Below are 72,089 nucleotides of genomic sequence, written 5' to 3' on the forward strand. Positions count from 1 at the left end.
TGGCAATTAATAAAGAGAAAGACTTAATAATTTGCCAGGCATCATGACATTTATGGGCTTTGTGTCCCTCCTTACTATGGATCCAGGCTAGGTACGAATCCTTATAAAGCCATTACACCATATATGGCTGGATCTAAGTGATCCTTGCCTCAATGGATCTTTGCTTAGTGCTTGATCCTAGCTAGGTGCAAAATGGGCTAGGTGTCCACTATGAAGGCTTATAGTGATGCCCTGATGTGTTGTGTATGATGCCCTGATGTAAAGTTTATTTTGATGAGCTGTGAGTTGCTTATAGTGATCTAACAATTAATTGAAAAGAATTAATATGAATGTCTTGAACTACTTGTGTATGTGGGGGAAACTACTATGAAAGGCAGCTGGGATTCTTCAGTCCTTTTTGTTATATGATAGTGATGGTACTGCCTGTGTGCTATTATATGAATAATTAATGTGTTATGCATGATATGGATTCAATTAGGGAAGAGATGTGAGTTATCTATATATGGTCCAGTGATTAATGAAGAAAGGTATAAACAAGTTGCCATACATAATAATATATTAAGGTTCTAAATTATGCCTGCATGTGAGGAATTTCTACTTGAGATGAATGGATTTTTTCCCAATTCAATCTTGTACGCATGTTAAGTGCCCATTGGCTTTATATCTCGCCACCCCTTTTTCTTTTTGCTTTGTTCCTTGGTTGTGGCCCTGCTTCACATCAAGCAAAGGATATATCAGTATTATGATAAGAAGATCAGTTCAGGATTAGGGAGCGAATTCTCAAGGTGACTAGGAATCTCAAGTGAAGCTGCTTTTGTCAAAATACCTAGTTTGCATATATGCACTTAGATAAGAATAATTCTAGGGTAGGCAACCCTAGTAAACATGACTTGTACCTCTTTTGATAGGTGTTTGGGTATCAGTCTTCGTTTGTTGGGTTAAGCTAACTAGTTTATTTGGAGGAATGTCAATTAATTAAGAAATATTAAAGTATTTCATTATGCAAATCCATCATGTTTACGTTCTACTATTGACCATGAACGAAACCCTTCATTTTAAATGCATGTGTAAATTATGTTTATCCTCTCCCTTCATGCCCCGTAGACGACTGATAACATGTACTAAAGGACAATGACATCACTCTTAAGTAGTCTTTTGGGACTGATATGATTTTTTTGAGAAGCCTGATGCCCGGCAACATACCTAGAGATGACTTATCTTTTCCTTGTGAATATTTCATCTGTCCGTCAGGTATATGTGGATGCAGTTATGATTAGTGATCAACTTTTCTTTACTTTCCACTATAAAATCATATATGCATTCTCTCTGTTTTCCACTGGTTCCATATTTTATATATCGAAATGCAGGTTTTCAATTATCCCAAAAAAATCTCTCGTATTTTTTTTCAACTTTAATCAAATAATATTTTGATCTCCCTAAAGCAAACTAAGTTCTAACTCCAACAAACCAGGTTCTTACAATTCATGTCTGTCATGCGTCACGATTGTGATCCATATCTCACAACTGTGATCCAAGCTGTTGCGAGCTAACAAAAGAGGTCTGATAAAATTTTGGCACCAGTTAGGAAGAGGCTGGACGAGTGGAATGAGGGAAAGCGGCTCAATTGACAAAAAAGAAGAGTAGCCCCCGTAAAGTAACTATGAATTCCCGAGCAATTCTCAACCAACATATGCGATTCATTCCCGTATTATAGTACAAATAATACTTCTTAATCAAGCAGTTAGGAAGTCCTAGACTTTAAGCCAGCCGTCCATGCCTGTTGAATGTTCCTTGCTTCTTGTGTCGTGCGCGAGCTGTGCCTGCTTTTAGAGAAGAGGACATGCTTGAAGTGGAACTGGGACTAGATCCCCAAGTCCAAAGAACTAGTATTCCAGTGAAAAGTACACTTTTTCGTTCTGGAAAGACCAGATGCAGAATAGCGGATATTGATTAAAAAACTCCTCAATCGCCATCGAACTCGCGGTCGTAATCCATGTAACACGACTATGATCCATACTGCTTGCTCCAAAACATGCTCCAAAGTTGTTGGTCACGGTTATGAACTATATCTAACATTTGTAATACTTCTTAAGACATCTACAATATCCAGTGATCCATCTCAAGTTCCCGAAATGCCTCTCTAAGTTGCAAAGAGTGTCCTCCAACTCTAAAATTGGTACCTAAAACCACAATAACGCCCAAAGCATAGCCAATTCCATAAAAGACAGAAAAATAGATAAAATTAACTAAAACTAAGTCCTAAATGCCAATACGTACAAATAAAACTAAATGAAATGCAATACAAAAGTAGTATGAGATGCAACACATCGGTGGGGATCATTAGGGCCGACTTAAGGCCTGAGCAGCCTAAGTAAGGACTTTAGGCCCCCCCAAAAAAAAAGTCTCAAAATTTTGTTTAGTACTAAAATACCTCAAAAAAAATTATTATAAAATTATATTTGAAAATAAATTTTAATTAAAATATTATAAGTAATTGTTAATTTTTTTATTGGTACCGTAAGTAACAATTAATGAGCAACGACTCTTCATCAATGTCATAGTTTTATTTAGAAAAAAGAAATATAATAATTCATAGCTAAAAAAACTCAAAAAAATTTCTTTTATTTTTATTCTCTTTATTATCTTCCTATTCAATTCTAATTCTGTCTTCTTTTCTCATTGTCTCTCATATTTTTCTGTCTTCTCACGTGTTTCTTTAGTTTACTTGATTATTGTTTCACTTTTACACATTAGCCAATAGTTCCTCAATATCTATTTGTTTATTCTCATCTCTTATGTGCATGTGTCTCTATTTGGAGGGTAGAGGGAACAGTTGACATTTCTTCTTTTTGAGTGTGTCAATATCACGTAAAAGCTAAAAATAGAACTCAGTGTATTCATATTTACTCAAATTTTCTTTTGTTGATAATTATTACATACTTACATGTTCCTTTATCAAATTATAATTGGTTTTTCTATTGAAAAGTGTTAATTTAATAATCTAAAATCTTATACATACAGTAATAGTCTCATTATTGTATTGGCAAATGATAAGTTTTATATATACTATTAAGCTTCTATCCCAAATCACGATGAATTGCGAGATTTATCTCAAAATAAGTTTATTTTTTATTGTTTTATTAATGAATAATGATTAATCTCAAAATAATCTATGCAGATTTAACAAAAAGGTTGAAATTTGGAAATTAAGTTTAAGCACTTCCCAAAGAAGAGAAAGAGACTTGAGACTTCAAGATACTAGGATCAAGTTCATTTTCTTGACAACTAGAATAAGGTTTTATTGTTTTAGTTCATTCTTATTTTATATACTCATCTTTGTAGTGTTTTATATATTATAATTTTTGATTCCATACAAAAATATATATAATAAGTATGTCAACTAGAAAATATGAATCAGACTATTCAAAACTTCAGAAAAAGAGTCGAGGCTTTAATTGCATCACAAAAAGGAGCTATGGATAAATTTATAAAAATAGATGAGAAAAATGAATTAGAAAATACAGATGGGAGCTCCTTTGAATGAACAAGATAACAATTTAGATATAGGTGAAAACAACAATAGAGAAGTAGTTAGTGGTGAGGATAATTATAATTTTGATTCTCAAACTCATGACAACGAGGAGGAGATTGGGAGACTAGATGATTCTACTTTTGAAAATATATATGATTGTTCGCTCTTTGACAAATGCGAAATCTATCAGCAAGTGTACTGAGTCACAAGTAATATAAAACGGTAAGAACCGAGTATCGAATCATAGAAAGTTTGTTTCATTCGGAAAAACGTTCATTCAATAAGTAGACATTTGTATAAAATCATGAAATTGAAATAAACACAGGATATAGTTGCAATTCTAAAGATAACTATAAAACTAACTATGTAAATGCGAGAGATAAATAGATGATTAAAACGTTGGGTCCTTCTACTGAGTAACTTGATGCAATTAAAGGTTTTTCTCTATTTAAGGTTGTTTCTGTGTTCTATGTTGAGGGTAAATACACCAAACACCGATTTCTCGCATGAATGGACTAATTTTATTTAAACCTCGTTCTAGGATGTCTCATCGAACTTAGCCTAAACAAATTGCATTATGATTACAGCATATTAAAAACTAAATCCCTGCACTCTGTGTCCAGACATACAGTTATCTAGCCCTGCTCTATCCAATTCTAAGGATTCAAAACATTTTCCAATGCTAAAAATCCTAACTTTAAACACACATGGGTGATCAGTTCACAAGCATGCAATAATTAAATGCAGATAGAAGCAATGAACACATCAAAACAACATTAAATAGATAGTAAAGAGTTTTTACATCAAGGCTCAGCAGAAATTCACAACAAAAGCTTTAGCCTTTCATGGCAAGTTATCACCTTTCAATTACAATAAGAGGTTTTGGAAGCAAAATTCAGATTACACAGTGGTGGGGATGTCTCCTCCACCTCTAGGAATCTAGAAATCACTCTAAAACCTAGAATCCTCTTAAAAGCTGAGGTTTTTGGTGCTCCCTTGCCCTGCTGCATCTCTCACGTATATTTCTATTCTTCCAAAAGCTAAAGACTCCTCCTTTTTACGCCAACTTCAACTTTTAAGGGTTTTCTGTCCTCGAATGCTCGTTTAGCGTCATTTTCGCTCTAAGTGTGAGTTAGTGATTTTTGGTTGAGCAAGTCAGGCGCACTGGGTACCAGAAGAGACAAATGACTCGCTGGGTGAACTGATGGCGCGCTGAGCGCATGCATGCATGACAGATTCTCTTCCAAATTCTCCACACTCGCTAAGCGAGCTGATATCTCACTTAGCGGATGTTGTTCGCTAAGCGCATATGTCTCGCTTAGCAAGACACCAATTGCTGCAACCTTCTTATCCTTCATCTTTTCACTTGAAACTAAAGTTGAAATTGTGACACCCTCTACCCCAACATATATATAAATAAATAAAATATATTGGTAAAAAAAATCACATGGGTAAAAGGTTCACATTCACTTCAATTACCAAATAAAATTCATTAAAAACATATTTGACTCAAAATAAGGTCGTCAAAATTTACAAAAATATTTTGTTAAATCTGTGAGGTGAAATAAAATAAACTAACATCATAAAATTAACATAAAAACTTATATCCCAATGTCACATCTTATCAGAGTGTTGTGTCCCGACGTCCTTCAACACAATATTCCTTAAAGCAGTTCACCTAGTCATCTGCTCCCCCGAACACGAAGTTCAAGATCATCACAGGATCCAAACACAAACAACAAACTGGGAGTGAGTTATCACATTCCTAACTAATAGAGAACAAGACAACTAGATGTACATATCATATAAACCAAATAAAACTTACTTACACGTAATTCACGTAATTCCACCACTTTGTCATTCAAAGTTCACTTTTCATCCATCAATCACACTTTTCAATCATCAATCACATTACACAAGAATCACACACTCTAATCAAGACATAATAACACATCAATTTCATAATAAACAATTAGCAAGCGCATGAGACAATTATGCTAAGACTCAAGCCTACATGCAATGTGGTACCATATCAGTGAAAAACCACCTTGGGGCGCTTAGGAGTACATAACAAGACATAACACAATGGGTTTGCCAGGTCACTCTCACTAAGTAAGATCATAGGGAGACCAGTCAGGGTCACGATGTTTTGCGAGAATACTCCAACCATATGGGATCAGCATAGGCTTAAAGAAGCACTCAAACCCGGTGACCCCCAAGGCCTACACTCCGAAGAGTCCGTCAGGGCCTCTCCCTCCTGATTCAGGTCCAACCCCTAAAATCATTTTAGCACACAGACACTGCTCGTGAATTATACAACACCCATGACCTCACACTCGTGTGTTAAACACGTACAACATATTGCGCTACAATTTAACACTGGTTCCTAAATAGGAAACCTACACTTTCTCTTTAACACTGCGCATTTACACTTTTCTCAAGATAATACTGGTCGGGTTATTGTACAATTCACAGCTTACAACACAAATAATGTCACATCAAGAGTTAATCACACACTTATTTACAACCAAAACTCATTCACAATTTCACATCTCATAATGTCACAATCCATCATCACATGTTTTCACGTATCTCACAATTCAACACATGTTCTACTTTACACTTTTACTCAATTTCAATAACAATATTATAATCTCAAGGCAACATATTATTCCATAATTCATCACATATTTCATTTATAAACACTGCTAATGAATTATACAATACCACGACCTCACACTCATGTTTCAAACATGTGTTAACACAATTGTGCTACAATTTAACACTGGTTCCTAACTAGGAACGTACACTTTCTCTTTAACACTGCGCATAAACACTGGTCGGATTATTGTATAATTCATAGCTCACAATATAATTAATGTAACATCAAGTGTTAACACATCCACTTATTCACAATCGAATATCATGTCTACACTTTAACATCTCATAACATCACATCAATCATCTCATAACATTCCCAATGATATTCATAAGGTACAACATACACATGTTCATGAAATTTAACCATAATATTCTCAAACTCCAACACTTAATAATTTTTGGAATCATACTATAACACTCTACAATATTATTTACATGAATTATTAATATAAATAGCTACCTCTATATCTATAAATTAGCATACATCATATTGAATCACAAATTTCAAAGTAAGCTTTCAATGCACAAGAAAAAGAGAAAATACAAAATCAATATATCTCTCTAAATTTCTCATTACTTTATTTCATCAATTCATATTAATTAGAAAAAGTATTCGATTTATAGGGTTCACGCTCAACACAATAGCATATCAATTTCACAAAAATTGGTCTGTCAAACATATATAATTCACTGTAATAATTATAAGGATAAAATGAAAATTGCAAAAATACCCCAAAATTCAATCCAATTGATATCTCTAAAGATCCCTACACATGTTCTCACTAATTCTCAATTGTAAATAACTCATCCCTTACCTCTAAGCGGACTCACGTATCTTCTGACAACGATAGTGGCATCTCTAGCGGTTCCCTGAGATTCCTCCAGTTTTTCCTCCGACTGCTCCCATAGAATTCTCGAACGTCAGTGAGACGGAGAAGAAATTGAAGCCTCCACTTGTACTGTCTTCATGCGATTCCTTTTTCTCCCTCCATGAATATTATCTCGCAAATACCAACGGTGAAAGTGTGATCAGTTGAATTTCGAACAACATATCCAAATTTCATGAAAATCTAACGGTTAACGAAACCGGGATCATAGTTTTACCGAGACAGTTTTGGGTTTCTGCGGGAAAATAAAAGGCTACAATGCGAAGGGTTTTCCTCTAAGCTCAGACATGATTTTGCAATTCCCAACTGTGAGAATTCTCGAAATTGGGTTCCGAACGTGATACTCAAATTTCGCGACGATCCAACGGTGAATGAGTCCGGGATCATCATTTTTCTGAGATAGGTTTTGTGGGCTGCGGGAAAAAGAAAGGGTTTTGGAGAGGAGAAGAGAGAAAACGAAAATGAGGGAAAGAAAAGGCATCGTCAGTCTAAAACTGACCTAACATCGCTATTTATACCTAGGATACACACAACTTATTATTACTCTATTTATTTATTTTTAATATTTTATAAAAAGAAACTCTATTTTATTCCCTATCAAATGAATAAATCAAATATCTTTTTTTTTCTTCAAACCATTATTTTTCATTATTTATTTCTTTAGAAAAACATGATCATTTTTTTAAGCTTTATATATTTATAAATAACAATTCTTTTTAAATTAGTTTATGAAAAATGGGTTGTTACAGAAATCACATTAATTCACAATGAAGGGAATATCTACTGCATAAAAATTAAACTAAACATAAAAATATGTACAAACCCTACAAAAAGAACTATAAATTGGGGGGAAAGACATAAATTTCATAATATTTTTCAATACAAAAGTTAGTCCTAAATGACGACTAACAATGATCCAAGCCAATGGAAGAATATTGATACGACTTTGAGAGATTTATTAGTAGAAAAGGGTCCTATTAAAGTTACTGATATGGATTTCCCAAAGGATAAATATTCTAGGCACTTTTCTTCATCAAATTACATTCAAAAATTGCCTAATGGAGAGAAACATGAAAGAAAATGACTAATTTATTCTAGAGATTTGGATTGAGTCTTTTGTTTTTGTTGTAAATTATAAAATGTTGTTTCTTGTACAAGTACACTAGCTAACGAAGGTAGTAAAGATTGGACAAATCTTAGTGCTAAGTTGAAGAGTCATGAAATAACGAATGAGCATATTACTAACATGAATGCATGAATTGATTTGGAAATGAGATTGGTAAAAAATAAAATAATAGACAAACATGTTCAAGAACAAATAAATAGAGATAGAGAACATTGAAGAAATGTGTTGTTAAGAATTATTGTAGTTGTTAAAACCCTTGGTAAAAATAACTTAGCCTTCCGTGGAAAAAATGAAATGATCTACCAAGAAGCTAATGGAAATTTTTTAAGTCTAATTGAAATGATTGTAGAATTTGATCCAATCATGCAAGAACATATTCATAAAATTAAAGACGATGAAATTCGCAATCATTACCTTGGGCATAATATAAAAAATGAGTTGATAAATCTGTTAGCAGGCGAAATCAAAACAACAATTATAAAAAAATTAAGGATGCGAAATATTATGCAATCATACTTGACTGTACTCCAGATATAAGTCATCAAGAGCCAATGTCTTTTGTATTAAGGTGTGTGGATATTTCATCAACTCCAATACAAGTTAATGAGTATTTTTTAGAATTTTTAAAAATAGATGATACAAGTGGAAAAGGTCTTTTTGATGCTATTATAGATGAATTAAAAATTGTTGGACTTGATATTAATGACCTTAGGGGACAAGGATATGATAATGGATCTAATATGAAAGGAAAACATCAGGGTGTGCAGAAAAGATTCCTTGATATTAATCCTAGATCATTTTATATCCCTTGTGGTTGTCATAGTTTAAACTTAGTACTTTGTGATATGGCTAACTCTTGTCCTAAAGCTACATCTTTCTTTGGTGTGTTACAATGTGTATACACTTTATTTTCTTCTTCTACAAAAAGGTGGAAAATTTTACAAAATCATATACATAACTTAACTCATAAATCATTGTCACAAACACGTTGGGAAAGCCGTATTGAAAGTGTGAAAGCTATAAGATTTCAAACTATACAAATAAGAGATGCTTTATTTGAATTAGCTGAAGCTAGTGATGATCCTAAAATAAAAAGTGAAGCTGATTGTTTAACAAATTATGAGCTTGAAAATTTTGAATTTTTGTTAGACATGACTATTTGGTATGACATTTTACTTGCGGTTAACTTAGTTAGTAAGAATTTACAATTAAAATATATGTGCATTGATGAAGCTATTGAACAATTAAAAGGTCTTCTTTCATTTTTTTTTTAAAAGTATAGGAAAAATGGATTTGAAAATGCATTGATTTCTATCAAGGAAATTGCTTTTGAAATGGATATAGAGCCTAAGTTTCGTGAAAAATGTATTAGTTGTAGAAAGAAACAATTTGATAAAAATGTTGAGGATGAAATTGTAAAATATCTTCAAGAATCATTTAGAATTGACTACTTTTTGTACATCGTAGATAAAGTAATTACCACAAAGTAGATTTGAACAATTTAAAATATATGAAGATATTTTTGGTTTTTTATTTAGTGTTAAAAAATTAAAGTTACTAAATTGTACACTTTTGAAAGAGAAATGCCTAAACCTTGAAATATCTTTGAAACATGATAATTTGTTGGATGTTGATGGATTAGATTTATTTTCAGAATTAAATATCTTAAAGGAAATTATAGGATTGGAAAATGATAAACCAATTGACATTCTTAATTATATAAAAAGAATAAATTCCTATATAGCTTATAGAATAATGTTAACAATACCACTTTCACTTGCTTCAGCTGAAATGAATTTTTCAAAGCTAAAAATAATAAAAACTTACTTAAGATCAACAATGTCCCAATAAAGATTGAACAGATTGGTGTCATTGTCTATTGAAAAAGAAATGTTAAATAAAATTAATTACGATAATTTAATCGATAATTTTGCATCACAAAAAGTCCGAAAAATTAATTTTAAATAAAAAATGATAATTTTAATAAAATATTTTATGAATAAATAAAATGTCTTATTCTTAAATTTATTTTAGGCCTCTCAAGTTTTTGAGTCGTCTCTAGGATATCAAACCTGACCCACCCTTGAACATGACTTTCTCAGGTAGGAAAAATTTGAATTCATTCAATGCGAGTTTTCCCGTTAAACTAGGGACATGGTCGAGTGGGTACCCGCGGGGAGTTGTTAATTGCCATGCCTACCTAAAATTCAATATACCCACAAAACAGTATTATCTTTAAATCTTAAATTAGACCTTATGGACCAGAAAATATAGCCTTTGATGGATAAATTTATGAGACAACTTTCTATTATAACTTATGAAAGCGGTAGCATTAATGCTCAAGGAACATAAGGTAGTTAGCAATGAAACCAATAAGAAAAGATGTTAATTGATGCCAAGCATTATGCTACCTCCATGAAACAAATGACAAGAACATTCCTCAACCCCTAAACACAACTTGATGTGGTTTCAAGTCAGTTTTGTTCTTTTGTTGCTGTCAAGCTTGGATGATCTGCATAAGGAGTATGGCGATGGAGAACTACAACAATAAACTCTACTTTCTTCAGTTATAATTAAAACTCTTATTGTTTGTAGAATTAAGGTTTTACCAAACTAAAAAGTTTATGATTCAAGAAATGATGGATTCAGGAATTTTAAGTTGTGGGATTAATAATACAAATTTTGTTGTATTAAAAATATTAAATTTTTTAAAAGTATAGATATACATCATACTTATTCTTAACATTATTTTATATTCTGAAAATAATTGATGATTTTTTCATTTATAATATTAGCAAAAATCTCATCCACTGTAAGTAACTTAACAATTATTCAATTATTTGTCTCCCATACGTTTATTCAAGAGGACGACAAATGGAGGAGAAAATGAACAGAGCATAGCACAAACAACAATACATACATTCTACACAATTAGTTTTTAAATTTCAGTGCAATACGCTTTTAAATACACTATTATTCTTTGAATATGAGTCGCATAGATAACAAGTGTATCTGGGATAAAAATAATACAAAAAATGAGTTTTGAAATGGTTTTACATTTTAAAAAGCTAGAAACAAAATCTTTTACATTTTACAATAAAAAGAGACAAAAAATTGTTATAATTAAACAATTAAGTATCACAAAAAAATACGTAAAAATAAATAAAAATTGCCCCCACTATCTATAGGGTAAATAAAAAATCCACATAATTATCTGCACAGTTTCAATTTATATTAGAAATGAGATTACAACTATATATTATTGTGAAGGAAAAATACTACTATATATTTTTATCATATCATTGAAACAAATCAAAAATTGCCCCCACTATCTATAGGGTAAATCCGTCCCTGGATTAAAGCCTGTGTATCTTGTGTAATATATCAATCAAGAGACAGCTAAAAGTTATTAATTTACCTAGTTAATTTAATAGGCAAGCCTTTTATCATTTGGGCTCTTTAGCCCGTTTCCCATTGGAAAATTATGGAGGATAAAAATCTAATAGTAATTTTTGAATTAAAATAGATAGTAAAAGATATTGTTCTTACTAAAAAAATATAATTTTTTTCTAATATTATTTTCATATTTTCTTTCGATCACACCCTTAGTGTTATGTTATCATATTCTTGAAGATATTGATTAAAACATGTAAAATTTATGAAGGATGAACATCTCTCTTATTTAATGTGTTGTTGTATTGAATATTTGTTTTATATTGACATACTTTGATATTTGTTTGACACTTTTTACTAGTTTTCTAATTAAAATTATTTTTTTATTAGTTTGAATGCTTAATCTGACACCTTTACATAACTCAAATACCTGAAAGTGTAATTTCATATGAATGGACACTCATTAATATATATTATTAAAAATACTAATTTTTTAACTTCTGAAAAAGTTCACAAAAATATAATATAAAATATTAACAATAATAATATCTTTTGCTTTTTTCAAGGCTGATTATCATAAAAAAATAGAAGGTTGTTTTAAAAATTAAATACTTCATTAACTTAGATATTTTATTGTATGTTATTATTTTATTAGAGTCACTCTTTGTTATGTGTTCTGTTTCTTTACGCCAACGACCAATCCAATTTTAAGAACATTAAAGAAAAAAGTGATCGCAGTCAGTTTATGTAGGACGACATAGAAATCCAAGAGAGTCGCGTACGTAACATGGGGGGTTCTGATCATCATATAAATATAAAGTTGTAATAGAATAGAACAAATACGCTATCTTCTATTCTATTTCTCCCTTCATGAATAAAGATAATGTTTAATCACACAAGAACCCGTTTTAAAATGGACTAAAACACTACGCAACACACGCGGAAAGTGAGAGAGAGACGGTGACGGTCATGTGCTAATGATGCGTACGTTACATTTTAGATATAAACAAACCTTGTGATCGTTGTGTTTTTTGGGAAAGGATAAGGTGTAGGATTGAGATGGAGTCACGATGTTTGGGTGAGAAAGAGACAACTATTGATTCTATTATTTTCCAAAGGGCTTCTTGGAAGAGAAGATGTGATGGGAAAGAGAGAGATTCGTTTATAATTGAAGTTTTGTGAAGGGATATTGCTTTGCACGTTCACCCTCCACGTTAGCAATGCTCCCTAACCACCCAATCATAAGGTTATCAAACCTAAGAGTTATGTAGACTAATGAAAAATTTATAGATTCTACTTGTGAACTTAACTCGTAGATTTGTAAAAGTTTACTTCATATAAAAATAATAATAAAATATTTATAAATAACAAATCAATTAAACATTTCAACAATACAATAAAGTAAAATAGTAAATAATAAATTTCACAATACTTAAATAACTAAGTCTAGTAATGCATCACTGCTAAATAATAACTTGCAGATGTTATAGTAATGGTAGATCATTCTCATCGCGAATTTGATGTTATTAGAGAAAAGGGTTTGATGTTATTAAATGTGAGATTTTTTGTATTTGAGAATAACACATTAAATGAAAGTATGTTGAACACTAAACAAACAAAAAACAACTCAAAATGACTTACATTTTGGTATAATTTTTTTAACTTGCTGACTCGGTGATAAACTCAAGGGTATACCGAGTTTACTTAGAGTTTATAGAATCTACCCAAAATCTACTAAAAAAATAGTTTACTCAAGAATCAATTCACAAAGGATAAGTAGACTCGTAAACTCGTAAGAATTAGCGAGTTAACTCGAGAGTTTCATAACTATAATCGAGAATTCTCTAATTTTTATTTTAAAGTATATACATAGTTAAAAAAAAAGACTTATTTATGTCTAGGAACCTACTTTGTATGACTACTTTGGCTAAGGTTGTTACTTGTAACCCCTCTTAAAAAAAATAATTTTTTTTTATAAAAAAAAGCCCACGGGAGGCAACATGTATACAAAAATTTAGAAGAAAAGATATGTTTAATGCATGAAGGAAGGGATAAAGTTTTAAATTAAATGTCACCAATTCATTTTAGGATTTTTGGTTTTAGGATCCTAGAAAATATTTTCTCATGAGTCAAGCGACCTTGTCTAGAGTATTAAGTGAAGTGTAGTATATAACCTGCCTTCCTAGGTCAAGGTGAAGATCTTTTATGCTGGGTAATTACATTGCCCCACTTCGATATTCAAGAACCGTAGTTAGTTGAGCGTATTAAAACGTTATATTGTTCTCTGAAGATCTCAATACACGAGTATTCCCACGCTAGTATTATAATGTTCACAACACTCTAATGGTGATCAAATCTTTGTCTAATTTACTTAGAGACTGAATTGTGAAGATTGGATAACATCCAACTTGGAGAGTACACGATCCCCACATCTTAAGCATGAAATACATAGAATGAAGATTGGATAACGATCCAACCCGGAGGGTACAGGATATAATTTCATAATTAAGTCATTTGGTATATATTTTACATTATTCTTTCCCTCTGCACGCCAGGTCATTAAATCGAATGCTCATTAATTATTAGACAAAAATTATGAACATTAGTCACGTATATCTGTTCTTGTTTAAATTTATCAGCAAGCCTTACAATTTAATATGTGACTTTGAACCCACACCTTCTTAAGGAAGAATATTAGCTTGCAACCAACAATTATCTATCAACAATAAAATGTGGTTTCGTCTTTCCCTAATCAAACTTACAATTCAAGATGACGCCTACCCAGAGGCCACATGAGATGTCCGATTGCAATATATGCAACAATGAGAAGAAGAGCATACATTAGAATAGAAGCAAGTAATATATTAACCTAAATGCAGTCTACATGATAGAATATAGAGTAAAAAATTGAATAATAAAAAGAGTAAAAATTGATTTTATAATAAAAAATTAATAACTTTTAATATAGTAATAATAAAAATCAACCATTTTACTATATATAATAATTTAAATAATTTAACATGTAAAATTATTTTGGAGTGTCATGGACTATTTTTTCTAAATTATATGAAAAGAAAGGTTTTACAAAACTTTCAAACCGTTGCATAATGTGGTATATTGCATTTTTTTAGATAATTTAAATAAAATTTATTGTGGGAATAGATTAAGCATGCCTTTGTATTGCATCATGGGGATGTAAAATAAATCTTAAGTTGGTTAGGAATAAGTTGTAAGATAAATAAATAAGAATATAATATTATGAATTCAAAGTATATTAAAGTTGATCAGGGATCACCTTGATCAAGCTAACTAAAAAAACATTATTTTCGACGGAATCATTTTTACGAAAAAATATTCTGTTGGAAATATTTAAATTACTGGAATTTATAGAAGGATTAAATTCCATCAGAAATTTTTGAATTACGAGAACAATTTTTTCTTCGAAAAGATAAAACTTTCAATGGATTTTACTGACGGAATATAATAAAAATTTCCCAAATCAAATACAATCCCACCCTAGCCGTGTCAGTAGTCTTGTTTCGCGTAAACCTGTTCTCATTCACTACACTCCACTTCTCTCTTCGCCGTCGATCTCACCCGCCGCCGCACATGGCCGAATCCCACAGAACCCGACCCTCCCACCAGCAGCCCAGCCGCCTGCAGAGTCGCTCCCCGTTGTTGTTTCAGATAAACCGTGCCGTCGAGTGAAACATCGCTATCCCCCTGTTGTTCTTGCTGGTCTGGTCACCCCCTCCGCCGCTGCCGAAGGACGAGCCGCCGCAGCCGCAGCAACAACGCCCGCCGAAAAAAGTTGTCTTCAAAAAGTGGCAGCACCCCGCTGCACCGTTTTTCTACGAACAACCTTCGCTAGTTCCTCCCTTCGTTAACGTGTAAATAATATATAAAAAAATGAAGAAAAATTATGAATATTTCTTCTATCATCTTTTCATTTTCATTTTCACTTTTATTTTTACACACAATATACCCTCATCGTAAGCAATAAGAGTAAAACCCAATATTTTTTTAACTTTTTTTTTTCTTTTCTTTATTTGTGGCTTTAATTAGTGAATAGAAGTGTAAGTTTGTAACCCTTATTATTATTATTATTATTCAATTTTTGTAATCGTTTTTGGAGCATATAGAATAGTTTAATTCGTGTGTGTCTGAGTCACTGATTCCTTTTGCAGGGATTTTGATTCAATTCAACATTTTATTTCTTATATAAACGAATTTCGTTTTCAAAGGTTATAATGAATTTATGAAAATCATGAGTATATAATATGATGGAGGTTTTTTCTTTTAATCAGGTAAGGATTCTTAGCAGATGCTAGTAAGAATTAGTTAAGTCTGTTAGGTTAGTTAGAATGGTTAGTTACAACTAACTTGAAGATACTTCGTGTACATATATACTGCAACATTTCCCCAATAAGAGCAAGATGCATATTTTGATCTTCCAGAACATAAGTCTGCACTTTTTCCTTACTGCTATCATTCCTTTATGGCTTCTGTGTTTCCTCTCTCATCTTATCCCGATACGTTCTTCAACATGGTATCAGAGCTCTTCAAATGAGGAGCTCTGCTGCGCACACACATCATCATCTTCCTCTCAAACGAATCATTAGCCACCATGAACGAAGCAACTTACAACAATGCCGAGAGTTATCTGTACCTTCACCCAAGCGAAAACCCAGCTACTGCCCTTGTGTCACCAGTGCTAGAATCGACTAACTATCACTCATGGAGCCGTTCCATGATCACTGCTCTTAGCGCCAAAAACAATCTGGAGTTCGTCGACGGAAGCGCGCCGGAACCGCTGAAAACCGATAGAATGTACGGTGCGTGGCGGCGATGCAACAACATGGTTGTATCCTGGATAGTCCACTCTGTAGCCACTTCCATAAGGCAAAGTGTGCTTTGGATGGATAAAGCAGAAGATATTTGGAGAGATTTAAGATCGAGATATTCGCAGGGTGATTTATTAAGAATTTCCGACCTTCAACAAGAAGCGTCAACATTGAAGCAAGGAGCGTTGACGATAACAGAATACTTCACTCGACTACGTGTCATCTGGGACGAAATTGAAAGCTTCAGACCTGACCCAGTCTGCACCTGCAACATCCGATGTTCTTGCTCAGTTTCTGCCATTATCGGACAGAGAAAGCTTGAGGACCGAGCTATGCAGTTCCTGCGAGGTTTGAATGAGCAATACACGAACATTCGATCTCACGTATTGCTTATGGATCCCATACCACCTATATCGAAAATCTTCTCGTCCATTTGCGAGTTTTGTGGACGAGCCGGTCACACTGAAAATGTGTGCTACAAGAAGCATGGTATGCCCCTCAATCATGAAGCAAGAAACAAAACCTATGGGGGAAGAAAGTCTTGTACCCACTGCGGAAAAATGGGCCACACCGTAGACGTGTGCTACCGGAAACACGGCTATCCACCGGGATATAAGCCATACAGTGGAAGAACCACGGTCAATAACGTGGTGACGATGAATGACAAAACTATGGACGATCAAACCCAGCATCATGAAGCCCAAGATTCCGTTCGATTCTCACCAGAGCAACATAAGGCTCTACTTGCTTTAATCCAACGGCCATTGACTGGAAGCACGGCATCGGAGCAAACCAAACAGGTTGCTTCAATATCATCTTGCACCACTGATAGGCTTCCCAACCCAGGTATGTCGTCATCCATCATAAGCTCCTGGATACTAGATTCAGGAGCCACAGATCATGTGACTTGTTCTCTGAACAATCTTCATTCATATGAGCCTATCAACCCCGTCACAGTGAAACTCCCTAACGGTCACCATGTACAAGCTACCCACTCAGGGACTGTGTATCTTTCGAAGACCATAACCTTGTTTAATGTCTTATACATACCCACGTTCACTTTCAATCTCATTTCAATTTCTAAACTTGTGTCATCCACTGATTGTGCACTAATTTTTTCTTCTACATCATGCATGCTGCAGGACACGAACACTCGTATGAGGATTGGTATAGTTGAGGAGAGACATGGCTTGTATCATCTCATACCAGACCAAAACGATAAAGCTGTATACTCGGCCATTGTCCACCCTAAATGCAATATTATACCAGTTGATCTTTGGCATTTTCGAATGGGCCATCTATCAACAGAAAGGCTACAATGTATGAAACCTTATTACCCAATTCTGAAACATGATAGAAATTTCGTGTGTAATACGTGCCATTATGCTAAACATAAAAAGCTTCCCTTTTCCTCAAGCATTTCACACGCATTGCATAACTTCGATTTGCTTCACATGGATATCTGGGGTCCTTGTTCAAAGATATCTATGCATGGTCATAAGTATTTTCTAACTATTATAGATGATCATTCGAGGTTTACTTGGGTACATCTTATGCACTCTAAGGCAGAAACACGTGACATCATCATAAATTTCATCACATCTATTGAAACTCAATATAACCAGAAAGTTAAAATAATACGTAGTGATAATGGGTCTGAATTTATTATGACCAATTTCTATGCATCAAAAGGTATCGTGCATCAAACGTCATGCATAGAAACACCTGAACAAAACGGCATTGTGGAACGTAAACACCAACACTTACTTAATGTCACACGTGCCTTATTGTTTCAAGCTAACATGCCATCTAGTTTCTGGAACTATGCATTATTACACGCAACATACTTAATAAATTGCATCCCTACTCCGTTTTTACATAATATATCACCATATGAAACTCTTCATGGACATATACCAAACATATCTCATCTTCGCATATTTGGATGTCTATGTTATGCTGGTACCATTAAAGCCAACCGAAAGAAATTGGAACCTCGAGCTCACCCTTGCATATTCATTGGGTTCAAACCAAACACGAAGGGATACATGCTTTATGATTTACATTCACATAGCATCATTACATCACGCAATGTCGTGTTTTATGAGAATCACTTTCCACAGATCATTAACACACAACCTTCATGCATGGAACCTAGCGCAATCTTACCAGAACCCTTCTCCAATAACCCTTGCGAACCAACAGCAGAAACTACACAACACCCAGTACAAGAACCCATAGATCAAACACTGAAAGCCACTTCTCCACAACCTAGACGCTCCACACGAACCAAACAAACACCCACATACTTACGAGATTATCACCGTGACCTCTCCTCACACGATACCAATGCATCAACGAAGGTTCGCTACCCTCTAAGCTCAGTTCTTTCATATTCACGATTATCACCCACACACAAGCATTTCGTTATGTCAATTACTTCCACAGTTGAGCCTTCCTCCTATGCTGAAGCATCTCAGCATGACTGCTGGATTAAAGCAATGCAAGCTGAATTAGATGCTCTACAATCGAACGAGACTTGGAGATTAACTCCTCTTCCTCCACATAAAACGGCCATAGGATGCAGATGGATATACAAAATCAAACACCGAGCAGACGGTTCCATAGAAAGATACAAAGCTCGTCTCGTGGCCAAAGGTTACACGCAAATGGAGGGCCTTGACTACCTTGACACCTTCTCTCCAGTAGCAAAGCTAACCACAGTTCGCTTTCTTCTTGCTATTGCCGCTATGAGCAACTGGCACCTAAGACAATTAGACGTTAACAATGCATTTTTACATGGAGAATTAGACGAAGAAGTTTATATGCAGGTTCCGCCTGGCTTGACAATTCAGAACCCAAACTTAGTATGCCGTTTGCAGCGCTCTCTATACGGGCTCAAACAAGCAAGCCGACAATGGTTCTTGAAGCTTTCAAGTCTCCTGACAACTCACGGGTTCCAAAAGTCTCAATCAGACCATTCACTTTTCTTGCGTTTTACTGGATCAATCACCACTATACTACTAGTATACGTGGATGATATCATTCTTACTGGAAATAGCAGCTCTGAAATACAGGAGATCATTACCATCCTTGATCAAACCTTTAAGATCAAGGATCTCGGAAATTTGAAGTATTTTCTCGGCCTTGAAGTCGCGCGTTCCTCTAATGGCATTCACTTATCTCAGAGGAAATATACCTTAGATATTTTGTCTGATTCGGGCATGTTAGGCTGTCGACCAAATACGACCTCGATGGATTACTCCACCAAACTACATACCACTGCAGGCACTCCATTGTCAGACGCAGAATCATCCTCTTATCGGAGACTAGTTGGCCGGCTTATATACCTCACCAACACGCGTCCTGACATCATGTACGCAGTCCAACAGTTGAGTCAATACATGTCAAGCCCAACCAATATGCACCTTCAAGCTGCCTATCGGGTCCTTCGTTATCTTAAAAGTACACCTGGTTCTGGTGTCTTCTTCTCCGCTACCAGCATTCCTCAACTCCGGGCTTTCAGCGACTCGGACTGGGCGGGTTGTCAAGATTCCAGACGCTCGATCACCGGGTTCGTCGTATACTTTGGTTCCTCCCTTGTTTCATGGCAGTCTAAGAAGCAAAACACAGTTTCGCGAAGCTCGTCGGAGGCTGAATACCGAGCCCTAGCTTCGACTACCTGCGAACTCCAGTGGCTGACTTACCTCCTTCAAGATTTCCGCATACAATTCATAGAACCAGCTACAATTTACTGTGACAATCGTTCAGCTATTCAAATCGCCACTAATCCTGTTTTTCATGAACGAACGAAACATATAGAGATCGACTGTCATATCGTTCGTCAACGCGTCACTTCGGGTCATCTCAAATTACTTCCCGTAACATCTTCCTTGCAACTCGCGGGTATTTTCACAAAAGCTCTACCTCCTGCCACTTTTCAAACCCTTTGCCCCAAGCTGGGAATGCTCAATATCCATTCCCAGCTTGAGGGGGGGATCTTAGCAGATGCTAGTAAGAATTAGTTAAGTCTGTTAGGTTAGTTAGAATGGTTAGTTACAACTAACTTGAAGATACTTCGTGTACATATATACTGCAACATTTCCCCAATAAGAGCAAGATGCATATTTTGATCTTCCAGAACATAAGTCTGCACTTTTTCCTTACTGCTATCATTCCTTTATGGCTTCTGTGTTTCCTCTCTCATCTTATCCCGATACGTTCTTCAACAAGGATTTCAGTCACCTACTCTGGTTCACTCTTCATTCACTGTTGTGTTTCGCTCTCACTCATCTGTGAGCCATCTGCAGGTCTGTGCTCTATACTCACTCCTCTTTTCTTTTCTATTTTTGCTGTAACTTCTTTCATTTGTTCTCACTTCATTCCTATGTGCTGTGCTGCCTCTACATTCTGTTTATGCTCCTTGAGTCTTGTTAATAATTCATTAATCAGATTACTAATAATTGGGTGTATAACATGAGTTTTGATTATTAATGAATAATATATTTCTAATTTTTAGTAATTCCTTTTTACTATTTTTTAAAACTTATATGTGTGCACTATAAATTATTTTCATTGAATCCATTATATTTAGTGAATTGGTCATCCCATCCTGTGCTACTTCATTATACCAGGTTTTGGGTCCACCACTCCGCGCCACTATCCAAGATTAACTACTCTGATGCTAAGTTGAATATACAATAGATATTACCAAAAAAAATACTTCTAAAACTGAACAATGAAACTAGACCTTAAGAAAAGCCTATGTCCCATCTTGTCACAGATAGACATTCAAAATGCCAACCATTTCGCAGTATAGCACTGTTGATAAGGGAATTTACCTCTTAATAACATGTTCTATTTTAAAAATTATCAAAACTATATAATTTTAAAGGAACAGCACGACAACAGCACACGAAGGAACAGCAGAAAAGTCAGATTCGTTCCAAGCTGTGAATTGAGCCAATGTAACACCAATGTTTCAGATTTTGTCTCAATCTATCACAAGAAAAAGGGGCAAGGACCAAAGTTTAGAATAAATAAAATAGGTCTATAGGATATCCTAGCTAGCTCGTTTATAATGGGACAATAGTAGATGGTGCCTCTGTTCTGTTTACTTAATGTTTCATTTTCTTTTATTAACATTGCCTTCCGTAATATGCTTCCTCTAATCCGTTAGCCCCATTTAATACTGTCGCGGTGGAGTAGCTAGTTGCTTGCCGTTTGTCAATAAACACTTTATTTTTCTATCACGTGTTGGAGTTTTTTCTTTCTTAAACTGTGCTATAAATTTATCAATGTGCCAAGAAAGCCTCTTTCTTAGCTTGCATGTCCATTAGGATAAAACAGGTCCACAAATATTTCTAATTTGTCAAAGTAGTTAAATATACTATTCTAATTTTTGAATAAATTAGATTGCATAAATTGAATTTAACTTATAAAAGAAGTTTATTTTATTATTATCTTATCTTGTCTTCTAAAGTAAATACTTGAAGAGTTGATTCAAATCAATTAGTTGTTATGTTCATGAGAAAACATACAAAATGAATTTTGATTTATGACCTACATATTATTAATTAGAAATTAACACTTATAGTTAATGTTTATATAAAACAAATACAACAAATTTTATAGTATTTTTTAGTTATAGATATACATAAATTATTACAAAATATTATATTTTATATTTTAATAAAAAATGAAAAAAAAACATGCACGTATATATAGAGTAGAAAAACATATCAAATTTTACATTTTACTTAAAAAAATGCAAGACAAGCCCATATATACATAGTAGAAAAACAATTAGTAAATTAAAATTAACATGCACAATATATAGTAAGAGGTCCTGATATGATCACATTTAATAAAAAAAATAAATATAATGTGAACATATAAGGAACTCAGAGTTTAAAGTGGATCAATTCATAATTATTTAGTTTAATCCTCACCAAAAAGTATTACAAATTATATTTTGATATTTCTTAAATATATAGATAATATGATATTATGATTTATAATTATAACGGTTAAATATGAGCTATTTTTTATAATAAAAATATTTTGAAAATATCTTTAAAAATATTTATTTAACATTTAATTTTTGCTTAAATGATAAGAATTAATATTTTTCTTATTTATGACTTGCAGATATGAAAAGGAATGATTAAATTTAAAAAAAGATCCAGAAAATATCAAAAATATAAATAACATTTTTTGCATCAAGTCCAAGTTCACTCGAGCAATTATAAAAAGGGAGTCAAGCTCAAGTTCACTCCAGCAACTATAAAAAGGGAGTCAAGCCAAGGAGGAAAGACATACCGAGTCTCAGAACACTCTAATACACACCTAAAGCCTGAGAACTCTCCCTTAGGGAATTCTTTCTTGTCTTTCATCATTTTCTATTTCCTTTTTTCAATCCTTTTCCTCCATCAGTTCCTATACACCTTTTCTAGTGTAAGGCCCCTTATGACTATGAGAGGCTAAATCCTTAGTTAGGGTTTGACAGGCCTAAAAAGCCAACAGATGTATTGTACACTTCATATTAATCAATGCAAACAGGTATTTTCTTTCCTATTATCTTTTCTTACTTTTAATTTCATGTATTATTCATCCTTTGGGGTTAGGTGCTCGAAAGAATATAATCCTTATTAGAAGAATAAGAAAGGTTTTGCATGTATCTATTTTAGGAATTAATCGCTCGACAGAGGGTAATTTCTAATAGAACTAAAAAAAAGTGGTATATTAATAAAATAATTACTAGACATAGAATGATTGCATTATGCCCACACATCAAAGTAAACATATAGAATTAGAACTTCATGCATTTTTTCTATTGAATCTTTGCAAAGACATTTGAGAGATAGATAGATAAAATAAGCTTGTGATCGTGAAACATTAGGAACAAGTATTCTAACAGATATGAGTAGGATAAATTAACCTGATTGATAGAGAAAAATTACAAATAATACATCTTAGGTAAATAAGGCATGTTAGGTCCTAACATTCTTATCCCATTGAGTTCCCTATTATTTCTTTTGTTTTCTATTAATAGTTGTTATTTTATACTCTCTTCTTTTAAAGTTATCTTTTATACCTCATCTTATCCTTTTCTCTTATAAATTGAAAATTATCCAACACAAGTACAAAACAAAGTCCATGTGAAAATTGACACCCAGACTTCCGAGTCTTTATTACTTGGACATTTGGTACTCTTACCAATGAGTTAAGAAATTTTTTGCGCCGTTGCCTGGGACTTTGTTCTTCATACTTGGTTGTCATACATTTTCAATTTGTAAGTATTAATTCTTCTTTACTCTTTATTTTATAATTTTTAATCATTATTTTTCTTCTCCCTTCTTTTTCTTTTATAATTTGCACGGCAGTGCTTGTTTTTGTGTATGCAAGGCAAAATTGCAATTGAAGATTTAGCTTCACTTAATCCAGAAATTGAAGTCACTTGGAGGCATAACAATGCTGCGAGAAAAAGAAGAGAGCAAGAAATACAAGGGAGCAGTCAACCCTCACCTCCACCCTCTCCACAAAGCTATTATCAAATGGAAGAGGAGCACGCAGGACGAGTGACACTAGAGGACTACTTTAGTATAACTACCCCACAATTCTTCACCAATATTGCAAGGTCGGAGGTTCAAGCGGCCAACATATCTTATCCTCACTCTCTCATACAGCTAATACAAGGAAACCTCTTCCATAGTCTACCAAATGAGGATCCTTATGCTCATCTTGCCACCTACATAGAAATTTGTAACACGGTAAAGATAGTCGGTGTTCCCGAGAATGCCATATGCCTCACTTTCTTTTCTTTTCTTTGGCAGGGGAAACAAAAAGGTGGTTACACTCCTTCAAAGGCAATAGCTTGAGGACCTGGGAAGAAGTTGTCGAAAAGTTCTTAAAGAAATACTTTCCAGAGTCAAAGACTGTCGATGGAAAGATGGAAATATCCTCATTCCATCAATTTCCCGATGAATCACTCAGCGAGGCGCTCGAGCGTTTCCACAGACTACTCAGAAAGACGCCTACACATAGGTACAACGAGCCGGTGCAATTAAACATCTTCATAGATGGTCTGCGACCACAGTCAAAGCAAATCCTTGACGCATTTGTAGGGGGAAAAATCAAGCTGAAGACACCGGAGGAGGCAATGGAGCTGATAGAGAACATGGCGGCCAGTGATCACGCCATCCTTCGTGATCGAGCATACATGCCAACAAAGAGGAGCCTTCTGGAACTCACTGCCCAAGATGCAACACTGGCCCAAAACAAGCTATTGACCCGACAAATAAAGGCCCTCACAGAGATCCTCAGCAAACTCCCTCAACAACTACAAGCAGTAAGTCCTTCTCACTCTTCAATCATGCAAATAGGGGGATGTCACATCATTGGTGAAGCACAAGAGCTAGGACAATGCATAGCCTAAGAAAATTCTTCCAGGGAGGTGAACTACATGGGAGCTCAGAATCACCACGAATTCCAAGGCTACAACCAAGGAGGACCACCGGGATTCAACCAAGGGAGGAATTTTACACAGGGCTCAAGCTGGAAGAATCATCCGGGGAACCAGTTCAACAAGGAGCAAAGAAGTCAACCTGTCCAAAATTCCAACCAAGGGGACAATCTTTATGAGAAGACCAGCAAGCTTGAGGAGACACTAAATCAATTCATGTAAATGTCCATGTCCAATTATATGAGCACAAAGCCATCCATCAAGAACTTGGAGATACAAATGGGACAATTAGCCAAACAAATGGCTGAAAGACCCACTAACAACTTTGGAGCCAACACCGAGAAGAATCCTAAAAAGGAGTGTAAGATAATTTTCACTAAGAGGGAAAATGCTGAGAAGGAAAAGAGAATTGAGGAAGATGTGTGTGATGAGGAAGGAGAAAAGAAAGAAGAGGGAGAAAAAGATAAGAGTAAAGAGAGTTGTGATGAGGTGTCAACCACTAAGACCAAGACCAAGAATCAGTTAGCTCAGGAGGCCAGAAGAGAGATACCACCAACCTCATCAAAGGAGACATTGTACCCTCTGGTGCCATCAAAGAAGGATAAGGAACATTACTTTAAGTAGTTCCTTGACATATTCCAGATGTTGGAGATTACTATCCCTTTTGGAGAGGTCATACAACAGATGCCATTATACAAAAAGTTCTTAAAGGACATCCTCATAAAAAAGGGAAAGTACATCAACAGTGAAACCATTGTGGTGGGAGAAAATTGTAGGGCAGTAATCCAGAAGCTACCTCCCAAGTTCAAAGATCTAGGAAGCGTCACCATCCCATGCTCTATTGGAAGTGTATTTGTAGGTAAGACTTTTATTGACTTAGGAATAGGTATCAATTTGATGTCGCTTTCTATGTACAGGAGAATAAGAAACCAGAAGATTGAACCTACAAGGATGACGCTCCAGCTGGCAGACCACTCAATCACAAGATCGTTCGGGGTAGTTGAAGACATCCTAGTCAAAGTCCATCAACTCATTTTTCTGGTGGACTTTGTAATCATGGACATTGAAGAAGATGTTGAGATCCGCTTGATTCTGGGTTAGCCATTCATGGTGACTGCAAAGTGTGTTGTGGACATGGGGAAAGGTAACTTGGAGATGAGTGTGGAAGACCAAAAAGCCACATTCAACTTGTTTAAGGGAATTAAGCATCCCAATGATAGCAAGACTTGTTTAAGGTGGAGGAAATTGAGCAAAAAATTAACCTCGTTGGGGGGCACTTGAATTCTGTGTTCCTAGAAGAAGATGAAGCCAAGCCAGTTGAGAATTCTACAGACTCTTCTAGAGTCTTTCTAGGGCCAAAACAAGTCAAGACCCGAGCCATTCTTGACATTCCACTAGCGATCCCTCCGCTAGACCTTTATGCTTTTTTCTCAGCTGGAGCGGTTCCTTCCTATGCTGCATAGCCTCCACCACGGCCAATACCTACTAATGTAGAGCCTCCACCATCTCTCCCTCCAGCAGCCCGTGATGACACCAAAGGCATTCCTAGCCCAGGTTGCTTGGCTAGGAGTCCAACTTCCTTTTGTTAGGGGGGGTGACACCTTTGGTGTAGTTGATGATGATGCCGCAGATGTTGAAGCTGATGATGATTATGTTGCGGACATTAATAATGCTCATAGAGCTTGGGATCCAGGGCCCACACAAGATTGGAACCCAATTTTTTTTCCAGGATTTTTTTCTTTCGTTTATTTATGTTTCTTGTCTTTAGTTTTTCTTTTTCTTTATCTTTCTTTATTTTTCTTTAATTTCAGCAATTTAATTCCAGTAGTTTAAATTCAATCATTGAATAAAAATTGCATGATATTTATGAAGTCATTGTCAAAGCTTTTTCTGAAGGACTCAAACACTTGAAATGCCATTTTTGTGAAAATGTTGGTTCCATGAATGCAAGCGTCAGTTCAAGTAGTGAAGCATGAATCACAACCAAGAGAGAAAAGGTTAGCTTGTCTGGAAGAAATCATGGTACGGTAAGCCAACAACTTTGTCTTGTCTCGGTGAGTTGTGTGAAACCTACTTGTAAGAAAATGTCTGTTTTTTAATTTCCCGATTTTGCATCATTCTTAGACTGTTAGATTAATTATATGAGGTGGGAATGATCAAGGCCATGTTTCTTCTTATTTTTAGTCACTTAGCCAAAAAGCCAACCTTCAATGATAATTTATCCCTTGCACCTTATTTGAGCCAAAAATGATAATCATGTTTTTTTTTTTGTAAAACCCCTAAGCCTACCTTAATTATCTCCTACCTTGTTTTAGGGTTTAAGAGAGCATAAGGATTTTAGTCATGATATGCTCCTAATTTGGGGGATAGTTAAGGTAAAAATTGTCTCAGGAAGGTAAAACAGCACACAATAAGGCACCCTCAAAAAAGCTTGTAAGCCCAAAGTTTCTTTCCTAAAAAAAAGAGATAGATCCTAAAAAGAAAGAGATAAAATAAATAGGTGTCATAAGTGCTATTAGAACAATAAATTGAGGCTGAAAAACAAATAACCCTAGGCTGAATAAGTGGAAGTTTTTTTAGGATAAATGTTCTCTTATAACCCTAATTTTTGAAATCCCAGAAAAACCATAGTTTCTTTGATTAGTCGGGCCACTTTACAAGCCAATAAAAGTCCTTAGTGATCCACCAAGTGTAAGCATGATAACTTTAACTGAGATGAAGTGCAAAACTGTGAACATTAATTGCAGGTTGTATAATTTTAAACAGTCACCCAAGACACTTGTGCGCAGAGAGAAACATTATAGCCTTGTGAGGAAAAGAGAGGCAAGCTGACCTAATTGATTTCTACTATTAACCAATTCTATCTCAATGTTTGTTTATGCTTCCATTGCAAGATCATGACAAATGCAAGAAGATCAGCTAAGGGGATTTGAAAAATTGCAGTTATTGGAAGTGTTGGAGCATTCAGAGACTGCTCTCATTTTAATTTTTGCTTGAGGACAAGCAAAGTTTTTAATTTGGGGGATTTTGATAATTACTAAATATGAGTTATTTTTTATAATAAAAATATATTGAAAATATCTTTAAAAATGTTTATTTAGCATTTATTTTTTGCTTAAATGATAGGAATTAATATTTTTCTTATTTATGGCTTGTAGATATGAAAAGGAAGGATTAAATTTAAAAAAAGATCCAGAAAATATCAAAAATATAAATAAGGAAAATTTGTTGCATCAAACTCAACTCCACTCCAGCAACTATAAAAAGGGAGTCAAACTTAAGTTCATTCCAGCAGCTATAAAAAAGGAATCAAGCCAAGGAGGAAAGACACACCGAGTCTCAGAACACTCTAATACACACCTAAAGTCTCAGAACTCTCCCTTAGGGAATTCTTTCTTCTCTTTCATCATTTTCTATTACCCTTTTCTCCAACCCTTCTCCTTCATCAGTTCTTATACCCCTTTTCTAGTGTAAGGTCTCTTATGACTATGAGAGGCTAAACCCTTAGTTAGGGCCTAACAAGCCTAAAATGCCAAAAGATGTATTGCACACTTTATATTTATCAATGCAAACAAGTGTTTTCTTTTCTATTATCATTTCTTATTTTTAATTTCATGCATTATTCATCCTTGCATCATCTTTGGAGATTAGGTGCTAGACAGAGGTAATCTTTAATAGAAAAATAAGGAAGGTTTTGCATGCATCTGTTTTAAGAATTAATCGCTCGATAGAGGGTAATTTCTAATAGAACTAAAAAGAAGGGGTATCTTAATAAAATCATTGTTAGACCTAGAGTGATTGCATTATGCCCATACATCAAAGCAAGCATCTAGAATTAGAACTTCATGCATTTTATCTATTGACTCTTTGCAAAGATATTTGGGAGATAGATAGGTAAAATGGGTTTGTCCTAGTGAGATATCAGGGACAAATATTCTAATAGATGTGGGTAGGATAAATTCATCTGATTGATAGAGAAAAATCACAAATAATACATCTTAGGCAAATAAGGCATGTTAGGTCCTAACATTCTCATCCATTGCATTTCCTATTATTTCTTTTGTTTTCTATTAATAGTTATTATTTTATACTCTGTTCTTTTAAAATTATCTTTTTACCTCATCTTATCTTTTTCTCTTATAAATTGGAAATTGTCCAATACAAGTACAAAACAAAGTCCCTATGGAAATCGACACTCGGACTCCCGAGTCTTTATTACTTGGACATTTGTTATACTTGCCAACGAGTTAACAATAACCTACATATTATAAATTAGAAATTAACACTTATACTTAATATTTATATAAAATAACTATAACAAATTTTATGGTATTTTTCTGTCTATATAAAATACTTTTATAGAGTAATTAATTATCCTATATATAGACACACATCTAGCTCTTAACTCTCTTAATTAAACCGGCCGAAAAAAAAAAGCACACGCTCACTTATACAAGTTCCAGGATATAGTTTGGACTTGTGAATCATGATCGTATTTGAAAAATAATAACATTTTTATATAATAACATATGTGTAACTATAGTCTTGTTATTTATATTCCATGTTTTTTTTGTTTTTTAAAAAACTCAAACACTATATGTATGTGATTTTTGTTTTCACCAAAAATATGATTAGAATTCTTATGACTAATAATAGAGATCACTCTAAGATTATGTATGTGATTGATGAATATTCGTATTTTGTCTTTAATATAGAGAACATAAACTATATTCTTTCAAATCGTCGTTGGATGTATGATAAATATGAAATTTGAGTTAATTTGATAGTCAATTTTAGCTAAAAATGGTTGTAATTTCGTTAACTTACTATTATTTTTAATGAAATAATAAAGAAATTAATATCTTTGTAAATTTTTATTAGAAGAATTTAAAAGAAGATTTCAAGTGCTTTGGAGGAAAATTGATGCAAAAATTGGAAGAAAAAGTTTGGAAGAATTGGACAGCTTGCTTAGCGAGCACCCTCGCTAAGCGGGCTAGCTCACGCTTAGCGCAAAGATGGCTCAGATAAAAATCCAAAGGCACACTTAGCACGAAAGCTCGTGCTAAGCGTGAAGTCAACATGAAAAGTAAGCTACCTTAGTCCTATAAAAGGAGTAGGAAGCAGAAGGGAAAGACACAACTTACACACCGGGACAACACCACCCCGAGAGACTCAGAGCTCTCTAATGAATACATCTTAAGCCTGAGTATCTCTAATAGGGGAGATCCTCTTTCTATGCCCATTATCCCCTAAAGTGTAAAAGTCTCTCATAGCAATGAGAGGTTAAACCCCCTTAGATTGGTCCTGACAGGCCTAAAAAGCCAAAAGATGTATTGTATGCTACATATCTATCAATGAAAGTTGTTGTTTTCTTTCCTATTATCTTTTCTTATTTTAATTTCATGTATTATTCATCCTTGAATCATCTTTAGGGGTTTGGCGCTCGAAAGACGGTAATCTTTAGTAGAAATACAAGGAAGGTCTTATATGCATTAATTTTAGGGATTTGTTGCTCGAAAGAGGGTCATTTCTAATAGAACTAAAAGGAAAGAGTATCTTAATAAAATCATTGCTAGGCATAGAGTGATTGCATTATGCTCATGCATCAAATTAAACATCTAGAATTAGAACTTTATAGTCTTTGCAAAGACGTTTAGGAGATAGATAGGTAAGATAGACTTATCATCGTGAGACATCAAAGACAAGTATTCTAATAGATGTGTGTAGAAAAAATTCACCAAATTAATAGGGAAAAATCTAAAATCATACATCTTAAGAAAATAAAGCATGCTTGGTCCCAACATTATTACATTCTACATTCATCTTTTTTTTTATCATTATCTTTATCTTTTACTTTTTTTTATCTTTATCATCTTTTAATTTAAATCTTTTATCTTTTCTATCTTCTATTTTTTTATCTTTAAAGCTCTTATCTTTTCTTTTAAATCTTTATCTTATCTTCTATCTTTCTTTATCTTTTATTTTAAATTCCTTATCTATGGCTTATAAATTAGGTTTGCATCAATCTAAATACAAACAAAGTCCCCGTGGATTCGACTCTCGGACTTCCGAGTACTTTACTACTTGAGACAAATTGGTACACTTGTCAATGAGTTAACAAGTTTTTGGCACCGTTGCCGGGGACTTTGTTTTTTGTACTTGATTGTTTGCATTTTCCAATTTTAAAGCAATCAGTTTTATCTTTTACCTTTATTTTTTTTTAAAAAAACTACTTTTTAATTTTTCTTTATTCACTCTTATAAAAAAAAAAACTTTTTCTTGTGAGTCTATGCTTGTAGGGTGGAACCTCATAAGAACTTGATCCATGGAATACACTTCAAAGCTAGAAGATCTTTTAAAGGAGTATCTTGAAAGCAAACAATTAGGGGTCAATCACCCAACACCGGTAAATTATGATTTTTGTGGAGGAGAGCATTTCAATGACAATTGTCATCTCTACTCCATGAAAAACTCTTGGTGGGGACAAGAGTTGCACCCTTACAATCAATATAAAGAAGAAAGAACTTCTAATCTGGATGATGCATTTAGGGAATTCATGGCATATCTTGCTAGCCCTAAAGCCAATCAAAACTCAATGCAAAATAAGGAATTTCAGGTTGGCAAGAGCTATTCCATGGAAAATTGTCAGTGGGGGCAATAGTTACAACCCTACAATCAATATGAAGAAGAAAAAATTTCTAATCTGGATAATTTGTTGATGCAAGTCAAGGAAACATATGAATCTACTCAACAAGCATTTAAAAGTCTAGAAATTCAAGTTGGTAAGCTAGCAAAAGAAATGGCTAAATTTGTGGCCACAAGGGAAGAAAACTTTATAGAGGTTGAAGCTCATGAGGAAAGTCTTGTAAAAGAGCATGATTCAAGAGAAAAAGATGAAGAAAAAAGTGAGGAGAGAACACAACAACAATTGGAGAAGTGCTCACAAGTAGAAATTCAACAAGAAAGTATTCTCCAAGTCAATACCCCTCCTCATTAACTGATTGTCAAGGAAGAAAGGCATGGAGAACATGATAAATCTTTAAGTTCTCTCCTTGACCACCAGCACTTCCCTTGCAATGATATGGAAGATGTTTCCGGGATACATAGGTTTCATGGAGTCTCTAACTAAGAGGCAAAATGCAAGGAAGATGTGTTCTATGTGACCTTCATGCCAGCTTGAAGGCATTGGACCCGTCAAGCTAATGACGTTAAAGAAGCGCTTATTGGTAAGCAACCCATGGTTTCTTACCCTATCTCTCTTTTAGTTAATTGATTTGCGTGTTTTTTTATGATAATTGTGTTATTTATTTTCTTTATTTTATTTTGATTTCGTGCAGTTAAATTCACTAGTTTAATTCCAGTAGTTTAATTTTATTCATTGAATAAAAATTGCATGATATAGACATATGAAATTAGTAATAGGCTATGACTTGTTTTGGATGAATTGATGAATGAGATATACTGTATACTGATGAGATGATTATGAAAATTCTGATTTTTGTGTGAGCAGGCGTTATTGTGAGTGATGAAGTATGAATCGAAAGCACAAGAGTGAAGATGTTAGCGTGTCTGAACGAAAATCATGGTATGGTAAGCCAAGTACTTCATAAATGTCCAGCGAGTTGTGAGAACATTTGATTGTAAGAGAACTATTGTTCTTAATTTTTTGATTTCGCATGATTCTTAGACTGTTTGAGTATATACAAAATGTGGAAATGATCAAGGCCTTGTTTGTATTAAATTATTTCAGCTACTTAGCCAAATAGTCACCCTATCATGAATTAATACATCCCTTGCATATATTGAGCCTAAAGTGAATAAATTATCTTTGAAACCTAAGCCAAATGAAATTAATAACTACCTTATCTTAGGTTGTAGGAAAGCACGGGTTAAGACAAATTTACCCCTAATTTGGGGGAGTAGGATTCTTGGGTGAAAATTTTTGTTTTAGGAACACTAATAACATCGCACATCCATAGGAAATTGCATTATGTGATCAGTTGCTACAGTACCAGTGTAATTCAATTTTTATAATTCTATTGTTTCAAAAAAAAAAAGAGAAAAAAGTATGCTTCAAATAAAAAGTTGATAGCATCTATGTACAAAAAAAAAATTGTGCTGTTAAGAATGGAAGACATGAAAGTTGGGGCTGTGAAATATAAAGCCATGGGTTATCAGAAAAATATGCGGTAGGTGCTCTCTTAGAACCTAACTTTGAATCCAAAAAAAAAAACCATGAGTTCCTTGCTAGCCCAACCACATTACAAGCCTAAAAAGTCCTTAGTGATCCACAGTATGTGTGTATGATTACATTAACTGAGATGAAGTGCAAAGTTGGAAACATTATTTTTAGTTGTTGGATTAAAAACACTCTTAGCCGAGACACTTATGTGCTGAGAGAAACACTAGCCTTGTAAGGAATAAAGTGTGGTAAGTCTGTGTTGATGAAGTTTTTACTTGCTAACATTTTTCATCTCCATGTGTATTTCTTCATACTTCCATCACAAGAGCAAGACAAATGCAAGCTCAGGGTCAGTCATTGAAAGGTTTGAAATGATTCGCAGTTATCTCATGTGTTGATACATTCAGAACTTGTCTTTTGCTTGAGGAAAAACAAAGGTTTTAATTTAGGGGAGTTGATAACTGTGAAATTTGAGTTAATTTGATAGTTAATTTTGGCTAATAATGATTACAATTTCTTTACTTTACTGTTGTTTTTAATGAAATAATAAAGAAATCAATATCTTTGCAGCTTTTGATTAGCATAATTTAAAAGAAAAAGATTTCAAGTATTTTGGAGGAAAATTGATGCAAAAATTGGAAGAAAAAGCTTGGAAGAATTGAACAGCTTGCTTAGCGTGCAATCTAGGCTAAACGTGCACCTTCGCTAAGCAGGACAGCTCACACTTAGCGCGAAGAAGACCCACAAAGAAGCCCAAAGGTGCGCTTAGCGTGAAAGCTTGCGCTAAGCGAAGTCAGCATGGAAAGTAAGCTACCTTAGTCTTATAAAATGAGTAAGCAGTAGGGAAAGACACAACCTACACACTGGGACAACACCACCCCCGGAGACTCAGAGCTCTTTAATGAATACAGCATAAGTTTGAGTATCTCTAATAGGGTAAACCCTCTTTCTATGTCTATTATCTCATTTTCCTGAGCTTTTTGAGATGTTCAGGGATGCTCAAAATGATAATAAAAGGTCATATTGGATTGAAGATCATGTCTGGAATGATCTGTTATACAATTGGAATGCACCTGGGTATCATCCTAAATGTGCATAGGCAAAAAAAATTAGGCATCTCAAAAGGGTGAGTGTATGCACACAGGTGGTTCTATCAGCTTGTAGGATCACGTCATTTGCTTGGTATGTATAGTAGAATTATTTCACATATTTCTTTGTACTTATTTAATTTACCACTTAATGTTTATTTTATAATGTTTGTTAATAGTCAAAGGAGCTTGGTTGATCTGCATACATAGATGAGGTCTTTCACCAAACTCATTTATGAAAAGATATTGGTCAATTTGTCGATGATAGATCCAGGCAGACACATATGAGACCATTATCTTGCATGTTTTTTATTCTTTAAAATGTTTATTATATTTATGAAGTAATAACTATTTATGAATGACAGGAATAATTTGAGGCTAGATTATCTCCAACTAGGTCTGATGCTGCATCAAGTGTTGGTGAATCACAACTTACTCCTTTAGACCCTGTTGAAGAACAAAGACTTAGGAGTCAGTGTTGGGTTGCAATTGCGGGACCGAAGCGTAAGGGATGCCTTTATGGTATTAGAGACCTTGCTCATACTTATAAATATGGAGATGAGAACTTCATGCAGCATATTCAAGGATATTCCAGTCGCGCTCAAGATGCCACAGAGATTAACCTAGTGAGGGAAGAACTTCATCAATCAAAGGAGGAGATGAATGTATTTCAGTCAGTTGCCCTTCAGTACCTACCTCCTGAAATACGAAACATTATTCATCAATATCAACAACCTTACCAGCAACATCAGGACCAGCAACAGTAGGACCAACAACAACAATGAGACAATGACCAACCTGATGACCAACAACAAGACGATGACCAACAGAGGGACTCTCCCAATGAATATTTGGATTACTAACTTAGCAACACAAAATTAATATTGACATATTGCATTGTGCTTTACTTTTAGATTTATTAACAATTTAACTTAATGATCTATTTTACTATTTGTTTTGGATTTATGAATTTAAGTATTTCATTAATTACATGTATATGTTAATTAAAATTTTGACATTAAATAATATAAATACAAAAAATAATTCCTAAATATCAATGTTAAATAATGAAAATAAAAATAAATGAAATAAACAATTCTTCATAAAATAGAATTTTTGATGGATTTTTCGACCGATATTTCCGTCGCAAATTTTCCACGGAAATTCCGACGGACAGAAAAAATCTGTCGATTTTAATTTCCTACGACCATTTTTCCGACAGATTTTGGTCTGTCCGTCAGATTTTGACTTACCAACAAATTTTTGAGGTTTTCGATGAATTTTGGCCATCGAAAATATGCTTTTTTTTGTAGTGTAAGTAAGTACCTTTACCACAATTAAATGAAAGATACTATTACATGTCATATAATTAACTTTTCCACCAAACTAGGTCTCTCAATGCTCTATAAAAATCAGATCATTTGAAGAAAAAGGACAAGTCACAACATAAAGAGAACTCTTTATCTTTCTCTCTCTAAGATCATTCTCCCTTTCTCCTATGCACCACTCTTTTTGTAACTCTGAACAACAACATAACATTGACACCGTCTTAAGCCCTCACTTCTCACAAATGACATTATTTATGGGAAGTAAGGTCCTAAGCCTAAACCATACATGAAAGCTAACATACCATCTAAAAGCCCCTTAGTCTCTGTTGGGGTTATTATTCCTGTATATCTTAAAGTCTCACCTTACTTAAAAGTCGAGACTAAAGATAATATATGAATACCTTTGTTTCTCATTTCTTTGAGGCACCTTTTAAAGATAAAATTATAAAACTCATACCAATACCAAAGTGAACAATACCTCAGACAGTGTAATGAACTTAAGGTCGATACATGCGTTATGGACTGAAATATAATGAAAAAAATAACTTACGCTAATTAAGAAAATAAGTTAACATATTTTAATTTTTATAATCTCATTTAAAAAGTTAATCATTTCCTAAAATATTCTTTACATTTAATTGTACAAGACAAAATAATAGAAGATTGTTAAAGATAAAACTGTAATTAAATAAAGGATATTTTGTGTGTGACATTATTAAATACTCTTCTCCCGAACTGAAATATATGGAAAAAAAATTGATTTACGCTAATTAAGAAAATAAGTTATCAATATCTTTTAATTTTGATAGTCTTATTTAAAAGATTAATTCATTTTGTAAAATATCCTTTACATTGAATTGCATAGGACAAAAAGAGATAATGTTGTTGGAAATAAAACAGTAATTAAATGAGAATTTTAGAGTTGATATCATTAAATAGGAAAAATTAGTTAAAAACTATTTATATTTTAATCTATCACTCAGAATTTTTTTCTGATATTTCAGTTTGACGGAAATACATAAATTCTAATAAATGTCTTCTAGAAAAATAATAGTACGCTTTTTAAGAATTAAAGAAGGAAGTGAATGTTGGGCTTCGCTGCTGTTCTTGTTCTCAGGGGATTACACTTTTGGACAAACAAAAGGTGCCACTCAAACAATAGTGAAGGATTCAAGTCTACGTTCATCGACAAAAACGAGTTTGTTATGTTGGAAAGCTCTACAAAGTAGTCGTAATAAAGGTAGCACGCGACTTAGAAGTTAGGATCGAACCCCTGGAATTAAATTATGTTTATTGTTTTCTTCTTTTAACAATAGCTAAAATAAATAAAAGAATCATAATGTTCCAAAAATAAATAAAAGAATCATTTGACTAACATGGGGATGGTACATTGTAGGTTCCAATAAATTTAAGATTTATATATTGTAATCGAAATGTGTAAATCCGCTTCTTTATCATATGCCTTCAATCAAATATGAGTGTGACTATTAATTAATCTTTTACCGTCCATTAATTCAATAAAAGAGAAAAATATGAAAAATACCCACGGTATAAAAACACCAGTGAATTATACTGCACTGTCTCATCCTTGGAAGACCACAGAAGGTTACTGTTACATTGCTATTCCCATGTACCAAGCAGTTGATAGTGTTGCTTATATTACAAATAGAGTACATACTATTAGAAAAAGACTGTTCAAAATCGGTTAAAAGATATTTTTTTACGATGGTTATTAACTATCGACGTAGACAATGTCATACGGTTTCATAAAAAATCATCTTAGAAAAATATACTCTTCTAAGACGATTCTTAGCTAAAATCGGCTTAGAAAGATACTTTTTTTTAAAACAGTTCTTAGTTAAAAACCGTCTTAGAAGGATAGACTTTCTAAGATCGTTTTTCAAAGAATTATCTTAGAATGTATTTTTTTTATAAAAAAAATAAAAATATATTTGATGATTCCAAGATAGTTTTCTCAAAAAATCATCTTAGAATGTAGACATTTTAAGACGGTTTTTCAGATAATTATCTTAGAATGTATTTTTTTTATAAAAAAATTAAAATATATTTAAGGATTTTATGACGGTTTTTTGAAAACTCTCTTAGAATGTATTTTCTTTTAAAAATTAAAATATTTTGAGGATTCTAAGACTGTTTTTCCAAAAAAAAAAAGTCTTAGAATATAGACATTTTAAGAGGATTTTCTAGAGAACCGTCTTATAATATTTCTTTTTAAATTAATTTTTTAAAAAAATTTAACCACAATTGAATCACATGCATAATTTAGTCAAAACCTCAAATAAATGACAAACATAATTTTGGCTTTCAAAATTGAAAACTTGTCTAGCATTTCAATGACAGGAACATCAGGAGCAAACAAAACTTTAAACCTCAAACTAAAATAATTAATTTAGACATTGTAAGGATTTGATCAACCTCCTTTTCCTAACCCCAAAATCCTAGCTGGCAAGCCAACTCTTTCATCGTGCCTCAAAAATTAAGCAAATCAATGCATAAAAGGATATGCATTAATCTACACGCATTGAAAATCCAAACCAACCTCTATATGTAAATTACTTTTGAAATGGGCTTTTTTACCAATCAGAGGCAAAATTTTATCCAATTTTTCATTCGGGGGTATATTTTAAAAAATTACCCAAAACGGAGTAAGTCGCAACAGGTGTTACGACTTATAACTCAGAAGTCGTAACATCTTTTATGACTTTTTATTTTTTTAATTTTTTTAAGTGAAGCCGTAAAAATATTTACAACTTCAGTGCATATGTTTTTTTTTACAACTTTAAAGTCGTATTTTTTTTCCTAAGTCGTAAAATTATTTACGACTTTTATTTTGTTTTACGACTTTAAAGTCGTAAAATTATTTAAGTTTTTTTAAACTTCTTTTTTACTATTTGTAGACATGTTTTTGTTTTGTTAACCTATTTTTTTTCTTTTCCTAAATCTGTTTTTTCTTTTAAATTTAATATTTTTTACGGTTTTATTTTTATTTTAAATAAAAAAGTTTTAAAAATATATTTAAATATATAATAAATAATATTAAGTTTATTTACTTATTAGTATATTTTTTGTGATTTTATTTGATATATTATTATTTTATTTTAATGTTTTATTATTTAAAACATGTTATATATATTTTTAATATAGCTTACTTTAAATGTTTTTTATTTAAAGTTTAAATAATCTATCAATAAAAATACATAAAAAATGGAAAGACTTTAATTTAAAAATTGATTATATTTAAATAAAAATTACATATTTGTTAAACTAATAATGAGACGATGTCCCACAACAAGTTCTTCTAGATATGCGTCAGGGTCTCTCATCTTGTTTGACTGGCTTTGTCTGTGTTTGTTGTCCTCTTGGTCTACGGCCTCTACCTCCTCTTGTTCTAGGATGCTCACATGTAATTGTCCATTGTTGTTGAGAAACATGATGACCACCTTTGTCATCATCATCATCACCTTCACCATCATTATCGTCATCGTTGTTATTGTCGTTATCCTCATCCTCGTCCTCATCTTCGTGACTCTTGTCACGTATTTGAGTAGGTAATGATGGACGATAACAAGAACTCGATGGTGCTAGATTATATGCAGATGGTTGAGTGTTGAAAGTGGTGGCAAACATTTGTGAGGAACCATAAAAAATATTTGAGGTAGAAGAGACTTGAAATGAGTATTGAGGTATATATGATGAGAACCCTAGTGGTTGAAAACTTTGTTGACATCCTTGAGACGCTTGACCAGAAAAACTTGTTGATTGATATTGTGCCTATGATGGATGATGTTGGGACATAAATCCAGGAACATGCACTGGAGGTACATTGAGTTCTGCATATGATTGATGTTGGTGATGACCAGGATCGGATAATACTGTGATTCAAATTTACAAAGTTAGAAATAACAACGAATAATAATATCAAGAATGATTAAAATTGTAAAGTAGATTTATAACCTCAGTAGATACTGCTCCTTCACACGATATATATCGTCTAGTTCGACGTATATACCATTGCATGTATTCTGAATTTTCATGTAAAAGACCTTGGTCCATTTCACCATGAATAATATAATTATTCCATTGATTCCATTTGACAATCCAGTGACGATGATGGTGAGGCCAAAAAATATTTGTTCTCCTTCTCATATCTATGTGGTGGAGTTGATCTAGGTTTGGTGGATCATCTGAAATAATTTGTTGCAGTCCAAATTGTCTCATGACCCTGTCTATTGGATCCAATTTGACAATTGCAAAACATATGAGAGGAACTTTTGCCTGAACAATCATTGATACCTCTATATCATTAATTAATGGCCTTATTTTTGGTGTGTCATAAGGAGTCCACAAGAGCGACAACACATACATTATTATTGTAACATATTTATAATCGAATAGGAAACCGAAAAAAATAGTTAATTCATGAAAATTAAAAAATGAACCTCATTAATATGTAGTCTATCAAATATGATGCGTATCAATCTCAGTAAATTGGTAGGAATATATTTTTCGGTCCTTGGACGAGACCACCTTCGTGCAAGAGGAAATCTGAGTCCTTCTTATACTTCTTCCATGGATAGGTGATCTATCTTTGGGGTGATACATTTAATGCAGTCCCACGCCCATGATTGTAGCAACAACAAACATCCATTGATTTCTGTTTGGTCCGGCATCACAGCCCGATCTATTGCTCGGAAAATGGATGCTAATACTGCTGCACCCCAACTGTAATGACTTGCCTCGGTTAAATTTGATAATAAAAGAAGATACATAAAATGAACTCTTACACATGATGTATCTAGAATCAAACAACCGCCTATAATCATCATCATATGAGCTCTAGTATGCTGTGCAATGACAACATCTTCAGCATCAACGGGAAGTTGCTGAAAATTTTGTCGCAACCAAGTTAGGTAAATCATTTTACCTTTTCCATACTTATCAGGTGGAGTTTCCTCGAGTAATGTCTGACAAGAAACACGTACATCATCGGTGATGAAACCAGTTATCGACAATCCATCAATCTTCAAGCCCAACTATAGGGCCACATCCTGTAAAGTAATGGTTGCCTCTTTATGTGGAAAATGAAATGTGTGTCTCCGTTCTCAAACGTTCAACCAATGCACCAACCAAATGCTGGTTAATATCAACTTTTTCAACATTTATAATATGTCCGAAACCAGTTAACGTGATTAGATTTTTTACCTAATTATCCATTTGATCTATGTGGGTAAAAGTCCAAACAGAAGTATACCTTGGATGGATGATTCTCTCTTGGTCTTCCCACACTTGATTTGAAATATGGTTGTCTTGTAAGCGCAACAAGGAACCATCAACTGGTCCGGGTTGTGCATATGCCATTGGTAAATGGATAGAAGGATGAAAATAAGAATGAGGAAAAATGAAAGGGGGGAGGTATGAAAGGAGGTTGATGTAAGGTACTCGTGCACACAATGTTTTTTTGCAAAAGTAAAACCTCCTAATATGTTAACTTGTAGAATATTGCTGAACAATTGTTGAAGTCTAATATACACAACTTAAAGCATGTTGGTCCGTGATTCAAGTTATTAGAGTACTATTATTGCTTACAACATAAGTTAAATTTGACTACTTTATTTCTGGCAAGATTCCATGCTATCATAAATCATTTCACCATAAATGACCGTATAAGCATGCTTCATGACAAGATTCCAAGGTCTCATATATCATTTCATGTACCTATAAGCATGTGCATGCTTATTACACACCAATTTACTTTTATTCTATTCATGCATGTGCAACCTTCATGGGTGTAAATTATTGGAGCCTGCGAAGCTTGTTTTCAGCATATTGTTCTAAAGCTATTCCCTTGGTAGGTTCAGGAATCATAAATGGAAGCCATGTGGTAGGTTCACAAGATTAAATGACTGTTGTTTTCTGCTATTTTTGTGTTGCAACGTGAGTGAACAATACACTGCATTAATGGCATGCTATTTTCTGCTTTTTCTTTGCTGTTTTCTGCTATTTCTTTGTTGCATGAACAATACATTGCGCATGCTATTTTCAAGGACCTGCTTTATGCTTTTGCTTTGTTGTTTTCTTTGCTGCACAAGTGAACTAATGACATGTTTTCTGGTTTTTCTTTGCTGTTTATTTTCTGCTTTTTGTTTGTTGTTTTCTGCTTTTTACTTTGCAGTACCACTTCACTATTAATTCATGAGACAATTACTGAATTGTTGAAGTAGTGGAATACCACACGACTTCACTATTCATGCAATCCATGATTTCTTATAATTAATTAGTTTGCATGCTGAAAATAATTAATTAGTTTTGCATTTTTAATACCACTTAGTTATTATTAATTTATGGTTTAGTTAGATAAATTATTATACATGTTAAATTAATTTTGGTAAATTATTATTTTGTGTTTTAGAATATTAGTATTTAGTTATTATTAATTTACGGTATTGTTAGATAAATTATTATACATGTTAAATTAATTTTGTTAAATTATTATTTTGTGTTTTAGAATATTAGTTTTTAGTTATTATTAATTTACGGATTAGTTAGATAAATTATTATACATGTTAAATTATTATTTTGTGTTTTAGAATATTAGTGTTTAGTTATTATTAATTTACGGTTTAGTTAGATAAATTACTATACATGTTAAATTATTATTTTGTGTTTTAGAATATTAGTATTTAGTTATTATTAATTTACGGTTTATTTACATAAATTAATATACATGTTAAATAAATTTTGTTAAATTATTATTTTGTGTTTTAGAATATTAGTGTTTAGTTATTATTAATTTACGATATAGTTAGATAAATTATTATACATGTTAAATTAATTTTGTCAAATTATTATTTTGTGTTTTAGAATATTAGTGTTTAGTTATTATTAATTTACGGTTTAGTTAGATAAATTATTATACATGTTAAATTATTATTTTGTGTTTTAGAATGTTTAGTTATTATTAATTTACAATTTAGTTAGATAAATTATTATACATGTTAAATTATTATTTTGTGTTTTAGAATATTAGTGTTTAGTTGTAGCATGAACTATTCAACAAACACTGTTCACTCCTGTGAAACTTATAAAAGGAGGATTCATTCTCACTTCGGTGCATTTGTTGCATCCAAACAATCAATTGGTTCTCTGATTTTGACATGTTTCTTTGAGTCATACTGACATAATTTTTTTAGTGTTACATACACGAAAAAGGTATTTAAAAAGGTTTTTTTTACGTTACATACAATCCAATGATTCCTTACTAATCAATAATTTTTTTTTTACAGATGACTACTGAAGAACCCATAATAAAAGATAATGTTAGCGACTTCAGTGATGACAAGCAACAACATGATTTTGATGAACATGGTGAACCAAGCAATCAAAGTGAGACATCTTCATATTTTGAAACTATTAGTAGCCAACTTTATGAAAATCAAGAGTACTCAAATCCTTATCAAAGGACAGCAAGTGTTAGTACAACTGACCTTTATGAAGGGTTGACATTTGAATCAAAACAAGCAGCTGTGAATGCCATTAAACAATTTCATTTTATGCATTCATTTAATTTTGATGTAGTCGAGAACAAGAGTGACAAGTACATTGTCATGTGTAATCAATATGGTAATGGATGTTATTAGAGGACGAGAGTATCGTTCAGCAAAATACACAAACGGTGGGAGTTGAAGAAATTAAACGGTATTCACACATGCACAAATTCTACCATATCACAAGATCATGTTAGGTTAGATTCTTCTGTAATTGTCCATAATATTGTTCATTTAGTGAAAACAAATCCGGGTATCGAAATCAAAACCTTGATTGCATACATGCATCAACGGTTTGGTTACACTGTTTCATACAAAAAAGCATGGACAACCAAACAAAAAGCTCTTGAAATGACATTTGGAAGTTGGGAACAATCATACAGTTACCTGCCTGTATGACAGCTGTTCAACACTTTGTACCAGGTACCATAATAAAATACAAAACTTCATCTTCAATGGAGGAAGGTGACAATGACCCTCTTAGGGTGATTCTTAATCGTGTATTTTGGGCGTTTAATCCATGCATTGAAGGCTTCAAATATTGCAAGCCAGTTGTGCAAGTAGATGAGACATTTTTAACTGGCAAATATCGTTGTACTTTGTTGACTGCCATCAGACAAGATGATAGTAGGAACAATTTTCCACTTGCTTTTACAATTTTTTAGAGCGAGACTAAAGAAGCTTGGATGTGGTTCTTGCATTATTTGCGAAGATATGTTACTCTGCAACCAAATTTGTGTATTATATCAGACAGGGAAACCGATTTGCTAGCAGCTTTACAATTCGAACGCGTTGGCTGGAATGGACCAGATGTTTCGTCTGTGTATTGCATTCGCCATATTGCATCAAATTTCAACAAACAGTTTAAAAATGTTGACTTAAAAAAACAAGTCATCAATATAGGTATGTTTCTTCCTATTTCATGCATCATATTCTTGCTTTATTATATGTTCACTAAATTTATTACTCATTGTTCTATCTTTTCGCACAGGGTATGAGATGAGGAAACCACGATTTGAGGCTAAGTTGCTCGCTATGCGAGCAGAGTTTCCACAAGCAGCAGATTGGTTGGATCAAATTCCTAAGAGTAAATGGACTCAGGCCTACAATGAAGGAAAACAATATGGCCATATGACTACCAACCTTGCTGAATGTATGAATTCTGTTTTGAAAGGAGCCCGAGCATTACCTATTACTGTCTTAGTCAATGAAACATTTAATAAAATAAATGATTCATTTCTTACTAAAGGCATCAAAATCATGAATATGATAAAGGCAGAGCATAGGTACTCCGAAGACATATATGTCATGATGCAAAAAAATCAACACATTGCTACCTCGCATTATGTTCGCATGTATGTTCGAAAAATAGGGGAGTTTGAGATTCAAGAAATTGCAAATACGCAACTTGGTCGACGAGCAATGGCATGCACTGTCAAATTGAATGAATGGTCGTGTGATTGTGGACAATTTCAAGCACTTCGACTACCTTGCTCGCATGCAATTGCAGCGTGTGCTTTTTGCAATTTAAATTCTGATGACTTTGTTGACCCTGTATACAAGTTAGAAAACATTTTCAAAGTTTATCAACATCATTTTCATTCCCTTGGAAGTGAAGGCACATGGCCTCAATATTTAGGTCCGTATTTTATGTCTGATCCTTTGAAACGACGACAGACATCAGGCAGGCCGACCACTACTCGAATACATAATGAGATGGATGAATCAATTCCAAATAGGTGTAAGAAGTGCTCATTATATAGAAGTGAATAACATAATCGGACTAACTGTCTATACAAACAAGCACATGACTAAAATAACTTATATTTTTTATGTTTTTCTTTCATTTGTATTGTGCGTTTTATATTAATGTATTAATTATGTTGTTTTTAATTTTTATCGATAGATTATTTAAACTTTAAATAAAAACATTTAAAGTAAACTATATTAAAAATATATATAACAGGTTTTAAATAATAAAACATTAAAATAAAATAATAACATATCAAATAAAATCACAAAAAATATGTCAACTTAATATTATTTATTATATATTTTTTTAATTTTTTTTTATTAAAAATAAAAAGTAAAACCATAAGAAATTGTAAATTAAAGAAAAAATAGATTTACAAACAGAAAAATAAAAAGGTTAACAAAACAAAAATAGGGGTACAAATAAAAAAAAGCAATTTTTTAAAATAAAAAATAGGTTTATGACTTCAAAGTCGTAAAGCTTTAAAAAAATTTAAAAAAAAAGGTTTTACAACTTTAAAGTGGTAAAACAAAAAAAAAATCATAAATAATTTTACGACTTCTGTTTTAAAAAAATATATATTTATGACTTTGAAGTCGTAAAAAAAATAACATTTGAACTGAAGTTATAAATAATTTTACGACTTCAGTTAAAAAAAAATAACAAGTCGTAACAGGTGTTACGACTTTTGACTTCGAAGTCGTAACACCTGTTACGACTTACCCCGTTTTGGGTAATTTTTTAAAATATACCCCCGATTGGAAAATTGGAAATTTTTTTACCCCTAATTGGTAAAAAAGACACAAGAAGTGACCTATATAATAAGCATTGAAAAAAAAAAGAATACATGACATATTAAAAAGAAAAAGTCCATGCTACATGCTTGTTGGTTGCAACTTGAGATTAAGAGTATATGGTGAAAAGCCTACCTCAATTGTGTTTGCAAAGAAATTGAATTGCAGCACAGCATAGCAAGTCCTGAAAAGTAAGTCATGATTCAAAAATTTAGAACACAGTATTTTGTACTTCAAAAGTAATATGGAAATAAAATTGTAATAGTTTAAGAAATGGATTATGTTATAACGTTTAAAAGGAATGACGGTCAGTGTAAGAGTTTTTATACTATTAATTGATTAATTAATTAATTAAAAATTAAATTTATTATAGTAATAATGGATTTATTATAAAAGTAAAATTAATAATTTATTTAGAAGGTGTAAAAAAAATATTTAGAATGTCCTGATTAGTTCAAAGATTTTTCTAAGATTTCACAATAGAGACTAAAACGGTTTATAGAGAAAAATAATATAGGGATCGAAAATGTTGAAAATTTTGTTTAGGGACTCAAGTAATTTTTAAAAAGAGTTTATTGACCAAAAGCAAAATTAGTTAAATGAAAACATTTTTTTAGAAACCACATATAACATTTGTAGTCGAATTTTTTAATAAAATGTATAAATACATAAATATAGATTATATAAAAATGTTGAAGTTCGTAACGTATAATATGGTATAGTATATAATTTTTATGGCATATAATATAACTTTTATACTATGTACGGTTCGCTGGCTTGTGTCCTCTAATATGCAAACTCTTTGTTTTATTAATGTATAATATTGACTAATGTCCATCAAATTAATGGAGTTGTTTAAGTGATGATCTTAGCATCTAGTTCAGAATAACTTGATTGATGTATAAAGACTTAAGCAAGAAATATTATAAGCTGTAATAAAATTTCTGTAGAAAAGCAATAATAAAATTTCTGAAGGGCAATAATATGCTACCAAACTTTGAAACATCAAGTTTAATAAATTGAACCTAACATAATACTCATTTTTAGTTCCCCACCCCCTCATTAAATTCTTTTGGAAGATAACCTTCAATCTGAGATAATGTTTTCATCATCATTAATGGTATGACCAAATATATTGAATACATACCTTCATCAAGGACCAAAACCCGATCATTATCAACAGCCTTCAAGCCTGAAGGACATTCAAGTTCAAACCATAAGTAGCTACCATACCCGCCAAGCCTGAAAATCAGAAGAAGCAACTTAGCATTTCCATATACTTGTTAGTGGACCTTGTTAGGGGGAATTACGGAGACTGGTGAGAGAGGAAAGTGAAGCATATGTGAATTACCGAGTACTGCCACATGCATCAATCTTAAAGTACCACTAGTACGTAAGTATCATGGCATCATAGTTGCAACTAGAAGGATCTAATACAACCAAGCTACTTTTCTGCAAAATTAGTTTTCTTTTTTGGTTTTAAAGTTGTAACCCAAGCTTAATCAATAATGTGTAAGTGTCCTTCTTTAGAGCTTTTTAAAATAATGCAGTAAAAAAGTGATTCTCACATGCATACATGTAATTGCTACCACTACTGATAAGACGAATAAGGGAAGAAGGAGCTTACTTGGATAAATGGTAGACCTTGGAAGAGTAGCCAAGATGGCAAGTACAAAATAGAAGACCAAATTGAAGAGGAAATTGATATGACAAGTTACACGAGCTAATGCTATTATCTTTTTAGTTCATGCTAATAAGACTTTGACAGGAAAATGATATGATTTAGTTTGTGTACATTGTCAAAGCTTGATACAGTTCTTACCTAATACCAAATGGAAATTGCAAGCACAACGAAAAAGAGGAGAATGACTTGCCATGCAACTTGGGACATTAGCACAATGATACTCAATAACTGGATAAGTGCAAACACTAGTCCCTCTAATCTGTATGGTATGTATGTGTCTGGAGTACTTTGATCCGTTGACGACTGTAATCATCAACAAGAGAATGGTTGAAATCTAATTAAAGTTGATAATAATCAAAAGATAGCAATAATCTATCAAATAAAGAAATAATAGTGAGACTGACCCTACTCATAATTCAGCTTGAAGGTGTGGTGTCAAAATATGAAACAGGTGCCCTGAAAAATGATGTGATCATTCCAAGAAAAAGGTGTTGAGCAGTTTCCATAGCATTAGCTGCCATTAAAACAATCCTTCCAAGTATGAAGATGGTGCCACCAAAAGATAGAAGAGCAAATGTTCCCATAAGTTGTTTGTTGTTGACCCTGCCTTTCTGCTTTGTAGCCCATGAAATCCAATAATTGCTTCCCATCTGCATAACTTGAAAGAGAATTTGGCATAGAAGAATAATCAGAACAAGTGCTCCTTTATAAGCTTCCTGACTCAACTATTTTTTCATCTTTCGTTACCAGCCAAAAAGTATTTTAATAGTGAAGGGCCAAAACACTTGTAAAGCAATTTCATCAGCTAAAGATTAGTGTTCAATACAATAGCTTACAAAAATGAGGTCTGCAACTTCTAAGAATTCCAGTTGATGGGTAGCATAAACAGCCGTTTTATCACAAAGTTCACCACATAGAGGCAATAAATCATTTTAGGGAGGTATATATACTTCAACACACATGCAGTCATAATCAATTCCATTATGGATGCACACATTTCAATCCTACTCTCCCTCTTATCCATCTTCTGTTTTATATTCAAGTCACTATCAACTTATTCATTTTAGACCAACTAGTTCAAGAACAAAATAAAACATAAACCACAATATAAGTTTATTCCCCCTTTGTACATCCCTCCATACAAGTAAAAGACACAAAAAGCAATAAGAGCAATTTAGGCAAATCTTAAGGGAGGTTAATATGATTTGACTCTAATAGTCAATCACTTGACATAATGGTTCAATATTCTTTTTTGATTTAACACAATAAAGATTATCACACATTTTTGGAAAGTAAGCTATTAGATATATCATAAATAATGAAAAATACAGTACTTAGATATAAGAGGACTGAAATTTACAGGGGTGCACGAAATGGTTTTTCTTTCCCCTCAAAATGAAGTTGTCCTGATTCCTTCTTACCACTAAGACCACCACTTGTAGGAGAGAACAGAAAGCAATCAGATGGCTCTAGTGCAGTGAGTAGAAATGCAACTTTAAGAATGAGTCACTTTAACTGACCTAAACTTCTATGATTTTAGAATCATCAACAATCAAATGATGAGAGGATATTTGAGCATGCTCCAAATTTTATGGGTTCATTTTGAACCTGATAGACTGTAATTACAGAAAACATGTTGTGATTTTCAAGGCATTCAACAAGAGATCAAAAAGAATAATTGTTTAGTAAAAATAACAAGGCAGGGAGACAAAATTAGCGAAGAATAAGAGACAAAAGCAGCCATTTAGGAATTCAAGTAGAATGAAATTATCCCTTCATTCCATTCCATTCCATTAAATAAAACTCCAAACCCCTTGAGTACTATATAGTAAACCAAAAGCAAAGGCAGCAAGAGAAAAGATACCTTAAACTCGAATAAAATATTATACATTGTAATGGCATACGGAATTTAAGTGGACATTGGTGAAGATTTAAAAAGATTTTAGCTGGGGATGAGGTCATGAATCAATCACAAAGCGAACGTGAATGGGGATAATCAAAACGAAGAGGGGAAATGACATTATCCAATAGATCCGGGCGCATGTAACCAAATTTATGCATGACTTGGTTATTGGCAAAATTGAGAGCTGCCACTCACTCCTTCTTTCAAACCACACAAACGTATTTTTGAGGTTTTCGCCCTTCTCGGAGACCTTCTCAGCGCCGCCCCGGAGAAGTGTCGTTTGCGGCAAAGAGAGAGGGAGAGAGTGGGGTTTGGATTGGGGCTTAGGGTTTCCAGTAGCGAGAGACACGATTGTTGAAGAATGTTAGTGGGTGCGAGTGAGAGAGATGCGTGCCTTTTAAATAAGCCAGATGCATTTTCAAAGACGATTCCTCACGAAACCGATGTAGTAATACGTTTTCAAAGACGATTTTTAGAAAACTGTCTTTGAAAAATTGTAATTATTTACAAAAATGTCACCATTTTTTTAAGACAATTATTGTATAACCGTCGTAGATCTACTGTCGTCGATGATAACTGCTAAATAATTGTAGTTTGTTAATAGAAAATTAAGAAAATTTGGCTTTAAAAATAACTATTTAGCAGTTATTTGCGCTAAATTGTTAAAGAATTGATGTTTCGTGAATTTTGGCTGCAGATATAAAAACTAGAGGTGTTACAAGCAAAAAGAAGGAAATAATGAAGAAAAAAAATCAGAAAGGCCCAGCCCATTCTCTCGCTTAGCGCGCAGCTCGCGCTAAGCAAGCCAAAGGAGACAGGCGCTAGGCGAGGCGTTAACCACGAGAGTCAGAGTCCGTTACTCGCGCTCAGCGTGCAGCACAGGCTAAGTGCACAACACACGCTAAGCGCGCAGCACATGCTAAGCGCGTGATCCAACAGAAGCAGCACGCGCTAAGCGAGAGGAGCTCGCTAAGCGCACTATCTGAACGCACTAAGCGAGGAGTGCCACGCTGAGCGAGCCTACGAAGATCCAATGCCCATTCCAGCAGGTATAAATAGAGAGCTCAGTCAAGGGGAAACGACACACCGAGTCTCAAAGCACTCTCACTACTATCTAAAGCCTGAGAACTCTTCCTTTTTTTTCTCTTATCATTTGTATTCCATTCTTTCTTTCCCCCCTCTCATTGTAAAGCCCTCATGGCCATGAGTGGCTAATCCCCTAGTTAGGGCTTGGTAGGCCTAAAAAGCCAAGCGATGTATGGTGTACTTTAGATTTATCAATGCAAAGGATTCCTTTCGAGTTTTTTCTATTCTATTATCCTTTTTGTTTCGATCGTGCATTTTTGTCTTTACATTCTTTTAGGGGTTAGATGCTCGAGAGAGGATAACAACTAATTAAGATTTAAAGAGAATATGCATGTATCAGTTTATGGGGTTAGACGCTCGGGAGAGGGTAACCACTAATAGAACAAAAAGAAAAGATTTCATAAGAGATCATTGCTAGACATAGAATGACACTTTTATGCCCATGCATTTCATGCAAACATCTAGAACTTAATCCCCATGCATTTTATGCAGACATAGAATGACACTTTTATTACTTCATATTCTTTTTTCTACTATTTTCTTTATTTTCCCTTATAAATTGAAAAGTATCCAAGATAAGTACAACACAAAATCCCTGCGGAAATCGACACTCGGACTTCCGAGATTTTATTACTTGGACATTTGGTACACTTGCCAAACGCCTAACAAGTTTTTGGTGCCGTTGCCGAAGATTTTGTCTTCGCACTTAGTTGCCATACCTTTTCAATTTGTAAGCAATTCTTTTATTCTTTATTTTTTATTCTGCACTTTTCTTTCTTCTTTCTTTCTTCCATAATTTGCATGGGTAGTGCTTGTTTGTGTGTATGCAAGGTAGAACTACAGCTGGTGATATAGCCCCTATCAATTTGGAAATTGAAGTCACTTGCAGGCGTAACAACGCTGCAAGAAGAAGGGAGGCAAGAAGAACATGCACGATGAGTCACACTAGAGGACTACTCTAGTACAGCTACTCCACAGTTCTTTACAAGCATTGCAAGGTCGGAGGTTCAAGCGGCCAACATCTCGTATCCTCACTCTCTCATCCAACTGATTCAAGGGAACCTCTTCCATGGTCTCCCAAATGAGGATCCTTATGCTCACCTCGCCACCTACATAGAGATATGCAACACGGTCAAAATAGCCAGAGTTCCAGAAAGTGCAATACGCCTCAATCTCTTTTCTTTGTCACTAGCAAGGGAGGCAAAAAGGTAGCTACACTCCTTCAAGGGTAACAACTTGCAAACATGGGAAGAAGTCATAGAGAAGTTCTTAAAGAAATACTTCCCAGAGTCAAAGACCGCTGAAGGGAAGATGGAAATTTCTTCATTCCATCAATTTCCTAACGAATCCCTCAGCGAGGCGCTCGACCGTTTCCACGGATTACTCAGGAAGACGCCTACACATGGGTACCGCGAGCCGGTGCAACTAAACATCTTCATAGATGGCCTACGACCACAATCAAAGCAACTACTAGATGCATCTGTAGGAGGTAAAATCAAGTTAAAGACGCCGGAGGAGGCAATGGAACTTATAGAAAACATGGCGGCTAGTGATCACACCATCCTTCGTGATCGCACATATGCCCTAACAAAGCGAAGCCTTCTAGAGCTCTCCACTCAAGATGCAACCTTGGCTCAAAACAAGCTATTGTCGCAACAAATAGAAGCCCTAATGGAAACCCTCAGCAAGCTTCCACAGCAATTACAAGTGATAAGTCATTTTCACTCTTCTGTTATGCAGGTAGGAGGATGTCACACATGTGGAGGAACGCACGAGCCTGGGCAATGTATAGTCCAAGAAGATCCTTCCAGGAAAGTAAACTACATGGGAATACAGAATCACCACGGATTCCAAGGTTAAACCAAGGAGGATCGTCAGGATTCAACCAAGGGACAATAGGATTCAATCATGGCCCACTAGTATTCAACCAAGGGAGGACTTTTACACAAGGGTCAAGCTGGAGGAATCATCCAAGTAATCAATACAACAAGGAGCACAAGAGTCAACCACCCTATCAGCATCCCAGTCAAGAGCCAAGTCATCAAAAGCCCACTAACATAGAAGAGTTGCTTATACGGTTCATGCAGAAGATTGAGTCACATCAGAAAGGCACTGATGCAGCAATTAGAAATTTGGAAGTTCAAATTGCCAATTAGCTCAAGAGAAAGCCGAAAGGCCCACTAGAACTTTTGGATCCAGCACAGAAAAGAACCCCAAGGAAGAATGCAAGGCAGTACTGACCAGAGGCCAGAAGAGAACACAAGGAGAGGCAAAAGCAGAAAAAGACCAGTCTGAGGAAGGAAGGATAGACAGAGAGAGAGAAGAAGGAAGAAAAGGAGGAAGAGAAGACCGTTTTACTCCCCAAGACCAAGAGCCAGTTAGCCCGAGAGGCTAAGAAAGAAGAGCCATCAATCCCTCTAAAGGAGCCCTCATATCCTTTAGTGTCATCCAAGAAGAACAAGGAGCCTTACTTCAAGCGTTTCTTGGAAATATTCAAGGGGCTGGAGATAACAATGCCATTCAGGGAAGCCTTATAGTAGATGCCGCTCTACACCAAGTTTATGAAAGACATCCTCACCAAGAAGGGGAAGTATATTGACAATGAGAGTATTGTGGTAGGAGGCAACTGCAGTGTGGTGATACAGAGGAAGCTACCAAAGAAATTTAAGGACCCCGGGAGTGTGACTATCCCTTACACCATAGGGAAGGAGTCAGTAGGAAAGGCCCTCATTGCCTTAGGGGCAAGCATAAACCTGATGCCCCTATCAATGTGCAGAAAAATTAGTGATCTGAAGATAGACCCTACCAGGATGACACTTCAGCTAGCAGACCGCTCAATCACAAGACCATATGAGATGGTAGAAGATGTCCTAGTCAAAGTCTGCCACTTTACTTTTCCGGTGGACTTTATCATTATGGATATCGAAGAAGACACGGAGATTCCTCTTGTCTTAGGCAGACCTTTCATGCTGACTGCCAACTGTGTGGTAAACATGAGGAATGGAAATCTGGAGTTGAGCATTGACAATCAGAAGGTGACCTTCAACCTTTTTGAAGCAATAAAATACCCAAGGGAGAGCAGGAAGTGCTTCAAGGTGGAGGAAGTTGACAGGGAAGACATTAGTGCTCTCGAAACACCATAGACTTTGCTGGAGAGAGCTTTGGTAAATAAGGTAGACTGCCTAACCAGTGAAGAAGAAGAAGATCTCAAGGCTTGCTTGGAAGACTTGGATCGAGAAGATAGCATTCCTGAGGGGGAAGCCAGCTTTGAGGAACTAAAGAGCGAGACCCCATCCGAGAAGAAGAAGGTAGAGTTGAAGATACTGCTCAACCATCTAAAGTATGTGTTCCTGGAAAAAGATGAGACTAAGCCTGTGGTGATCAGCAATGCACTCGCATCTGAATAAGAGAACAGGTTAGTAGAAATTCTGAAGAGACACAGAGAAGCAATTGGGTGGCATATATCGAACCTCAAAGGAATCAGCCTTGCCTACTGCATGCACATGATAATGATGGAAGAAGACTACAGGTCAGTCTAACAACCCTAGAGAAGGCTGAACCCAACAATGAAGGAAAAGGTAAGGAAGGAGGTGCTCAAGCTTCTAGAGGTTGGGCATATCTACCTCATCTCTGACAGTGCTTGGGTAAGCCCAATACAGGTGGTACCAACGAAAAGGGGTATAACGGTCATTCAAAATGAGAAAAACAACTTGTTACCAACACGGACCATCACTGGTTGGCGAATGTGCATCAACTACCACAAGTTGAATGAAGCCACAAGGAAGCACCATTTTCCTTTACCATTCATAGATCAGATGCTGGAGAGGCTTGCGGGCCAAGCATACTACTGCTTCTTGGATGGATACTCAGGGTATAACCAGATCACGATGGACCCCAAGGATCAGGAGAAGACGACCTTCACATGCCCCTTTGGTGTCTTTGCCTATAGACCAATGCCATTTGGGTTATGTAATGCACCAGCCACATTCCAGAGGTGCATGTTGGCCATTTTTTCAGATATGGTGGAGAAGAGCATTGAAGTATTCATGGACGACTTTTTAGTTTTCGGGCCCTCATTTGAAAGCTACTTGAAGAACTTGGAGATGGTACTACAGAGGTGTGTAGAGACTAATTTGGTGCTGAATTGGGAGAAGTGCCACTTCATGGTTCGAGAAGGCATAGTCTTGGGCCATAAGATTTCAGCCCGAGGGATTAAGGTCGATCGGGCAAAGATAGATGTCATTGAGAAGCTTCCACCACCATTAAATGTCAAAGGCGTCAGAAGCTTCCTAGGGCATGCAGGTTTCTACAAGAGGTTCATCAAGGAATTTTCAAAGATTATAAAGCTGCTAAGTAATCTGCTGAACAAGGACCTGGTTTTCAAGTTTGATGAAGAATGTTCAGTAACATTCCAGACACTAAAGCACAAGCTCACAACCGCACCAATAATGATTGCGCCTGACTGGAGTAAGGAGTTTGAATTGATGCGTGATGCCAGTGATTATGCAGTGGGCGCAGTTCTGGGACAGAGGCAATACAAGGTAATTCACGCCATCTACTATGCTAGCAAGGTCCTTAATGAAGCACAAATGAATTATGCCACCATGGAGAAGGAGATGCTAGCCATTGTCTTTGCCTTGGAGAAATTTAGTTCTTATCTGGTGGGGTCAAAGGTCATAATCTTTACTGTTCAAGCACCTTCTCACCAAAGAAGATTACAAGGCAAGGTTGATTAGATGGGTCCTGTTGTTACAAGAGTTCGACATTGTCATCAAAGATAAGAAGGGATCCAAGAACGTGGTAGCTGATCACCTTTCCCGGTTGAAGAATGAAGGCATAACCAAAGAAGAACCAAAGATGAAAGGGGAGCTTCCAGATGAGTTCCTCTTGCAAGTTGCCACAAGACCTTGGTTTGCTGACATGGCTAATTACAAAGCCACGGGGATCATTCCAGAAGAATTTAATTGAAGTCAGCGGAAGAAGTTTTTACATGATGTCTGCTTCTATGTATGGGATGACCCTCATTTGTTCAAGACAGGAGCCGATAATCTGCTGAGGAGGTGTGTTACTAAAGAGGAAGCACAAAGCATTCTTTGGCATTGCCACAGTTCATCCTATGGCGGTCACCACAGTGGAGACAGGACAACAACAAAAGTGCTACAATCAGGTTTCTTTTGGCCCTCTATCTTTAAAGATGCTCACGATTTTGTGTGTTGTTGTGATAAATGCCAGAGAATAAGGGGGATTGCTAGAAGAAACGAGATGCCTCTACAAAATATCATGGAGGTAGAGATTTTTTACTGCTGGGGCATTGATTTTATAGGACCCCTTCCTTCGTTATACGGGAATATCAATATCCTGATAGCTGTAGATTACGTGTCCAAATGGGTGGAAGCCATAGCCACTCTAAAAGATGATGCCAAGGTAGTGATAAAGTTCTTAAAGAGAAATATCTTCTCCCGTTTTGGAGTCCCACGAGCCTTAATCAGTGATGGGGGAACGTATTTCTGCAACAACCAATTGAAGAAAGTCTTGGAGCATTATAATGTTAGACATAAGGTGGCCACACCTTATCATCCACAGACAAATGGCCAAGCAGAAATTTCCAATAGAGAGCTTAAGCGAATCCTTGAGAAGACTGTTGCATCATCAAGAAAGGATTGGGCTTTGAAGCTAGATGGCACTCTTTGGGCCTACAGGACATCATTCAAGACCCTCATCGGACTGTCTCCATTTCAGCTAGTATATGGGAAGGTATGTCACTTGCCAGTCGAGTTGGAGCACAAAGCCTATTGGGTTCTCAAATTGCTCAACTTCAATGAAGCCGCATCTGGAGAAAAGAGGAAATTACAGTTGCTGGAGTTAGAAGAAATGAGACTGAACGCCTACGAGTCATCCAAAATTTATAAGCAGAAGATGAAGGCGTATCATGACAAGAAATTACAGAGAAAAGACATCCAGCCAAGGCAACAAGTTTTACTCTTTAACTCCAAGCTTAGATTATTCCCAGGAAAGTTGAAGTCAAAGTGGTCAGGGCCATTTGTGATTAAAGAAATGAGACCTCATGGAGCGGTTGAGTTGATGGACCCTAATGGAGGGAACCTTGAGAAGAGATGGATCGTCAATGGACAGCGCTTGAAGATCTATAATGGAGGGCAACTAGAGAGACTGACAAGTGTTGTCTACTTGAATGATCCATAAAGGAAGCATAACATCTAGCTAAAGATGATAAACTAAGCACTGGCTAGGAGGCAACCCATCACATCTGTACAAAATTTAATTTTCTATAATTCAAAAAAAAAGCCCAACAGGTGCAGACAACAAAAATAGGGGTGCAAAAAGCAGAAGATAACTAGGCTGCACGAAGACTCGTGCTAAGCGTGTCAATTAGCGTTAAGTGCACATGACGTCAGCCGTGCTCAGCGAGCGTCCTCGCTAAGCGCCCAGGTATTTTTCAAATTTTGAAATTTAAGTTTTTTGAGGGGAATACCAAGGGATGTTGTCCTTGGTGCGCTTAGCGGCCACTGCTCGCTAAGCGCGTGTACCATAACTACGGGGCAGTTTTCGAAAATTGCCCAACCCCTTGTCTGCCTCCTCCTCTTTGCTTTTTAATCTCTTTCTACTCAATTTACGCTTTTCCTTCCTCTGCGCTCTCGCACATCTCTCACTACTCTCTGCATTCCCCTTCTTTCTTCTTACTTAACTCCTAGATCTACTTATTGCTGACAAAGGTAAATGACATTCTGGACCATGCTTTTGATTATTGCACAGGTTTTATCACGCTAAGCCCTCGCATGGAGCTTAGCGGAAAAAGCATTTTGTTAATGAAGGAAGCACGAGTCTGGGTAAGCTCGCTAAGCGCGATGCAATGCGCTAAGCGACCTCTTGCGTCCCAAGCAGAAGACTTTAGTGCACTAAGCATGATCCTTAGCGTTAAGCACGCTCATGAACCGAGAAGAACGCGCTAAGCGCGTAGTCCTCGCGCTAAGCTTGCACCACCAGCCACCTAAGATGCTGGCGCTAAGCGCGCCTAGTTGGGATAGGCCACAAAGCCCATTAGACTCCTTTGTTTTATTTTCTACCTTCTTACTTTCTACACCCTTTTTTTCCTTTTTGCACTCTTTTTCTTGATTACTGTCTGCACCCCCTGTTTCTCTAACTGCAATCTGCTTCTTGCTTTGTTTTTTTTAGATGGCCTCCTAGAAGCGTCGAGCCGTGCCCACACCCGAAAAGGAATCCACCTGGGATTCTTCTCGGTTCACTTCTGAAGTTGCTTGGCACAGGTACCAAGACAACGTTCAGCTCTGAAACATTCTTCTAGAGAGGAACGTGGAGCTAGCCCCAGGCATGTTTGAGGAGTTTCTTCAAGAGCTCGAGAGGAGATAGTGGCACCAGGTCCTCACCAGACTCCTGGAAAAACAGATAGATGTTGCTCTGGTGAAGGAGTTCTACTTCAACTTGTATGACCCAGAGGACAGGAGCCCGAGGTTCTATAGGGTGTGAGGACAGGTCGTCAGATTTGACGCAGAGACAATTAACGACTTCCTCGACACCCCTGTCATCCTGGCTAATGGAGAGGAGTATCCAGCTTATTCCCAGTACCTCCACATGCATCCTGACCATCAGGCCATCGCAGCAGCTCTGTGCACACCAGGATTTGACGACACTCGCAACGACGTGAAGTGTATTTTCTTATTTTAATCTTACTCCTACCTCGCATACTTCTGATTTGAATGTTGATAGGGTACGACTCATATATGAACTAGTAATGAAGATGGACCTAGACTTGGGAAGCTTCATTTCTCTACAGATTAGCCAGATTGCCCAGTCCAGCACCTCCAAGCTTGAATTCCCGGTGTTGATCACAGTGTTGTGTGGCATGTAAGGGGTTGTCTCTGACACCGTGATTTTTGAGTCACTAAGCCCTGTGATCAACTTGGCATACATTAAGAAGAATTGTTGGAACCCCACTGATCCATCCATCACATTTCCTGGGGCCCGACGCACTCGCACCAAAGCCACAGCACCAGCACCAGATGCCCCTCTTCCTTCTCAGCCACCTTCTCAGGCCGCTTCTCATCCGCAGACATCCACTTCAGCACCACCTGACATGTACAGCCAGATGCTCAGGTCCTTGTACCAGGGACAACAGATCATTATTCAGGACCTGCATCGGCTGTCTCTTCATCTGAAGATGGACTCACCACTCATGACTCCAGAGGCCTACATTCAACAAGTCACATGGCCAGGAGTTCATCCCTCTACTAATAGGGGGGAGAGCCTTCTGGAGCCGGAGATGATGCCGGAGTCGATGAGGACCTCATTGCAGACCTGGCAACCGCCGACTGGGGGGCATGGGCAGACTTAGGTGAAGACACAAGGCCTTAGTCTCTTTTATATGCTTTCTAATGTTTTTAGTTTTTGATTTTGTCATTTTTAGTTTTTAGTTCTTGATTTTGATGTTTTCTTGAAACTTAAAAATGGGTCTGTAAATAATGGTAATCAGTATTTCATTTTCTGTCATTGAATAATTGCCTGATAAATTGTGAAGTTACTTTTGAGCTTTTTCAGAAAGGATTCAACACTTGAAATGCTGCATGATGATATTGTAGAAATAATGGTTCCTAGAAGCAAGAATCGGTCAAGCAGTGGAACATGAATCACAAAAGAGAGAAAAGGTTAGCTTGATGGAAAGAGATCATGGTCTGGTAAGCCGATAACTTTATCTTGTCCCGGTGACCTGTGTGAACTTAATTGAGAGAACATCTGTTTTTAAGTTCCTAGTTTTGCATCATTCTTAGACTATTAGATTAGTTACATGAGATGGATATGATCAAGGCCATGTTTGTTTTTATTCTAGCTACTCAGCCAAAAAGTCAACGCATAATGATTTTATCCCTTGCACCCTTATTGAGCCAAAATTAATGATGATGTGTTTGAATAAAACCCCTGAGCTTAATTCTGATATTCTTTTAGGGTTTTAAGAGAGCATATGGGTTTCAAGTCAGGACAGGTCCTTAATTTGGGGGATTGCTAAGGGAATTTGCCTCAGAAAAGTAGAGCAGCACACAATAGGACACCCTCAAAAGTTGTAAGCCCAAAGTATTTCATTTTCTTTTCAAAAAGAGAGAGAGAGGGAGAGAGAGAATTTTGAAATAAGGGAAGAAAAAGGGAGGTGTCATAATTTCTAAGCAAAAAGTGATGTTAGAATAATAAAGGCTGAGAAATAAATAAGCCTAAGCAAAATAAGGGAAAGTTTTTCTAGGATAAGTGCTCTCTTAAAACCCTAAGTTTTTGAAATCCCTAAAAAACCATGATTTCTTATTTAGTCAGGCTCCATTATATGTCAATAAAAGTCCTTAGTGATCCACCAAATGTAAGTATTGATAACCTTAACTGAGATGAAGTGCAAAACTTGGGAATCTAAATTGCAGGTCGTAGAAAATTCAAACACTCACCCAGACACTTGTGAGCAGAGAGAAACACTAACCTTGTGAGGAAAGTAAGGCAAGCCAACTTGGTTGATTTCCGATACTAACCAATTTCATCTTGATGTTATTTGTGCTTCCATTACAAGATTTTGACAAATGCAGAAAGGACCAATTGAAGGAATCCGAGGAATTGTAGCCATTGACAGTGTTGGAGCATTCAGAGCCTGCTTTTAATTTTTTTATTTGCTTAGGGACAAGCAAAGTTTTAATTTGGGGGATTTTGATCAGTGCTAAATAATTGTATTTTGATAATAGAAAATTAAGCAAATTTGGCTTTAAAAATAATTATTTATCAGTTATTTGCGCTTAATTGTTAAAGAATTGATGTTTCGTGAATTTTGGCTGTAGATATAAAAACTAGAGGTGTTAAAAGCAAAAAGAAGGAAATAATGAAGAAAAAAATCAGAAAGACCCAGCCCATTCTCTCGCTTAGCGCGCAGCTCATGCTAAGCGAGCCAGAGGAGACAGGCGCTAAGCAAGGCGTTAAGCACGAGAGTCAGAGTCCGTTACTCACACTCAGCGCGCAGCACAGGCTAAGCAGACACAACTGAAAACAAAACACGTTAAACACGTAGCACGCGTTAAGCGCACGAACCAACAGAAGCAGCACATGCTAAGCGAGAGGAGCTCGCTAAGCGCACAATCTGAACGCGCTAAGCGAGGGGCACCGCACTAAGCGAGCCTACGAAGGCCCAAAGCCCACTCCAGCAGATATAAATAAAGAGCTCAGCCAAGGGGAAACGACACACCGAGTCTCAGAGCACTCTCACTACTACCTAAAGCCTGAGAACTCTTTCTCTCTTTTCTCTTATCATTTGTATTCCATTCTTTCTTTCCCCCCCCCCCCCTCTCATTGTAAAGCTCCCATGGCCATGAGTGACTAATCCCCTAGTTAGGGCCTGACAGGCCTAAAAAGCCAAGCGATGTATAGTGTACTTCAGATTTTTCAATGCAAAAGATTCCTTCCAAGTTTTTTCTATTATATTATTCTTTTTGTTTTTATCGTGCATTTTTGTCTTTACATTCTTTTAGGGGTTAGATGCTCGGGAGAGGATAACCACTAATTAAGATTTAAAGAGAATATGCATGTATCATTTTAGGAGTTAGATGCTCGGGAGAGCATAACCACTAATAGAACAAAAAGAAAAGATTTCATAAAAGATCATTGCTAGACATAGAATGACACTTTTATGCCCATGCATTTCATGCAAACATCTAGAACTTAATCCTCATGCATTTTATTTATTAAATCTTTTCAAAAGCATTTGGGAGATAGGTAAATAAAATAGGTTTGTCATCGTGAGGCATCAGGGGCAAGTACATGGATAGATGTGAGTAGAATAGATCTAATTGCATTGATAAAGAAAATCATCAACTCATACATCCTAGGCCAACAAGGCATGCTAGGTCCTAACATTTGCATCTTATTGATTTCCTTTTTTGATTATTTGTTTATAATCCTTTGCTTTTTACTCTATATTCCCTATTATTACTTCATATTCTTTCTTCTACTATTTTCTTTATTTTCCCTTATAAATTGAAAAGTATTCAAGATAAGTACAACATAAAATCCCTGTGGAAATCGACACTCGAACTTCCGAGATTTTATTATTTGGACATTTAATACACTTCTCAAACGCCTAACCGTCAAAAATATTTATTTTAGTAGTGATAATAACACCTACACATGAGTACAATAATCGCTTAAAAAACAAAAATAACCTAATTAAAATACTTCTAAATGATAAATCTCTTTCGATAAGGTAAATTAACTTAATATTGCTGGGTTGGCTTTGATGGGTTAATGTAGCCCAGTTCAACATTATAGGCCGTTTCGGGCTGAAATTGGTCAATTTTGCACTAACTTCAGTGCCTTAATTCAAAACTCAAATCATTAGCCTGAAATTAAGGCCATGTACTGCCAAAGCCTCTAGGCTCTAGTCAATGTCTAGGATTCAAGAATGTGAAGAATTATAGGGTATAAAATGTCTATTTCTACGAGATGTCTGATTATTATTATTATTATCACTATATATATCTTGACTAATTTCGTCAGCACACTTGTCAGCGAAAGTGTGCACATTTACCCAGTCTTTTGGTGACAAACTATGGTTGAGAAGATGAAACCGGATGTGAACTTCGTTCAAAGTGAATATATGACTATGACATCACTTTCTCATCTGTAGTGTATTTTAGAAATGACCTTGTCCCCCTTAATTTTAAGTGCGGAGTCATATAAACTATAGCATGTAATGAGTTTGTATGTATGGTTGAGAAAACTCGTATATATATCTTATAAAAGACTAGCTACCAAATTTTGATGAATGAGACCATACATTTAGTTAATTAATCATTACTGAAAAATTCTTCAATCTTCATCTCTCTTTGGGACGCCAAAAGTGGCCAGCTTTGGCAAATGCATTAAACCATTAACCACAAAATGTTCCACGCCTCCACCCACCCACTACAACTAATGCAACATAAATCACCTTAAGCAATCTTCATCAAGTCCACATCGCACAAATAAGTTGAATTTGGACACGTAATGGTTATATGTTGATCGTTTGAAGGCATGTGCTTCGAAGTATGTTAGCTAGCAAGACTTAAAATTATAATTGAAATAAACAACAACAACAACAACGATTGAGATTTATACCTGAAGTTCACAAATACATGGCGTCAATCGTGGAAGGTATCAGCAGAGATTAAGTGTGGGAATGAACATGTTCTTCATTTCCATGATTAGCGATGAGCAGCACCATGTGAATTTTCTTCGTGCTACGGTTGGAAATTGGAAATGTCACCTATAAACTAGTCTTAAACTTAGCTGCAAGTCAATTCAATATAAAGCAAATAATTTTAATTTAATGTGTCAGTTTTAAGGCTTGTTAGTTTCTTAAAAATGTCAACGTATACGAAATTCAGGATGTTTTTTTTTTTGTTTGGTAAACCACAAATTCGAATTTTGAGTAACAAACACCAAGGAAGAGAAAACAAAAAGACGTCCAGACTTCAGATGGTATTGCCCGTATTGGTATCTTTAGTTGGAATGGGATGTTTTATTTTAGTTTTAGTAATGTTATCTTTTCCAAGACGAATTCATCAGTTAATATAATTTATATTAAAAAGATAAGACATAAATTGAATATTTTGACACTTAGGAAACACATTTAAATGACCAATAATCTTTTTTTAGATAACAAATTACCATTAATCTTAAACAGTTAAACTTCAATTTCTCATATTGTCATATAATTTTATATCACTCTATTATTGGAAACCACATTAGCTAATTAGCTTTTCGGCTGACCTCAAGGTATTATTATAAGTTTCACTCTTTTAGATTCACTACACGAACAAAGTTAGAAATATATTTTAGGGGTCAAATTATATAGATATTAATTTGTAAAAATATTTATAATTGTAATTTTTAAATAGATTTTTTTATTCTTTTTTCTTCAAAAATAAAGAAAATAAATAAATAATTTAATAATATATAATAAAATATATTTATATATAAGAAAATTAAATATTCTTAAAAAATAAATATAAGTGGATTATAATTACAGTTTTGAAGTATTTCTTAAGAAATATTATAATAATTTTATTAATATTTAATAAAAATTATTAAATGAAACTAAATGTATTTGTATATGAGAGAAACTCAAAACAAAATATATTTGACATTTTCATTTGTTACGAAAATTCACCCACTATACATCCTGTATATTAAGTTAGATTTCACTCTTTCGAAAGTGGCCAAAACATTGTTTATTACCCCTTAAAGAATAAGAAAAACATCTCTTTATTTAAATTTATAATTTTTAAAATTAATTATGGTCGTATTTTTAATAGTTGAAAGCAGTCTTTAGAAATTTATATTTTCATATTTAAATATTTTCTCATAAATTTATTTTTTTAATTTATATTTCTATAACTATTATATATTTTTAACATGAATATAATGCATGAAATATTTGGAGAGTATATAAATTTTCTTATCAGTAAATATTAATTGTTAATTTTTTATTAGTAATGGAATTTGATTTCTTTCTTTCCTCTATTTTATTTTATCATCAAGTGAATCTTAAATAATATATTATGAAGTTCATTTCAATTAAAATGGTAAAGATAATTTAAGCCTTTTTATTTTTAGTGTTAAATTTTTTTTGTTGGACTTTATGTGTTAATTTAATTTAGTTTTTATTTTCAAATCATGTAAAATGTCAAACTCCATATGCAATCGTTTCTTTTTCGTGACAACGTACATTTCGTGTTACATTTCATATAATGACCAGGTGTTGATTTATAAGACAAGTACACTGATTGATTGGTCCCGCCATTAGAACTTTGAAATAGTAGTATATTCCAACATTAAGACAAGTGTCGATAAAGACAAGAACTCCACTTTAGGAAATATTTTTTTTATCATTCTTGATCCTGAATTACGTAAATAATTACTTGTGGCTGAAAAAAATTATGACTGATTAATTAATGTAAACAATTAAAGCGAAAGTATAGGAGAAAGCATACATACTAAATTGGTAAATACAAAGAAATTCCAATATAGTTGTCCTTAATAAATTAATTATGTTCCTTGACATAGGTCCGTATAGTGCCCTGATCTGACTTCAGATAGAAACTAAATTCATGGCTAAAATATCCATTCTTCATGAACTAGTTAAAAATTATTCTTTTTGCTTGGACCATTCATGTATTCATTGCAACTCGGGATTGGAGAAAATACTCTAGAACTTCCGATAAATATTCTTAGTCGTTATCCAATGAACCATGTTTTGTTTATACTATATGGAATATGGGAAGCGACTATGTATGCCCGAATGAAGGTTGTGAGAACAAATGCATTGCATGCCTTATGATGAGGTTGTTGAAGATAATAAATGAACTAAAACTTTTAGTCGGTTGAGGCCAAGCTGTCAATGAAATCCATATTTTCCCACAATTAGATAATAACTTGATAAAAAAAATTAAAGCCTCGGATGTTATATATATATATATATATATATATATATATATATATATACCTAAATTGTTTTTCTTTTTAAAGTTAATATTCGAGTGAATATTATCTACGTGTCACAAGTATAATAATTACATGGATAAGATATATTAACCAAATGGGATGGAAACGGGTAGGCTTATATACATATACTATATATTAATCCTTTCTCTATTCATCTTTAGGGAAATAATCCTCATGATAACCCTTATGGGGAGGGGCCGGGTAAGGTTCCTCAGAGAGACTATTAATCTTTTCTCTATCCATCTTTATGTCATTGGTTCTTGAAAACTTTTAAAACGAAAATTGTATGTTTTGGATAGATTAGCACTATCAGAAAAAAAAAATTTACATCAATTATTATATATATTTAAAGATAATTTTGAATCATCTTTGAAAGTAATATCGTGAAAAATCTTCACATTTCACGATGATTCCTTAAAAATTATCTTAGAATAATATTCTTCTAAAACAGTTCTTATTTAAAAATCGTTTTAAAAGAGCAACATTTTAAGATCAATATTCATCGTCTTAGAATATTAATGTCAGCATTCTAAGAACTGTCTTAGAATGTTGGACATTCTAAGACTGAATTACTCCTGTTGCTACAAGGAAACCAAATAAAATCTAAATAAGTGGTTTATAATATTTTTGTGAAATATTAAATGGTTCCACATTGTTAACTTTTAAAATACCAAAACAAAATTATTTATACAAGCATGGTTTCTTTTCCTCCTTAAAAGGACTTAAACAAAAGCTTAAGTTAGAACAACAAAATAGTTAGCAAAAAGTTTTCCACAAAAAAAACTTACCTTTTTTTACAAACACCGCTTTCCAAGAATGCAATTGTTCCTCGATGTGTGAGAATAATGGAAGTGACAAAATAAAAAAGAGAAAAATATTCTTTCATGTGTAGAATGTTCAATGAAAGATCAAAACACTTCACAAAGTCATGTATCTCAATCTCATACAATCATACCACGTGTAATACAATTACCCCAAAGCTTAACTTGTTGGAATAAGGCCCATGATTTTGAGAATGGTTTCTATTAACATGTCAGACACACCAACTAATGGGAAAAGCCTTTTAGACTTTAAGCCATAAAAATCATGAGCCCACCCAAAATCTTGTGCTAAAATTGTACTTTTATTAGAAGAGTGGGTCAACAAGTATTGAACATTTGACCACTTACATGATGAGGCTCCTAAACTATATCAAAGATCTGAACCTTTAGCATTTAAGCAAAAGAAAATATATGTTTTTTTATTCAAAATCTCAAACAGTTACTATTCTATTACTATGTCCTTTTAACCTGTTAGAGCATTCCATAACACACACACAAAAAAAAATTGTTTACTTGGTGTGCAAGTTCTTGGTTGACCCACATCAAATGTGCTATATGTGATCAAACACATATGTAGATAACATAATCAACTTTGACAGAAAAAATATTTAGCAGAAAAAATTTATAGCTAAAAATATTTAAAAGCTTATTATCCTTGTCTTTGATTATTTTTCTTTCTATTCTAAATAGATCACCATGCATTCATGCAACCTTCTTGAGTTTCCTTCTAGAGAAATGCTAGCAACACACTTTGTAGGCACACTCTTTTGACTGCACTGTCTACTATTAGCTAAATTTTTTGGAAATCATAAATCTTACAAGGTCCCACTTCTCATTTAATGATTCTCTCTCCGAATTTTGTAGTTTTCAATGAATTTCAACCAATAACAAAGTGAGTGTGAGAAAGAATGTGTCACTAGAAATCCTTTCTTCTATATTTCCTTTCACTCTAGTGTAAGTCTTCTTTATTTGAGAAGCACAAACCAAAAAACAGAAACAGAAGGTAGTTAAGAATCACAATAAAAAAACAACATTAAGGATGTCAATGTTTGTATCGTGGAACCTGAATTTTGTTCAGCCATGTTTGAACCAGACTAACAAAATCATGACACGTACTTGAACCATCTTTTCTGTGAAGTGACTTCTGAGTAATCTCATCAAGGCTATGCACAAAAAAAGTAAGCAAAGGAAATATAACAAATAGTGCCTCATTTGCTTCAAGCCATATAAATTGCAATAACACAAACAACAGAAATCACATAAAGGCAGCTATAATTTACAAGCCAACTTTTTGACTGAAGCTCCATTTTATAAAAAAGGGGATCTAGAAATCACCAGTTCAGGAAACAATGCCTCTATTTACAGGGGTAAGGCTGTGTACAACTACACTCCCTAGACCCCAACCCCATCCCCAAGTGGGGAGTCTTGTGCAATGGACCACCGCTTGTAGGGGACCTACCATAGTGTTTCATAGTTTCATTTCGTCAAAGTTAAATGTTCAAATGGGGTCGGACTACATATTATTTTGAAAAATGAATAGGATAAATTTCATCTAATCCCTCAGATTTCTACAATTGCAACTATCGCACTCCATCTTGAATCCTGATGAGGTTCATAAATGTATGAACGAATTGCACTGATTTTAATTTTATGAATTAAACGTATTCCTACTAAATTTCACAACAGTACCTTGAATTCTTCCAAGACAAATTTCACACTATGCTTGTCAAAAACAACGACTACAAACAATCAAATACAATTTTGTGCCTTTAGACATGTTGAAAGGATAGATTTAAACAAAAAATCCGTCCTTTCAACTATATAGGGAAGCTATATAATAATTTACAAGCGACAACTAGCTTATTGCAAATTCTTTACATAAACCAAATATTCAACAAATTTTAGTAAATTTGTTACGCACCATTTATGAACTATCAAAGGCATGGCAATGAGTACCACGAAGGGGTATCCCAAATAACTTTCCTGTTGCAACATTGTTGTTGGCACACATGAAAAAGGCAAGTTATGAAACAACCAAGTTACACAAAGGTCAGAAGCAACAAATTCACAAAACCAAAAACAAAAACAAAAAAAGGCCAAGCAATGAGTACAAGGGAGCTTGTGTAAGCCATCTCTTAGCAATATGGTGGTTTGCATCTAGTAAATGATTATATTTGACATTTATATGAATAATTAAAAAGAGAAAAATATTTTTTCCTTTGTAGAATGTTCAATGAAGGATCAAAACACTTCATAAGTCATGTAAGTCAATCTCATACAATCATACTACATGTAATACAATTACCCCAAAGCTTAACTTGTTGGAATAAGGCCTAGGATTCTAAGAATGCTTTCTATTAACATCTTTGACACACCAACTAATGGGAAAAACCTTTTAGACTTTAAGCAAGAAAAATCATGAGCACACCTAAAACCTTGTGTTGAAATTTTACTTTTATTACAAGAGTGGGTCAGCAAGTATTGAACATTTGACCAAAGCTATGTATTGAGAAACAAAAGGATACATTTAAGTTTGAATATGAGCAGCAACTAAAGAGCTAGTTTTAAATTATAAGCTCATTTAGTTATAAGCCTGGTCCAAGCTTCAAAGAACATTGTCCTTGGGCTTGCACCCTAAGAGATATTCTGCAACTACATTCATAAATATGTATTTATTATATATATGTAATATTTAATAAAGTACTGAGTATTTAATGGAGAATTTGTTCTATAGTTTTCATCATAAGAAAAAAATATCCATCTCTTGCAAAGCTTGGTTCATTGAGTTACAAGATTTCAAAAATACTCTTACTAACGCAAGCAAATCTACACAACCCAATCACTGTAGTATAAACATTGCATGACTTTGATCAACAATTGACCCTAGTATTGTCCAACTTTGGACTCTTTATATTGTCAAACTTTCTCTTCTCTTCAGCAACCTAGCTAATTCATTAATCTAGAATACACCAGATATGCAAATACTGATAGAGGGCTATCCAAAGAGCTTAAGGACCTAAAAACATTTCATGAGTTGAAGGGCCAATGACAAGGTCTAGAGTCAAGCTACTACAAGAAGATATGGCCAAGAGGATCAAGGATGGACTACTCTTCAAAGACAAGGAAGGAGAAAATTACAAGGAGCTGAATTGGAGCATGTTGAAGATGGTTGAACAACATGCATGGGTTTAGCGCAAGTTGTCCGGCTTCGCCCAATTCCAACTCGAGGAGAAATTGGCCTTAATGCATACCTTCAATGTGAATTTATGAAAATTCCTAATTTTTGTTTATTTGTGTAATGGGCTTGAGCTTGATGTAAATAGGCCTTATTAGAGGCTTAGTGATCTTCTTAAGTCTAGTTTTATAAATACTCAAAAACTCTTAATTTTAGAAACATTTGACATAATTGAAATTAAGCTTATGCTTAGAGGAAGCTTAGCCTCTTCTTTGGTTTTTGACTGAAAACCAAATTGATTCTTATCAAAGAAGTTATTCCTTTGTGGCGAATCCTTCTTCGGCTTATCGATTCTCCATGGATTGCGGTGTCGTTCTATTTATCTTCTTCATCTTATCCATCTTTTATATTTTTCTATTCTTGAGTTCTTGGAAGGTCAACAATGGTGGATCTTTAATTTGCATCCGAAACGATCAGAACCAAGCGTCCATGGCTTGGATTGCATCACGTGGTATCAAAGCTTGAATTCGGAGAACAGTTCGAAATTATATCCATCAATTAGTTGTAGTTCTATCATTTTGATTTTTGAGTTTTCTAGAAAAAAAACGAGAAACTAATTTTCATTTGATTCTTGTTTGTTTGTGTGTTTCTTGTGTGTTTTTGAGTTAATCTTGCATGTGCCTTCGATTTCCCTATCTTTTTGTTGAATTTGGAGTTGATTTGGTCATAATTTGAGTTTGGGTTGTTCTTCATGTTCTTCATGACATTGATAGCACTGCTAGAAAAATTGTGAGTTTGATCCAGAAAGAATTCTGTTGGAGATTGTTAGGGCATTTTTGCAAATATAAAAAGTTTATGGTCCTAAAAGAGAAATATGAGGGCCAAAGTGCAAAAAAATATATTTTGGGGTCAAAATAAAAATATCAAAAAATCTGAGAACCCAAGTGTAAAAAAAGTTTTAAAAAAATTATAGTCAAAATTTAATAGCACTTTTTTCTAGTGTGTGCTTATTGTTGCTTTTTAATACTTTCATTTGTTTTGCATAATTGTAGTGGTTTATACTTAGTAAAAAAAAATATAACATTAGAGAAGAATTTTTTTTTAATTCTTATATCTTCCTATTTGTTTTTTTTGGCATTCCTTTTTTAGTTATGCTTTCTATTTTAGCTTTTACTGCTTGTCTTCTAAACTTCCAAGGTTTGGTCTTAGAGTTTTTCTTTCTTCTTTGACATCTTAAGTCAAGTTTGGATTTGTTTCATATTTCACTTTGGATACTCCACTCATATCTGGCCTTGACATTAACCAGACTTAACACCGTTGACAACAGGGTCAAAGATTTCTTGCATCCTGGACACAAAGGTTTCTTCGAATCACTTTCCAATGTATCATACATAGGGGCATGTGCTTGCTGAAATGATGCTTGTCCAAGATCATGAATCATATCCTCTAATTGATCTCCCATTTCCACATCAATCGGTTCACTTTGGGATCCCTTCTACATGTTTGTCAATTCATCATGTCATATCTATGTCGTATAATTTTTCTTAATCCCTTCACACAGAAGATGTTCTCGTATGTCGTCTAGTACTTGTCTCTCATCCAAACAGTTTATACAAGGATATAAATATTTTCCATCCTCAATTGGTCTACTTCTTTCAGAGGAAAATTGCAAGAACTCTTCTACGCCTTCCTCGTACGCAGGGCTCTGCAAGAATATCTTCATCCAACTTCGATCCATCTAACTAATAACTCTGTGATACTCACAAAGTTATTCCATGCATGAAAACCTCACTTTTTTCATTAAAGGTGTGGCATTATCCCATTCAGGAAGACATTTTCTTATAGTAGATTCACACATAAAGATTAACTTTCTTTTCTTAGATTTGACAAAATTTCGGCAACATTTCCCAATGATCTCCAAGTACACAACATGAAAGCGGTGACATGAATTCCACCACAATCAAGTATGCACTCAGAGAACAAAGTGAAATGCATTATGCCGTAATTTCATCAAATTTAAGAAAATAAAGTTAACCTATACGTATGAATCTATTACAAAAAAAATGACTTTTCCCAAACTGTCCAAACAGACAATTCAAGATTCAATACAACGATTAATCCTAACTATCCATAAGAATCATTGTATTCAATCTCAAATAGAAAACTAAGGTTCACTCATAATGAACATTAATTATGTATAAAGCAATAGTCATTAATCACATAAAACAAGGTAAAGAATGATTCATAACAAAAAAAGCCTAACAAAAGTATAAAAGACATTCGTACCAGTGATGATGCTCACTAACAGTCTCCAACAATGAATGTGGTAATCATGATGCAAAGAGAAAAAAGAGAAGTGTCTACAAATTACATTGAACATGTTATAATTTAGAAGAAACAATTTTTTCTTTTAACGAGATCTCAAAATAATCTACGTGTGACAAGGAAACAATTTTTTTAATTTAGAAGAAACTTTTAGACTATAATTCTTAAACAACTTCTAATTTATTTTTGAGGTTGTTGTTTTTTTCTTTAACTTTAAACTTCAAATTAATTAAATATATATACTACTACTCTTGTTCCCACCAACATCAACCTAGTAATTGCATGTATAAAAAAAATTTATAACTATGGGAACAACGACTGGATCATATCAAATCCACATTTGGGTATGCAATGGATTACATTTTTTCTTTTTCTATACCAATAAAAAAGTTCTACTGTCTAATATTTTTATTCATTAATACATGACAATTTTTATTTTAAAAAAATGTATATATATGCTTTCACTTGATCGGGTTAATTATTGCTATTTTATTTTTGTGAATAAAGCATTGATCATTATACACCACACAATGCACATTTTCAATTAGGAACATAACTAGCTAGTAGGTACTACATTGTTGCATGAGAGGGAGAAACTATGGTAAGTGTTCCATCCACATCGATCTTGTAGAAAGACTACAAAAATACAAAGAAAATAGATAGTCCAACTTAATTATTTCAATACATGAAACTGAGTAGAAAATGCAGGAATAGATATATAACTACCAATTAAACATATCGAAGGGACATCATAAAAAAAATACTACTACACAAGACCTAGTAATCCCGTGAATATTAACAAAAAATTAAGGCATTACCATCCATATATTTCCAGCTCAAATTATTAATTTGGCCAATATTTATACACACCTCTAGTTCCACAATGGCTTCACAAGGCAAGCTTCCTTACTCAAACATAGCCACACGGAGAACAATTCTGATT

At 34.4% G+C, this 72,089-nt stretch overlaps 1 protein-coding gene and 1 long non-coding RNA gene across 2 annotated transcripts; one reads left to right on the forward strand and one right to left on the reverse strand.

Moving 5' to 3' along the window:
- Positions 1-43,248: 43,248 nt before the first annotated feature.
- On the reverse strand, positions 43,249-49,558 carry LOC114396167. Its single transcript, XR_003663241.1, has 4 exons — positions 47,706-49,558; positions 46,765-47,604; positions 45,753-45,801; positions 43,249-44,622 (listed from the first exon to the last, which is right to left on the reverse strand). It is a non-coding gene; the product is annotated as an uncharacterized LOC114396167 (long non-coding RNA).
- Positions 49,559-52,830: 3,272 nt separating this feature from the next.
- On the forward strand, positions 52,831-53,697 carry LOC114397254. The gene is made up of 2 exons (XM_028359344.1): positions 52,831-53,325; positions 53,434-53,697. The coding sequence occupies exons 1-2, from the start codon at positions 52,831-52,833 to the stop codon at positions 53,695-53,697; spliced, it is 759 nt and encodes a 252-aa protein (XP_028215145.1).
- Positions 53,698-72,089: the final 18,392 nt, after the last annotated feature.

This window comes from Glycine soja, chromosome 18 (assembly GCF_004193775.1).
Source record: "Glycine soja cultivar W05 chromosome 18, ASM419377v2, whole genome shotgun sequence".
In the NCBI taxonomy this organism is placed as follows: domain Eukaryota; kingdom Viridiplantae; phylum Streptophyta; class Magnoliopsida; order Fabales; family Fabaceae; genus Glycine; species Glycine soja.

Bases quoted from the DNA above. Each gene is read 5' to 3' on its own strand.
- LOC114397254 (XM_028359344.1), top strand. From the start codon at position 52,831: ATGCCGCTCTACACCAAGTTTATGAAAGACATCCTCACCAAGAAGGGG. The intron at 53,326-53,433 runs GTGACCTTCAAC...GAAACACCATAG, and splicing joins TGAGCATTGACAATCAGAAG to ACTTTGCTGGAGAGAGCTTT.